The following is a 72,089-nucleotide window of genomic DNA, read 5'->3' as shown; positions in this document are numbered from 1 at the left end:
CAGAGTCGTAATCTCACCAACATCCACCCTCAAAAGTCGCATTTTGGCAGAATTGCACTCATCTCGCATTGTAGGACATTCGGGCTTTCAGAAGACATATGCTCGCACCAGAAGATCATTTTTTTGGATAGGCATGAAAAAGGACATCCTTACCTTCGTAGCAGAATGTGATGTCTGTCAACGCCACAAAGGGGAAACTGTCAACACAGCAGGCACATTACAACCATTGCCCATTCTGGCATCAATTTGGATGGAGGTTTCTATGGATTTCATTACAGGTCTTCCAAAGTCAGGGAACAAGTCAGTCATCATGGTGGTTGTGGACCGACTGTCGAAGTATGCTCATTTCTGCGCCCTACCCCACCCGTTTACACCAACTTTGGTTGCTCAATCTTTCATGGATCAGATCTTCAAATTGCATGGCATGCCCACTTCTATTGTGTCCGACCGCGACCCGATCTTCACCAGTAATTTTTGGTAGGAACTCTTCAAAATACAAGGCACTCAACTCAAACTCAGTACTTCATATCATCCGCAAACAGATGGTCAAACTGAAGCCGTCAACAAATTTCTAGAAACCTACCTTAGGTGTTTCACTTCAGAAAAGCAACACCTTTGGGTACAGTGGTTACCTCTGGATGAATGGTGGTATAACACCAACTATCATGCCACCACCAAAATGACTCCCTATGAAGCAGTATATGGTCAAATTCTGCCTTCCCCTACTTCTTATCTCAAGGGGTGCTCCAAAGTACAAGCAGTGGATCAACTCGTACAACACCACGCAACCATGCTCGCCCATCTTAGAGAGAATCTTCATCAAGCTCAGAACCGCATGAAGCAACAGGTCGACCAACATCGCTCAGAGTGCCAATTTCAAGAAGGGGATCAGGTCTTTTTTAGGCTGCAACCATATAAGAAAACATCACTCAAAGACAAGGGTTGTCAAAAGCTCTCTCCAAAATTCTACAGACCATACCAAGTACTTCAGCGCATTGGAGAAGTGGCTTACAAGTTGGCTTTGCCACCTACGGCAAAAATCCATCCAGTTTTCCATGTATCGTGCCTCAAGAAAGTGATTGGGAACAATTGCCGAGTTCAAACCAGTCTACCTGAATTGGACGAAGAAGGGTCAATCTAGCTTCAACCCGAACAGGTTCTAGACACACGAGACAAGCACCTGCGCGGCCGCATGATTAAGGAAGTCCTCATCAAATGAAAAGACACCTCTCCGGAAGATGCAACTTGGGAACTAGCCACTATTCTTCAGCAGTTTCTGCAGCTTCAGCCTTGAGGACAAGGCTAGTCTTAAGGGGGAGGGCATGTTAGGGTCCCACCCTAACCCCCTTATTTATGTCATAGGATCACGTCATAGTCAAGAGTCAATAAAGCCCATATTAATATTTGTAAGTGGTTAACCCGCAATTAATGACGGGACCACAGTTAGTTGTAAATGGGCCGTAGTATTAGATAGATGGTATTAATAAAACCCACGGTATTGGCATGTGGTATTGCATGTATGAGTCATATATAAAGGATAGAGACTCCCTGCGAGGAGCATTGTGTCTTATTTTTGTAGTCGAGCTCTGCTCTATTGGAGGTTTCCCCCTCGAAGAGGCAAGTGAACATTTCTCTCTGAATAATAAAATCATTGCTATTTTGTGTTCTGGGTATCTTTTCTTCGCATATTCTGTATTTGGGTATCATTTTGCAGGTTAAGAGCATAACAATAATTCTTGAATTCTTCCTACAATTAACACAGCAAAGAACAACAATAGCAAGAAACATGCAGTAGAGAACAACAATGGTGAGATAGAACAGCAAGTAGATGTAATAGCTAAGTTTCATAATTTTAAGCGGGATTTCCATGAGAATTAATGTTATAAATTCAAGGACTATCATATTTCCACATGCCATTTGATCATGGGGTACCTAGCAACATATGAAGTCCAATAAAATAAACACATCACATGCAAAGGTGTAATGGGAGTCCTCCCCCTCCTTCAAATGAGAGATCACCTACGATTTAATAGACAAGGAAATGTTGTTCTGGCGGCAAGGTAAGAGGGTGAAGGGTACGGTAGTAAATGAAATAGAGTACGCGTATCAATGATGGGACGGCAAGAGGTATGGTTATAATGAGAGCGGAGTGTGTAAAGGAAGTTATGAATAAGATATAAGACACTTTGTGTTGATGATAGGTATTCTAGCCAAGAATGATACGATTTATCAAAAAACATTATCTCATGCATAAAGGTTCTAAATAGGAAAAAAATTAAGGAAATAATTTCTCTGATAAAAATAAAGAATAAGAAGAGGGTATTATAATAATTATTGACATTAAAATATCACTTCAATACCATAAGCAGAGCCTCTGCTGCCAACAAGCATCCATAGCCTCAATAGGGTTGCTTTTTAACCCATATGAGCTAGGATCCTCAATTTATAGGTGGAAAATTCCATTGTTGTTCTACAAAAGAGATCAATGTGTTGGCATGGTAACCAGATGACCACACTGCCATTCACTAGGATGTAGCACAAGTGATATGGCCGACTCGTGATGAGACCTCCTGTTCCAAGGATATTATAGCTATTAATGGATCATAACCCTAGTGTGGTGGGCATAGTGGGAATGCCACTTTGCTACAGCCCTATGAACATGGTAGGCTGGCTCTTAATGAGAGCCTCTATCTTGCAACTGCAAACAAAATTTTTCTATTATTACATATTTTTATGATAAATAGAGGGAGGCTCAATACTCCTTATAGCAAGGATGGTGGAAGAGGTTGAACATGTCAATAGAAAAGGTATACCCATAGTATTATTTATTATAGACATAGAAGATTATAACCAGGAGGAGTAGAACCAGCATGGTATTCAAGATGATCAATCAGTATCAGGTACAACAGAAAACAATACAGTAAAGTAGTATATAAATAACTGTGTCCCTTTTCTTGAAAAGAATCTATCATCAAGAGGTTGTCCTGTTAAAGATCATAATGTTAATAGTATTAACTCCCTTCAATAGGATCCATAACTCTTGCCCTCATAAAAGTAGTTTCTTTTATGCCATGAAAAGAAAACAAAATGGGGTTGAGATAAGCTAAGAGCATTCACACAAAAGGAAAAGAAGTGTTGTTCATTAGATTGAACAGCAACTGTTCAATTAAATGAACAGAAAATAATGAAAAAAATAAAAGAAGTGTTGTTCAATAGATTGAAAAACAAAATAATTGCAAAAGAAAAGTGTTGTTCAAAAGTTTGGATAGAAAAATACACAAAAAAGTGATGTTCAAAAGTTTGAATAGCAAAACACGCAAGAAAAATTGTTTTTCAAAAGTTTGACAAAAAAACACGCAAGAAAAATTGTTGTTCAAAAGTTTGAACAACAAAACATGCAAGAAAAATTGTTGTTCAAAAGTTTGAACAGCAAAATACATAAAAAAGTGTTGTTAAAAAGTTTGAACAACAAGACACGTAAGAAAAAAGTGTTGTTCAAAAGTTTGAACAACAAAATATGCAAAATAGTGTTGTACAAAGTTTGAATAGCAGTTGTTCAAAATTTGGAATAGTAAAATACGCAAGAAAGAGTGCTCTTCAAAAGTTTGAACAACAATTGTTCAAAAGTTTGAACAGTAGCTGTTCAAAATTTTGAGCAGCAAAATACACAAGAAAAAAGTGTTGTTCAAAAGTTTGAACAGTAGTTGTTCAAAAATTTGAAAAGAAAAATACGCAAAAAAAGTGTTGTTCAAAAGTTTGAACAGTGGTTGTTCAAAAGTTTGAAAATAAAAATATGCAAAAAAAGTGTTGTTCAAAAGTTTGAACAGCAAAACACACAAGAAAATGAGTGTTGTTCAAAATTTTGAATAGCAGTTGTTCAAAAGTTTGAACAGCAAAATACGCAAAAAAAAGTATTGTTCAAAAGTTTGAACAGTAGCGGTTCAAAAGTTTGAACAGCAAAACATGCAAAAAGTGTTGTTCAAAATATTGAACAGCAGAACAAGTAAAGAAAAAGAAAAAGAAAGAAAAGAAAATCAAATCAACAATCATATTTACATATTTTACACGAAAGAAATAACTTTAATCATCATGAAGTTTCCGAGGGATTGCCCTCTTTAGCTAAAACTTGCATGGTGGGGTCCTCACGTATCTGCTAATAGAAAGATTCTCTGGTAAGTGGTTTTTGGTAGAGGTGCACCCGATTCCCATTTGCTTTAAAAGAATAACCAGACCCATCAATGGTGGCTAGTGTAAGGGTGCCATTATCATGTACTTTCTTTATTTTGTAAAGTCCTAGCCATCCAATCTGCAGTTTTCCCAGGAAGTCTTAGAACCTGGAATCATATAGAAGTGTCCAGTCGCCCTCATGAAATGTCTTTTTCTTAATAAGGGCATCCTACCATTTGGCTCTTTGCTATCAGTATGTTGTAGAGCCAATAGTCAAATTTCATCTAATTCATTCATTTGTTGTAACCTGTTAACCTAGGCTTCAGTTAAGTCTATTCCTACCTCCTGGGTTGTCCTTAGTGTTCATATTTCAAATGCTACATGGAAAATTGGTTCCTTACCAAATACCAGCTGATATGGGGAGTATTCAGTAGTGTTCCTCCAAGTTGTGCGATACGCCCACAAGGCCTCTGGCAGTCGAGCAGTCCAATCTCATCTATGCAATGAGACTGTCTTCATTAGAATAGCTTCAATAACTTTGTTGGTGCTCTCCACCTGCCCATTCGCTTGTGGGTGATACAGAGAGGTAATTATGTGTGTAATGTGATGATTTTTCAGTGTAGCAACAATCTTGTGACCCATGAATTATGGCCCCCCATTAGTAATTACTTCTTTAGGTAAACCATACCTCACAAAATTTCAAAAAGAAAGCTAATAGTAGTTTTCTCTGTTGCTCTTGGTAACGCTGCTACTTCCGCCCACTTAGTTACATATTCTTTTGCAACCAATATATATGATTTCTGGTTGGATGATGGTTTGATCGGCCCAACAAAATCTAATGCCCAATGCTCAAAAGGTTCTATCACTGGCTGTGGATGTAAGGGCATTTCATTAGATTGCCCGGGCTGGCCCATCCGTTGGAAACTATCGCATGCCTAAACAAATTTCTTAGCATCCTTAAAAATAATGGGCCAGTAGTAGCCCATTCATAGAATTTTATGTCCAGTTTTGCGGTCTGCAAAGTGTCCACTGCAAGTTCCTTCATTGAAAGCTTTTAAGATGTCATAATTTTTGTCCTCCCTTACGCACTTGCGGATGTGCATATCAGCCCCTGTGTGGAAAAGATATCCTCCAATCTAGGAGAAACAAGTGCTACAATGCACAATCAATTTCCTTTCTCTGGGTGTTAGATGTTTGGGCAATTTTACCACTGCTAAGTAATTCGCCACATCTGCATACCATGATGTTTTTACGGCCACAGCAGACAAATGTTCATCTGAGATTTGATCCTCCACTGCCACTGTATCGTCTGTTCTTGGCACTCAGGAGAGGAAGTCTACCAGAAGGTTCTCCTTCCCTGGTCGATCCCTTATAGTTATGTCAAATTCCTGCAAAAATAGTAACCAACGTGTCACTCTTCCATTTGTGATAGGTTTGTTGGCTAAATATTTAATAGCAGAGTGATCAGTATACATAAAGATGGAATATCCAATTATATAGTGTCTAAATTTTTTTATAGCATAAATAACAGCTAGAAACTCTTTCTCTGTAACTGTATACTTCAACTTAGCAGGAGTTAGGCATAGGGTTTCTTGTCTTCTTCTTGGCCAAGAATAGCTCCAGTAGCTATATCTGATGCATCTAATGAAATCTAGAAAGGTATATCATAGTTCGGCCCTTGTAATACTGGTGATGTCAATACTAATCGTTTAAGATTTGTGAAGGCAGTGTCACATTTATCAGTCCATATAAAATCAACATTCCCTGTCAAGGCATATAAAGGTGCAACAATCTACGAAAAAATATTTATAAATCTACGATAATATCCAGCAAATCCTAGAAAACTACGTACCACTATTTGAGTGTAAGGAGTAGCTAATAAGAGGATTACCTGTATATTTGTTGGATATAACTGAATTCTAGCTGCTAAAATGTAATGACCAAAAACCATGCCCTCTATCATCATCATATGACATTTCTCATGACTTAAGCATAGCCTAGTAGCAATACACCATTTTAGGACTCTCTCTAATCTCTGTAATTCCTGATCAAAGTCATTCCCATAGGGTGTAAAATCATCCATGTACACCTCCAATCCTTCATTTATCAAGTCTGCAAAAATACTGAGTATGGCTCTTTGGAATGTAGCAAGTGCGTTGCACAATCCAAAAGGCAATACCTTGTAAGCGAATATTCTCCAGGGGTAGGTGAAAGTAGTTTTATCCTGGTCTTCAGCGACAATCTAAATTTGGTTGTAGCCACTGAAGCCATCCAGGAAAGAGAAGAATTTCTTCCCTGCCAATGTATCTAGGACCTGGGAAAAGAGTGGCCATTTATTTGGACTATGACAATGGGGTTTCCCAGGTCTTCATATTTTACATGTGTCTCTTTGCCTAGTAATAAATCAGACAACGTCCCGACAACATGGACAGTTGGGGTTATTTTGTTTTCCTCACAGACTTCTTAACACACAATTCTTTAATAGTTTTAGCATATATCGGAATGTCTTGAATAGCCTGGAGGAGGGGTATTTTTATACAGATACTTTTGAGTTCACCCAGAAGATGAAAATAAAGACATTCAATTGGTCGTGGTATTATCAATCTTTCTGGGAATGGGGGAGAAGTAGTTATGATTTGTTCGGGATCCTTCTGCCTAACTGTATCTTCCCCCTGAGTTGTTTTCTAGCTATCTATAGTCAAAGGCTTATCTGGATATGTCTCTTTGGTTTCTAGTTGCAGATTTTTATCCTCATCTGGAGTAATTATGTGTCGAGATCTTAACTTAAGTTCATTACATTCTCTCGACTCAACTTCATGGTACAAACTCTCAATAATTTGTACTGACTGGATGGGTCTATTGTTAGGATTTGGATTTGGTTGAGCTTGGAGTTGTGGTCGTATATTAGATTGAGGATTTTGCTACAATGTGTAAGGTGTTGGTAAGGTTGTTTGAGATGCAAGAACTGTTCCCATAGGCTGGTTTATGGATCATTTCCAATTCGGTTGCCAAGGTAGAAGGGGACCATTGAGAGGGATAGGGGTTACTCTACCAGAATGGTGGAGGGTAAGAGGAATTTGACCAATTAGATTGATTGGGCCATGATGGCATAGAAAAGGCTTGAGGTGGCCAATTAAAGAAAGGTGGTTGGTTTTGCCATGCTATCCCTGGATACTGCTAAGAATTATACTGTAAGGAAGGAAAGAATGAATAAGGGTCTGTAGGCTGAGAATTATGCTTGCCATTGACGGCGCTGGTTCATCAGATATACTGGTTACACTTCCTCTTCGGCTCTACTTTTAATCTAGGAAGCGATGGAAAACTTTCTGTAGCATGATCCTTAGTGCAAATGGTGCATGTATGTATCATATCTAGGGGACGTTCTCTATGGTGGTGTTTCTTTCTGCAACATGGAAAAAAAATAGCCAGGTTTTGTTCTACTTCGGCTTGTTTCTATTTGGCTTGCATGATATCCAGTTGTGTTGTCAGGGTCCCCAAGATATCAGCCTTGAAATCTTCCAGCAAATTTCCAATTTCAACTCGTGTAATGCTTCCTTCTGAGGTTCTATTATCTCTAGTGATCGCATCATGCTCGATTGGTTTCAGCCTTGTACTGACTCTGGAACACCTGATACACAATTGTACAATATTGTCATAATCCTCTTGATAAATATCCCCTTTCACCTTTAAGTTTAATGTTTCTACCCATTGGTCTTTCATACCTCTAATCATCATGGTTTTAAGAACTTCAGGGGGTAGATTTGCATAAGCAAATCTTTGCAGATTATATTCAAAACGTTCTACATATTCTTCAAGAGTCTTGTTAGTCTTAGCTACCATTTGAAAGATTTCATCCTTCAGTTCTCTACTTCGGCAAAAATCTTGGTATTTTTTCAGAAAGGTTGTTTTCATTTGTTCCCAGTCGTTAATGGTACCTCCACCAAGCCCCATAAACCAATGTAGAGCTTCTCCCTTCAGAGTAGAAGGAAACAGCTTCAGTTTCTGGGGGTTGGTAGTGTAATCATAACCCCTACATAAAACATCGAATTCAAAAAGGAATGCATCGAGATCCTCTAAAGTTAGCCCATGAAAGGTAGGAATATTCTGTAATGGGATGGATTTCATGGGAGCATTGACAGTTGTGTCAACAATAGGATATTGTAATGTAGAGGTTTGAGGCTATCGCTGATTATTGGCCATTTGGTCAAAAATATGCCAATACTCTTCAGGGATTTCTGGAGCTGGAGATTTGTTCCTGGGGGAGCTAGAAGAGACTTGTAAAATGATTTTAACAGCACTTCCTTGGTCCAGAATACTAGGGGTCCTCTGTTCAACCACTGTTTGAGGATATTTGGGTTCTGATGATTTAGTCCTTTCAGTACTACCTGTTTCTCCTCCTCCTTCACGGAGATTGCAAGAATTCCCTTCTTGTAAAGGGCTAAACTACAAATTTTCAGTGTTTTGAAAACTCTGTTCAGACCCTTTAGTCCTACTGTGAATCTTAGCGTTAGCTGCAGATGGTGATCCTGCGGCCTAAAGGGTTACAGTAGGATTTCTTGTGGAAACGATTCGGGGTCCTACTGATGACTAAGACTCAGCTTTTCTTATGATCTCGTCAATGAAGGTTGATCGTCCAAGGGTCACCGGTCCCTTGGATTTTTCGGATTTGGATGGAGGAATTATATCTTTTTCTGCTCTTTTCTTCTTAGTCATTCATACAAAAATAAAAACATTCATTTCTACTTGAATTCCTACGTAATTTTGCTGAAAAGCGGGCAAGGGAGCAAGAACTTTACTTACTCCTACACAAGTTCTTACCTTCCGTTTTTAATTCCAAATTCTTTCACAGCAAGTAAACATCAAAATTCTATTTCTACTTCAATTCCTACCCAATTGTGTTGAAAAGCGGGTGAGGGAGCAAGCACTTTAATTACTCATACGTAGGTTCTTACCTTTCGTTTTTAATACCCAATTCTTTCCCAGCAACAACTATCGAACATACATCACTCTCTATGAAATGGCAACACTCTCCCCGGCAACAGTGCCAAAATGTTGGGTGCTATAAGGTGTCTCTAAAAACTCCTAATTGCCTCACATTAATCATCAACCTGGGTACGTCTTTCTTGTTCCAAGAGCATACACAATATGTGCAAATGATATATCTATGGAGAGTAATGATATAAGATAATTTATTAAATTCAATATAAGAGTAAACAGATCAAATCATAAATCTCAAGCTTGTAACTTCAAGGAAAATAATATATCTAAGCATCAAAACTCAACCTTAATCAAAACCAAGACTCAATCTTAATCAAGAGATTCTAAGTGCAATCACATCAACCGAGTGCACCGTAGCAATAACAGAGCTCTTCTAGTTGAATCTAAACTACTGCATAAGAATAAAGCATCCAATCTAATCAATAACACTCTATCTTTTAATAAAAAGGAAATGACTCTCTTCTAATGATTAATTCAATCCACAACATAAATAAATGAAATCAATTGACAGAATTAAGAAGTAAGGAAATACATACACGAATTCCACACCAATGAAAGTAAAACGTCTGTAAAAATGTAAAGCCAAATAATTAAACTTGCAGTAAAGGAAAAGTAAAAGTATAACACAGGGAACAGCAGTGGAATCCACCAATGACTGGGCCCAAGCCACCAACAAATTATGCTTAACTACTTCAGAATATCATGAGTGAACAGCAACTCAAATTATGTATTAATCATCAAATTCAAATGTCATTACAACACATTGTGCTCTTCTAAATCATGCTTCATATATTAAGATTACAACCCCCCTCAAAAGGGTGATAAGTTCCCCTTTATGATCAGGAAGTAAAAGAGATAAATGTGATTCCTCAGGATTAGGAAATCTTGAGGAATTCACAACTAAATGCTATTATCAAACAACACTCCAACTTGCACTGATCCTCTTGATTCATTCCTTGATTCTTACGCATAAGACGCACTCCTTTCCCTTATTTAGCATTTGTTGTTCAATCTTTTGAACAGCGGTTGTTCCCTTTTCCAATTTCGGCATAAAACAAGGAAAGTTATTTTTTCTTATTCAAACTATATCAAAAGCAATTTCATTCATTTCTTATCAAAATTTTATCAACATCTTACTACATCAGGGTGCAAATGCATAAAAAGGAGGAAAAAGACAATGTAATCAAGAGTAAACTTATACCCATTGTACGTCCTAACAAGCGCCAATTTCCTCTGGTCACTAATGTTCTGGTAGAGGTCCTTCAATGTCTTCCACATTGAAAATGGAGTATCATTCCCATGGAGACTCGAGATAATATGGTCTCGAACTCCCTCAAGGATGATCCGTCTTGCCTTTGCCACACACTTCTTCCACTCAACCAACTCTTGTGCATTAGTTGAAGCTAGCTTTGGGATTTCTTGATCAATGAATTCCTTCAAGCCATTGTATTCTAATACAACCTCCATTCTATCTTTCCATGCTATGTAATTCGAGCTACCTTCCAAGGCATACTCGAGTCTCAAGCCATAGAACGCCATTGGCCAACCTTCAAGTATGATATGAATTTGAATTGCACCTGCAACCCCGAGCTTCAAACTTCGAATTCTCTTCTCAGTATACTGTTCACAACTCCGATACCATTTAGAAAATATGTGATAGGTTAACTCAATAATGCAATATAAATCAAAGAAGAATACTATAACCTACTTCTACTATCAATTTATGGAAGCTTAATGATCAAGCTAAACAATATAACTAGAAGAAGAAGAATCAATGGCACAATACACATGAAAATACTTTTGAGGAAATCCTCAGATAAAAACCCCACAATATTGTATTATCATACATGGTGGAAATACATAGGATTTATACAAAGTCTTAGCTCTCACAGCTACCTAGCTCTCAGTACAATCTGCACAAATGCTCACAGGCAATCTTGGCTTCTCTCCAACCTTCCTCTCTGCCCTCCAAGCTCATATTTCCTTGCGTTGTTCCTTGTGGATGATTTTCCTCTTACCAAGTGGACAACCTCCTTCAAGACTGCACAATCCTCAAGGATAAATCCTTGACTACATGCATAAGTTTTCTCCATGAGAAAACACATGCAACTGATAGTACGCTATCCTTGAACATTAATCTCAACTAGGTCTTTCTCAGAATAGACATGCATGAGTTTCTGATGAGGGAATCTTCAGTTAACTAGAGTAGCACTAGTTGAGTGCATTAATGCATCAACTGACTATTAACTCACTATTAGTTCCTCAAACAGTTTGGAACTAATTTAACTGGACTTAACTTAGTAAACTGAGTTAACTAATTACAATTCAAATATAACTCAATCTTATCTCCTTAATTTAAGGGATAACTCTTGCATGACTTTAGAAAGACTTTTAACTTGAATTTCTCCAACTAATTAATTTAAGATAAATTAATTAATTATTTCCAAGTAGCTGTTAAGACTCAATTCGATTTTAGTTCACAATTTAATTCAAGGACAAATTAAATTGGAATATTCTTGTTGCCATATTTCAACAAAATCTTCCAAGACCATAGAAACAAATTCTCTTCTTATCAACTTCAAATGAGACTACCAATACCATAGACCCAAATCCCAACACACCATGATTACTTGAAGGGTTGACCAACCTGATCAGTTGGTGGACTCTAAGACACTTTTTACACAAAATAAATCTCTTTTTACACTACCCCGTAGGGCACATACCGCACCTAGATGTTCACCAATTATGTCCCTTTATGACTATTCTTATCATGAATTACCAATCCTCAAAGAACATTGGTCCTCTTGGACCACTCTTGTCTTATATTCCCTATCAAATCCTCAAAGAGTGTCAATCACGAGACTCCTACCTATCTTGGATTTATAATGCTTAAGGAGTATCAGCCTCGGATGCTTAACCAATCCTCTGAATCTCTATTGGCATTATGGTACATATGTTTTCCTTGATGGCAACCCACATACAAGTCAGTTCAGAAATGATAAAGGGAAACTCACATTGTAACAAGTCTATTCAGAGGTAACAGAGTAATAGCACAGAAGAACAGGATGATGGGACAATTGATTACTGAGCAGAATCAAGAAATTGAGGAAAGAGAATGTTTTAAGTTATATACGTTGGTTAACCTAGTCCAAGTCGCGTATACACGTAGGTACATAGAATAAAAGGCATGTATATGTATGCATGCAGTTTCACAGAAGGAAAAGCATGTATGCGGTGGAAAATTAAGGTTAAAGAATACCAAGGGTCCATACCATGGTATTAGCCCATAATATTGAGCAGAATAATGGTTACTTGATCTCGTCTAAGAATACCATAGGTTCTAAGTGTTGTTTTAGTGCATGGTATTGACAAAGGCTCTAGTATATAAGGAGGAGAAGATCGAAGGGCTATGTGTGCAAGTGAAAGGGTTTTTCATGAATACTTCTATCTGAAGTATATTTTGTGTTGTAAGGGATATGGTTATGATATAGATCTAAAACATCTTGTGCACCCTTGGATGCAATTTTGGATCACGATCATGAGACCTAAAATGACTTATCATTGCATGATCTGATAATGGATAGTCTAGATCTTATTGTTAACGCATGTTTTATCCTTTATATGCTATGATTTGGGTATATCTGAAATCTTGAAAATCGATGAGGTTATAAGTCATTATCTGCAAATCTATACGCAAGTTCACCTCGGTGAAGGCACGTATACACACGGATTCAGAACTTCCAAGTAGAGTATGCAAAGGAAGGGCTTGTTTTTCATAAATGACTAATTTATCTCATCAATGTTGTTGTTTTACAGTTGTTTTTCAATGATGTCTTCATTAGATCTAAAGTAAAACTAACTGTATAAGGAGATTGAGTTTGGATGACTGATTGATTGATTAAGAAGGGTAATATTTATTGGTATCTGTATAGAACTCTGTAATATGACAGTAAATCTTCATAATGTCTTTGGTTAATATAGTTTTTGGTTCAAAAGTTTTATAATTCAGTATCTTTAGAGGTATACATATGTTGGGTTATAGAAAGTAGCGTATACACGCAGGTTGTCCTCATTGAAGTAGCATATACATTCTGAAATATGATTTTTGAGGTTGCAGTTGGTTCTGGTTTTTGATGCAATGTTCTGGGTTCAACTCTATGTTCTGGTAATAGTGATCTGACTGTTCAGATTGATTGATTTTGTTTTTCTTCAGAGTTGATGGGTTTTAGAGATTAGTTGATGCAATTGTATTTGATGGTTGTATTGCAATGGTGATTGAGTTTGAGCTTTAATGTTACTGATGGGTTGAGTATGAAAATTTGATGAAATGTGGCCTACATATTGTGTTGATGTGTACCAGGAGTATCCAGTCTGAAAATTTATGAAACGTGGTCCCTGGAGAAAGAGTGAAGGTGGTAGCCTTCTATAGGCCAGTGCCTATGTACTGGTAAACATATCAGCCAGTACAAGAGCTAGGGGGTTGCAGTTGGTTCTGGTTTTTAATGCAATGTTCTGGGTTCAGCTCTATGTTCTGGTAATAGTGATCTGACTGTTCAGATTGATTGATTTTGTTTTTCTTCAGAGTTGATGGGTTTTAGAGATTAGTTGATGCAATTGTATTTGATGGTTGTATTGCAATGGTGATTGAGTTTGAACTTTAATGTTACTGATGGGTTGAGTATGAAAATTTGATGAAATGTGGCCTACATATTGTGTTGATGTGTACCAGGAGAATCCAGTCTGAAAATTTATGAAACGTGGTCCCTGGAGAAAGAGTGAAGGTGGTAGCCTTCTATAGGCCAGTGCCTATGTACTGGTAAACATATCAGCCAGCACAAGAGCTAGGGGGTTGGAGCTTCTGTCTAGTAGGAGCTAGAAAACAAGTGAAGGTTGTAGCCTTTAGTAGGTATATGCCTGCGTACTGGAAAAATTCTGCACCATTACAAAACTTGTAAACACTTTTTATAATAAGAATATTGAATACAGAAATGAAAGCAATGGTGGTTTTTTCCCACATTGGGTTTCCACCTGAAAAATCCTGGTGTTAATGTGTGTTGTTTATGTGTGTTGATTTATTTTTTTCTTACTGCATCTGTTTACTGCTAAGCAAATGCATCACACTCTGATTTAATTTCAATAGACAATGAATTAGCTTTTTCACAAGTTTATTATCTATATGTTGATTTCATTCATTATAGTCGCAGACATACGTTGTTTGATTTCTATAAAATCGCGTATACAGTATGAAAAGGAAAATAATTTTTGTGATATTTTAAATATTGATTCACTCCCCCCCGCCCCACCCCCCGCCCCTCTCTTAGTATTTTCCCAACAATTGGTATCAAAGGAGGTCCTTCAGAAGAAGCATGATCGTGTTGGAAATAATACTGAGAGGGGGGGTGAATCAGTATTATCAAATTCTTTTCAATATATCTTCCTTATTTATACTTTGAATAATTCTTCAAATATTGATCATTACTTTGTATGTCAGTATCATAAAATAATGAGCAGGAACAAGAAAAGCAAATAGTCACACAAAAGAACACCAGATATAAGGTGGAAACCCAATGTGGGTGAAAACCACCTGCTGCAATATGTCTCTATCTTCTTTTAATAAGAAACTCCTTTTACAATGATTTTGTACTGGTGCAGTCCTTTACCAGTACGCAGGCTACAACCTGCAGAGAGCTACAACTCTCTCTCTCGTTTTCCAGTCTCTCCTGGAAGGGAGCTACAACCCCCTACTTCTTTTCTTTCAAGGACCACTTTTCATTAATTTTCAGACTGGATCAAAGAACATCAAAAACCCATCAACTACACTTGCATCATCAATCTCTGATTTATCCAATACTGAATCAATGCTTTCACCAAAGCCAACCCGCATACAGATCTGCAAATATTTCCTTATAACTTTGCAGTATACCCAGATCATAACATGTGTACAATAAAACATGCATCAATAATTCAGATCTATAAATTCATTCTTTCAAATATTTAGATATTAGTTAACCCAAATTATTAGATTTATAGATCAAGCATGTGCCACATATCACAGATCAAAATCATATAGAGATACCACTATTCCACCCTTAAGATTTTGACCCATCAATAGAACTTATCCTTCTCCTTACGCTCAGGTTCCTTCTTCATTCAGATCCAGATCTGCACCATAACCCAATCACCATATTCCAGATCTAGCACTTTATCAGATATTCAATAATTCAGAAGATGCTTTGCCAAATGATCTCCTTCCTTTTTTATAGCCTTAGTCCTTTCTCAATACCACGGTCCAAAACCATAGGATCAAAAAACTGTTGGACTAATACCATGAACCAACCATGAAAGTGCGTGAGATCAACACTTTTGGATGCAATACCACGGACCAAAACCATAGGATCAAAAACTGTCGGACTAATACCATGAACCAACCATGAAAGTGCATGAGATCAACACTTTTGGATGCAATACCACGGACCAAAACCATAGGATCAAAAACTGTCGGACTAATACCATGAACCAACCATGAAAGTGTGTGAACTTTTCTCTTGCATGAAGGGAACTTTTCTCTGCATGAAAGTGCGTAAACTTTTCTCTACATGAAATAAACTTTTCTCTGCATAAAAGTGCGTGAACATTTCTCTACATGAAATAAACTCTTCTCTGCATAAAAGTGCGTGAACTTTTCTCTACATGAAATAAACTTTTCTCTGCATAAAAGTGCGTGAACTTTTCTCTACATGGAATAAACTTTTCTCTGCATAAAAATGCATGAACTTTTCTCTACATGGAATAAACTTTTCTCTGCATAAAAGTGCGTGAACTTTTCTCTACATGGAATAAACTTTTCTCTGCATAAAAGTGCGTGAACTTTTCTCTACATGAAGGAAACTTTGTTGCACTATAATTTATCAAATAAATTTGCTGCACTATAATTTATCATTTGTGTGATTTGCCATCAAGGACAACACTTGTCTCATAATGCTAACAATCTCCCCCTTTGGACTTGTCATACTGAGAATTGTCATCTGATATCTCTTCCGTAGATTCATCTAGATATATATAAGTGAGTTGATCTTCTATGAGTTGTTTTCCATCAAGTACAACACATGCATCATAATGCCAACAATCTCCCCCTTTGGACTTGATGGCAACAATACCAAATCACTCTCCCCCTTTAACATTAAGGGAAAAGGGTGAACCAAGATATTCTCTTTCCTAGAAAGGCATTCCGTTGTTCATACTCCCCCTTAGTACCTGTTAAAATCTCTGAATGAGCTCCCCCTTTGTATATGCCAAGGTGTACCAATCTGTTCATGCTACATGCTGAAGGCTCTGCTCTTTCTGAATTGTGCTGTTCATGCTCCCCCTGACTGTAGGAAAGATCTGCAAAAGATGTTCTCCAAGAAAGAGATAGAGACGCATTGCAGCAATATTCAGACCAGCATCCATGATCTCCTTCTGTACTTCCTCCATAATGCCAACAATGCATGATATGCTCCCCCTGAACCTGTGCCATTCGATCTTCGACCAATGTACGCATATACTTCAGATGAACCTTGCGTACAACCAACAATCAGAAGAGATTCAACAACAAGATGATACATCAACAACCCCCAGCTTTTGCCTGAGGTATTCAAAGGTCTCCCTAGGCAATGGTTTGGTGAGTATATCAGCAACCTGTTCCTTAGAAGGAACATACTCCAACTTGACCTTTTGTTCAAGCACTTGTTCCCGGAGAAAGTGATACTTGATTGGTATGTGCTTGGTTTTTGAGTGCATGACTGGGTTCTTGGAAATGCTGATTGCACTTGTATTATCACATAAGATGGAGATAGGTGGTGTACAAGTGATTTGAAAATCCTGCAGGGTCTGCATCATCCAAAGGAGTTGAGTGCAGCAAGATGCAGCAACAACATATTCTGCTTCAGCTGTAGACAAGGCAATCGAACTCTGTTTCTTGCTGAACCAAGATACTAATCTGGAACCCATAAAGAATGCACCACCACTTGCTCTCTTCCTGTCATCCACGCTTCCGGCCCAATCTGCATCAGTATAAGCATGAAGTGTGAGATCTGTATCTCTAGGATACCATAAGCCATAATTTTGAGTCCCTTGAAGATATTTGAAGATTCTCTTTACTGCCTGAAGATGAGTTTCCTTTGGATTTGCCTGAAATCTTCCAACTATTCCCACTGCATGCATGATGTCTGGTCGGGTACCTGTCAAATAAAGTAGACTTCCAATCATCGATCTGTAGGTTGGTTGATGTACTGCTGCTGATTCATCATTTGCACTGAGGCTACATCCTGTGACCATGGGTGTACATACTGGTTTTGCATCTTCCATGCCATATTTCTTCAAAATCTGCTTGAGATACTTGGTTTGAGACAAGAAGATCCCTCCTTCCTTTTGTTGGATTTGCAGGCCAAGAAAATATGTCAATTCTCCAAGCAAGGACATTTTGAATTATTTTTGCATCACCAAGGCAAAGCTTTGACTCATAGATTCTTCATTGCTGCCAAAGATAATGTCATCTACATACACAACAAGTATTAGCAATTTGTCATTTTCAATTTTTATATAAAGATTACTATCTGCTGATCCTTTTGAAAAACCTTGTTGATGAAGATATTTGTCCAAACGATAGTACCAAGCCCTTGGAGCTTGTTTAAGACCATAGAGATCCTTTTTCAGTCTGCATACAAGATTTGGATCATTTCCAAGAATGAACCCATCTGGCTGCTCAATGTATACTTCTTCTTCTAAGTCTCCATTCAGAAAGGCTGATTTCACATCCATTCGAAATACTTTGAACTTTTGAAAGCTTGAGAGAGCAAGGAACATTCGGATGGCCTCAAGTCTTGCAACAAGAGCAAAAGTTTCCTCAAAATCTATTCCTTCTTGCTATGCATACCCTTTACAAACAAGTCTTGCCTTGTTTCTAATTACTTCCCCATTTTCATTCAACTTATTTTTGAAGACCCATTTTGTCCCTGTAACATTCTTATCCTTTGGTCTAGGAACCAACTCCCAAGTGTTGTTCTTTTCGATCTGCTCAAGTTCTTCATCCATTGCTTTGACCCAACATTCATCTTTGCATGCCTCTTTTACATTTTGTGGTTCAGTGGAGGAGAGTAATGCCAAATAGCTTGAAGCTTCTGCAATTGTTCTTCTTGTTTGTACACCTACTTCTTTCTGCCCCAAAATCTGAGATTCTGGATGATTCTTCTGAACGTACCGGGATGGAGTCTTCTCTTCTATTCTTATCTATTCCTCTGGTGCTCCTTGAGGTTCTTCTTCTTCATCATTCTGTCTTTGAGGGTAGTATTCATCTTCTTCGATATTTTAATGATTTACTTGCGTAGGAATGTATCCCTTTTCATCAACCACTACATCAATGCTGTCAACAATTCTTCCAAGTCTTTTATTGTAGCACTTATATGCTTTGCTGTGTGGAGAATAACCAAGAAGAATGCCTTCATCTGCTCTAGGTTCAAGTTTGCCAAGTTGCTCATCAGTATTCTTAATATAGCATTTGCTCCCAAAGATTTTGAAGTGCTTTACCGAAGGAGTCTCACCATACCAGAGCTCATGAGGAGTTTGAGTGCTGTTCACTCAGACATTTGTTTTGTTGAGAATAACAACCGTAGCATATGCGGCTTCACCCCAGAAAGTTGGGGAAGTTCCAGACTCATCCAGCATAGCACGAGCCATTTGTTGGACTGTTCTGTTCATCCTTTCCACCACTCCATTTTGCTGAGGAGTTCTAGCTGTAGAGAATTCTCTTCTTATCCCATGTTCTTCACAGAAATCGAAAAATTCATTTGAGGTAAACTCCCCACCTCTGTCAGACCTAAGGCACTTAATTTTGTAACCTGATTCATTTTCAACCAAGGCTTTGAAGGATTTGAAATTCTCGAATGCTTCGTCTTTGTGCTTCATAAGTCCTAACCAAACAAACCTTGAGAAATCGTCAATGAATAATATCAAGTATTCTTCTCCTCGAGGTGTCCTTTTCCTAAATGGACCACATACATCTATATGGACTAGCTCAAGAGGCATGCTAGCTGATCCTTCCTTCTCTGGAAAGTTAGTTCTGGTTTGCTTTCCAAACTGACATGATTTGCGTATGGTGTTGTCTAGAATTTTGATATCTGGAAGACCACGAACTGCCTGATATTTGAATGCTTTCCTTATTTGTGAAAAGCTTAGATGCCCCAACCTCCGGTGCCATAACCAGTGTTCATCATCCTTGCTCAAATAGCATTGTTGTTGTCCTTCTTCAAATATGTATAGATTATTTGGAGTTCTTCTACCTTTGATCACTGTTTCACCTGTATCAAGATCACGAACACGACATCCGTTTGATCTAAATATCACCTCGGTTCCTTGATCACACATCTGGCTGACACTTAGAAGATTATGCTTCAATCCATCAACATACAAAACATTTCCAGCTTTGACCTTTTCTTTTAACTGAGCAATGCCTTTTCCTTTTATAGTTGCAGGAGTATCATTTCCAAAAGAAACTTTCTTTCCCTTTTCTAAAGCAAAATATGATTCAAGTTTTTCTTTATCACCTGTCATATGTTTCGAACATCCACTGTCAATGTACCATAGATTTTCTTGTCCTTCTGCATAAAATGCTATCCCACATCTTTCTGTTTGTGGTTCCTTTATTCTCCATGTTCTGGTGCTTGAGGCTTGTTCCTTTGTCTGCTGAAACCTGCTCCTGCATTCAGAATCTTCATGACCAAAGTTATTGCAAATAGAACATTCAGCTTCATTTTCAAGAGCCGAAAAGTTGTTATAGGTCCTTTTTGTAATCCCGATCATACTTCTTTGTTTTTGAGCTTCTCTAGTCATGATTGTTTTATATGCAACACATTGAGCTGCTTTGTGACCGAAGTTATGGCAAGAGAAACATTGCCCATTGAAGAAACTTCTGCGATTATCAAATCTACCAGCCAAATGATTGTAATTTCTATTGTCATCCATTCTTGAAGCAAATTGAGAAGATTTTACCTGTGGCTGGTTGTAGCTTTTGTTCATCCTTAAGACAGACTGCCCCTGGTTTACCTTATAGTCTTTGTTCGTTCTTGATGTAATTCATCCCTGCTTTACCTGGTGATCTCCATTGTGCTTTTGCTCATTCCTTCTTGCTGCATCAAGATAACTCTTTGAGGTGGATGCTTGAGATGTTTCTCCATTATACCCCAGACCTGTTTTGTTTAGCGGAGAACGTTGTACATTGATGATCTCATCCAGAGTTTCAGATCCTTTGACAAACTTAAGATTAATAGCCTTTGTTTTCTCAATTTCTTTTCTAAGGTCAACAATTTCACCTTCTAACTTTTCAAGATACTTTTCTTTTTCATCAATTTGAAATTGTAGAGTATCAATGATTATATTCTTTTCTTCTATACATGTCTTAAGTCTAGAAATCTCTTCATAAAAACTATCCACATCTATAGCATCCATGTAATCATCATCTTCAAATGCCATTAAAAGTTTATAGTCATTACCTCGTTCATCTTCATCACTATTTGATAGACCATCACTGTCTTCATGAGTGTAGTAGCTTTTCTTATTTGCATTCTGTTTCTTGTTCCATCTAGCAAGTTCCTTTCCTTTGTCAATCTTATCCTTATGAGGACATTTGGTAGCATAATGACCTACTCTTCCACAAGCAAAACATTTAAAAGGTAGCTTACCTCTGAACCTTCCAGTACCCCGTTGAAGATTTCTGACAAAATTTGATTCTTCTTCTTCTTCTGGCACGTGACTTGATTCATAGTAGTCTCCTTTGCCTGAAGCCTTAAAAGCAGCTTCTCTCCTGTCTGATGGACCTCCTTTTCTCATTTCATAAGCAGTTAGAATTCCGTGTAGCTGAGACATAGTAAGAGTTCGTAGATTTTCCTTTTCTTCTATTGCAGATACTTTAGATTCAAACTTGGGGGACAATGATCTTAGGACTTTTTCAACCACAATAGCCTCTTTTATTTCTTCACCCAAGTTTTTCATACAATTAACAATCTCATCTACCCGAAGGAAATAGTTAGCCACACTTTCATCATTATACATTCTCAGATTCTCATACTGAATCCTGAGGGTTTGAATTTTTGCACGTTTTACCTGTTCATCTCCTTCGTAGCTCAAAACAATCTTGTCCCATATTTCTTTTGCGGATTTATATTGCATAACCTTCACGAATTCAGATTGAGATAGACATCCTAGAAGAGTATTAACCGCCTTTGCATTTGTTTCATATTTCTTCTTCTCAGCTGAATCTGTAGGAGTAGCTGATGGAAAAGTATACCCTGTTTCTATAATGTCCCATACTTCTGTACCCAAAGATTGAAGATAGGCAGTAACTCTTACCTTCCAATATACGAAGTTTGTCCCATCAAAAATCGGTGGCCTGATTGATGCTTCCCTCTCGTAGTTGCTCATGATGTTAGATCTTCCTTCAAGCGATCAAGCTTCTTCAGAAGGACCTGCTCTGATACCAATTGTTGGAAATAATACTGAGAGGGGGGGTGAATCAGTATTATCAAATCCTTTTCAATATATCTTCCTTATTTATACTTTGAATAATTCTTCAAATATTGATCATTACTTTGTATGTCAGTATCATAAAATAATGAGCAAGAACAAGAAAAGAAAATAGTCACACAAAAGAACACCAGATATAAGGTGGAAACCCAATGTGGGTGAAAACCACCTGTTGTAATATGTCTCTATCTTCTTTTAATAAGAAACTCCTTTTACAATGATTTTGTACTGGTGCAGTCCTTACCAGTACGCAGGCTACAACCTACAGAGAGCTACAACTCTCTCTCATTTTCCAGTCTCTCCTGGAAGGGAGCTACAACCCCCTACTTCTTTTCTTTCAAGGACCACTTTTCATTAATTTTCAGACTGGATCCAAGAACATCAAAAACCCATCAACTACACTTGCATCATCAATCTCTGATTTATCCAATACTGAATCAATGCTTTCACCAAAGCCAACTCGCATACAGATCTGAAAATATTTCCTTATAACTTTGCAGTTGTTCCATACATCAGACATACCCAGATCATAACATGTGTACAATAAAACATGCATCAATAATTCCAATCTATAAATTCATTCTTTCAAATATTTAGATATTAGTTAACCCAGATTATTAGATTTATAGATCAAGCGTGTGCCACATATCACAAATTAGAATCATATAGAGATACCACTATTCTAGCCTTAAGATTTTGACCCATCAATAGAACTTATCCTTCTCCTTACGCTCAGGTTCCTTCTTCATTCAGATCCAGATCTGCACCATAACCCAATCACCATATTCCAGATCTAGCACTTTATCAGATATTCAATAATTCAGAAGATGCTTTGCCAAATGATCTCCTTCCTCTTTTATAGCCTTAGTCCTTTCTCAATACCACGGTCCAAAACCATAGGATCAAAAAACTGTTGGACTAATACCATGAACCAACCATGAAAGTGCGTGAGATCAACACTTTTGGATGCAATACCATGGACTAAAACCATAGGATCAAAAACTGTCGGACTAATACCATGAACCAACCATGAAAGTGCATGAGATCAACACTTTTGGATGCAATACCACATACCAAAACCATAGGATCAAAAACTGTCGGACTAATACCATGAACCAACCATGAAAGTGTGTGAACTTTTCTCTTGCATGAAGGGAACTTTTCTCTGCATGAAAGTGCGTAAACTTTTCTCTACATGAAATAAACTTTTCTCTGCATAAAAGTGCGTGAACATTTCTCTACATGAAATAAACTCTTCTCTGCATAAAAGTGCGTGAACTTTTCTCTACATGAAATAAACTTTTCTCTGCATAAAAGTGCGTGAACTTTTCTCTACATGGAATAAACTTTTTTCTGCATAAAACTGCGTGAACTTTTCTCTACATGGAATAAACTTTTCTCTGCATAAAAGTGCGTGAACTTTTCTCTACATGGAATAAACTTTTCTCTGCATAAAAGTGCGTGAACTTTTCTCTACATGAAGGAAACTTTGTTGCACTATAATTTATCATTTGTGTGATTTGCCATCAAGGACAACACTTGTCTCATAATTCCAACAATCTCCCCCTTTGGACTTGTCATACTGAGAATTGTCATTTGATATCTCTTCCGTAGATTCATCTAGATATATATAAGTGAGTTGATCTTCTATGAGTTGTTTGCCATCAAGTACAACACATGCATCATAATGCCAACAATCTCCCCCTTTGGACTTGATGGCAACAATACCAAATCACTCTCCCCCTTTGACATCAAGGGCAAAGGGCGAACCAAGATATTCTCTTTCCTAGAAAGGCATTCCGCTGTTCATACTCCCCCTGAGTACCTGTTGAAATCTCTGAATGAGCTCCCCCTTTGTATATGCCAAGGCGTACCAATCTGTTCATGCTACATGCTGAAAGTTCTACTCTTTCTGAATTGTGTTGTTCATGCTCCCCCTGACTGTAGGAAAGATCTGCAAAAGATGTTCTCCAAGAAAGAGATAGAGACATATTGCAGCAATATTCAGACCAGCATCCATGATCTCCTTCTGTACTTCCTCCATAATGCCAACAATGCATGATATGCTCCCCCTGAACCTGTGCCATTCGATCTTCGACCAATGTACGCATATACTTCAGATGAACCTTGCGTACAACCAACAATCAGAAGAGTTTCAACAACAAGATGATACATCAACAACCCCCAGCTTTTGCCTGAGGTATTCAAAGGTCTCCCTAGGCAATGGTTTGGTGAGTATATCAGCAACCTGTTCCTTAGAAGGAACATACTCCAACTTGACCTTTTGTTCAAGCACTTGTTCCCGGAGAAAGTGATACTTGATTGGTATGTGCTTGGTTTTTGAGTGCATGACTGGGTTCTTTGAAATGCTGATTGCACTTGTATTATCACATAAGATGGAGATAGGTGGTGTACAAGTGATTTGAAAATCATGCAGGGTCTGCATCATCCAAAGGAGTTGAGTGCAGCAAGATGCAGCAACAACATATTCTGCTTCAGCTGTAGACAAGGCAATCGAACTCTGTTTCTTGCTGAACCAAGATATTAATCTGGAACCCATAAAGAATGCACCACCACTTGTGCTCTTCCTGTCATCCACGCTTCCGGCCCAATCTGCATCAGTATAAGCATGAAGTGTGAGATCTGTATCTCTAGGATACCATAAGCCATAATTTTGAGTCCCTTGAAGATATTTGAAGATTCTCTTTACTGCCTGAAGATGAGTTTCCTTTGGATTTTCCTGAAATCTTCCAACTATTCCCACTGCATGCATGATGTCTGGTTGGGTACCTGTCAAATAAAGTAGACTTCCAATCATAGATCTGTAGGTTGGTTGATGTACTGCTGCTGATTCATCATTTGCACTGAGGCTACATCCTGTGACCATGAGTGTACATACTGGTTTTGCATCTTCCATTCCATATTTCTTCAAAATCTGCTTGAGATACTTGGTTTGAGACAAGAAGATCCCTCCTTCCTTTTGTTGGATTTGCAGGCCAAGAAAATATGTCAATTCTCCAAGCAAGGACATTTCGAATTCTTTCTGCATCACCAAGGCAAAGCTTTGACTCATAGATTCTTCATTGCTGCCAAAGATAATGTCATCTACATACACAACAAGTATTAGCAATTTGTCATTTTCAATTTTTATATAAAGATTGCTATCTGTTGATCCTTTTGAAAAACCTTGTTGATGAAGATATTTGTCCAAACGAGAATACCAAGCCCTTGGAGCTTGTTTAAGACCATAGAGAGCCTTTTTCAGTCTGCATACAAGATTTGGATCATTTCCAAGAATGAACCCATCTGGCTGCTCAATGTATACTTCTTCTTCTAAGTCTCCATTCGGAAAGGCTGATTTCACGTCCATTTGAAATACTTTGAACTTTTGAAAGCTTGAGAGAGCAAGGAACATTCGGATGGCCTCAAGTCTTGCAACAGGAGCAAAAGTTTCCTCAAAATCTATTCCGTCTTGCTGCGCATACCCTTTACAAACAAGTCTTGACTTGTTTCTAATTACTTCCCCATTTTCATTCAACTTATTTTTGAAGACCCATTTTGTCCCTATAACATTCTTATCCTTTGGTCTAGGAACCAACTCCCAAGTGTTGTTCTTTTCGATCTGCTCAAGTTCTTCATCCATTGCTTTGACCCAACATTCATCTTTGCATGCCTCTTTTACATTTTGTGGTTCAGTGGAGGAGAGTAATGCCAAATAGCTTGAAGCTTCTGCAATTGTTCTTCTTGTTTGTACACCTGCTTCTTTCTGCCCCAAAATCTGAGATTCTGGATGATTCTTCTGAACGTACAGGGATGGAGTCTTCTCTTCTATTCTTATTTGTTCCTCTGGTGCTCCTTGAGGTTCTTCTTCTTCATCATTCTGTCTTTGAGGGTAGTCTTCATCTTCTTCGATATTTTCATGATTTACTTGCCTAAGAATGTATCCCTTTTCATCAACCACTACATCAATGCTGTCAACAATTCTTCCAAGTCTTTTATTGTAGCACTTATATTCTTTTCTGTGTGGAGAACAACCAAGAAGAATGCCTTCATCTGCTCTAGGTTCAAGTTTGCCAAGTTGCTCATCAGTATTCTTAATATAGCATTTGCTCCCAAAGATTTTGAAGTGCTTTACCGAAGGAGTCTCACCATACCAGAGCTCATGAGGAGTTTGAGTGCTGTTCACTCGGACATTTGTTTTGTTGAGAATAACAACCACAGCATATGCAGCTTCACCCCAGAAAGTTGCGGGAGTTCCAGACTCATCCAGCATAGCACGAGCCATTTGTTGGATTGTTCTGTTCATCCTTTCCACCACTCCATTTTGCTGAGGAGTTCTAGCTATAGAGAATTCTCTTCGTATCCCATGTTCTTCACAGAAATCGAAAAATTCATTTGAGGTAAATTCCCCACCTCTGTCAGACCTGAGGCACTTAATTTTGTAAGCTGATTCATTTTCAACCAAGGCTTTGAAGGATTTGAATTTCTCGAATGCTTCGTCTTTGTGCTTCATAAGTCCTAACCAAACAAACCTGGAGAAATCGTCAATGAATAATATCAAGTATTCTTCTCCTCGAGGTGTCCTTTTCCTAAATGGACCACATACATCTGTATGGACTAGCTCAAGAGGCATGCTAGCTGATCCTTCCTTCTCTGGAAAGTTAGTTCTGGTTTGCTTTCAAAACTGACATGATTTGCATATGGTGTTGTCTGGAATTTTGATATCTGGAAGACCATGAACTGCCTGATATTTGCATGCTTTCCTTATTTGTGAAAAGCTTAGATGCCCCAACCTCCGGTGCCATAACCAGTGTTCATCATCCTTGCTCAAATAGCATTGTTGTTGTCCTTCTTCAAATATGTATAGATTATTTGGAGTTCTTCTACCTTTGATCATTGTTTCACCTGTATCAAGATCACGAACACGACATCCGTTTGATCTAAATATCACCTCGGTTCCTTGATCACACAACTGGCTGACACTTAGAAGATTATGCTTCAATCCATCAACATACAAAACATTTCCAGCTTTTACCTTTTCTTTTAACTGAGCAGTGCCTTTTCCTTTTATAGCTGCAGGAGTATCATTTCCAAAAGAAACTTTCTTTCCCTTTTCTAAAGCAGAATATGATTCAAGTTTTTCTTTATCACCTGTCATATGTTTCGAACATCCACTGTCAATGTACCATAGATTTTCTTGTCCTTCTGCATAAAATGCTATCCCACATCTTTCTGTTTGTGGTTCCTTTATTCTCCATGTTCTGGTGCTTGAGGCTTGTTCCTTTGTCTGCTAAAACCTGCTCCTGCATTCAGAATCTTCATGACCAAAGTTATTGCAAATAGAACATTCAACTTCATTTTCAAGAGCCGAAAAGTTGTTATAGGTCCTTTTTGTAATCCCGATCATACTTCTTTGTTTTTGAGCTTCTCTAGTCATGATTGTTTTATATGCAACACATTGAGCTGCTTTGTGACCAAAGTTATGGCAAGAGAAACATTTCCCCATTTCCCATTGAAGAAACTTCTGCGATTATCAAATCTACCGGCCAAATGATTGTAATTTCTATTGTCATCCATTCTTGAAGCAAATTGAGAAGATTTTACCTGTGGCTAGTTGTAGCTTTTGTTCATCCTTAAGACAGATTGCCCCTGGTTTACCTGATAGTCTTTGTTCGTTCTTGATGTAATTCATCCCTGCTTTACCTGGTGATCTCCATTGTGCTTTTGCTCATTCCTTCTTGCTGCATCAAGATAACTCTTTGAGGTGGATGCTTGAGATGTTTCTCCATTATACCCCAGACCTATCTTGTTTAGTGGAGAACACTGTACATTGATGATCTCATCCAGAGTTTCAGATCCTTTGACAAACTTAAGATTAATAGCCTTTGTTTTCTCAATTTCTTTTCTAAGGTCAACAATTTCACCTTCTAACTTTTCAAGATATTTTTCTTTTTCATCAATTTGAAATTGTAGAGTATCAATGATCATATTCTTTTCTTCTATACATGTCTTAAGTCTAGAAATATCTTCATAAAAACTATCCACATCTATAGCATCCATGTAATCACCATCTTCAAATGCCATTAAAAGTTTATAGTCATTACCTTGTTCATCTTCATCACTATTTGATAGACCATCACTGTCTTCATGAGTGTAGTAGCTTTTCTTATTTGCATTATGTTTCTTGTTCCATCTAGCGGGTTCCTTTCCTTTGTCAATCTTATCCTTATGAGGACATTTGGCAGCATAATGACCTACTCTTCCACAAGAAAAACATTTAAAAGGTAGCTTACCTCTGAACCTTCCAGTACCCCGTTGAAGATTTCTGACAAAATTTGATTCTTCTTCTTCTTCTGGCACGTGACTTGATTCATAGTAGTCTCCTTTGCTTGAAGCCTTAAAAGTAGCTTCTCTCCTGTCTGATGGACCTCCTTTTCTCATTTCATAAGCAGTTAGAATTCCGTGTAGCTGAGACATAGTAAGAGTTTGTAGATTTTCCTTTTCTTCTATTGCAGATACTTTAGATTCAAACTTGGGGGACAATGATCTTAGGACTTTTTCAGCCACAACAGCGTCTTTATTTCTTCACCCAAGTTTTTCAAACAATTAAGAATCTCATCTACCCGAAGGAAATAGTTAGCCACACTTTCATCATTATACATTCTCAGATTCTCATACTGAATCCTGAGGGTTTGAAGTTTTGCACGTTTTACCTGTTCATCTCCTTTGTAGCTCAAAACAATCTTGTCCCATATTTCTTTTGCGGATTTACATTGCATAACCTTCACGAATTCAGATTGAGATAGACATCCTAGAAGAGTATTAACCGCCTTTGCATCTGTTTCATATTTCTTCTTCTCAGCTGAATCTGTAGGAGTAGCTGATGGAAAAGTATACCCTGTTTCTATAATGTCCCATACTTTTGTACCCAAAGATTGAAGATAGGCAGTAACTCTTACCTTCCAATATACGAAGTTTGTCCCATCAAAAATCGGTGGCCTGATTGATGCTTCCCTCTCGTAGTTGCTCATGATGTTAGATCTTCCTTCAAGCGATCAAGCTTCTTCAGAAGGACCTGCTTTGATACCAATTGTTGGAAATAATACTAAGAGGGGGGGTGAATCAATATTATCAAATACTTTTCAATATATCTTCCTTATTTATACTTTGAATAATTCTTCAAATATTGATCATTACTTTGTATGTCAGTATCATAAAATAATGAGCAGGAACAAGAAAAGCAAATAGTCACACAAAAGAACACCAGATATAAGGTGGAAACCCAATGTGGGTGAAAACCACCTGCTGCAATATGTCTCTATCTTCTTTTAATAAGAAACTCCTTTTACAATGATTTTGTACTGGTGCAGTCCTTTACCAGTACGCAGGCTACAACCTGCAGAGAGCTACAACTCTCTCTCTCATTTTCCAGTCTCTCCTGGAAGGGAGCTACAACCCCCTACTTCTTTTCTTTCAAGGACCACTTTTCATTAATTTTCAGACTGGATCCAAGAACATCAAAAACCCATCAACTACACTTGCATCATCAATCTCTGATTTATCCAATACTGAATCAATGCTTTCACCAAATCCAACCCGCATACAGATCTGCAAATATTTCCTTATAACTTTGCAGTATACCCAGATCATAACATGTGTACAATAAAACATGCATCAATAATTCAGATCTATAAATTCATTCTTTCAAATATTTAGATATTAGTTAACCCAGATTATTAGATTTATAGATCAAGCGTGTGCCACATATCACAGATCAAAATCATATAGAGATACCACTATTCCACCCTTAATATTTTGACCCATCAATAGAACTTATCCTTCTCCTTACGCTCAGGTTCCTTCTTCATTCAGATCCAGATCTGCACCATAACCCAATCACCATATTCCAGATCTAGCACTTTATCAGATATTCAATAATTCAGAAGATGCTTTGCCAAATGATCTCCTTCCTCTTTTATAGCCTTAGTCCTTTCTCAATACCACGGTCCAAAACCATAGGATCAAAAAACTGTTGGACTAATACCATGAACCAACCATGAAAGTGCATGAGATCAACACTTTTGGATGCAATACCACGGACCAAAACCATAGGATCAAAAACTGTCGGACTAATACCATGAACCAACCATGAAAGTGCGTGAGATCAACACTTTTGGATGCAATACCATGGACCAAAACCATAGGATCAAAAACTTTCGGACTAATACCATGAACCAACCATGAAAGTGTGTGAACTTTTCTCTTGCATGAAGGGAACTTTTCTCTGCATGAAAGTGCGTAAACTTTTCTCTACATGAAATAAACTTTTCTCTGCATAAAAGTGCGTGAACATTTCTCTACATGAAATAAACTCTTCTCTGCATAAAAGTGCGTGAACTTTTCTCTACATGAAATAAATTTTTCTTTGCATAAAAGTGCGTGAACTTTTCTCTACATGGAATAAACGTTTCTCTGCATAAAAATGCGTGAACTTTTCTCTACATGGAATAAACGTTTCTCTACATAAAAGTGAGTGAACTTTTCTCTACATGGAATAAACGTTTCTCTGCATAAAAGTGCGTGAACTTTTCTCTACATGAAGGAAACTTTGTTGTACTATAATTTATCAAATAAATTTGCTGCACTATAATTTATCATTTGTGTGATTTGCCATCAAGGACAACACTTGTCTCATAATGCCAACAATCTCCCCCTTTGGACTTGTCATACTGAGAATTGTCATCTGATATCTCTTCCGTAGATTCATCTAGATATGTATAAGTGAGTTGATCTTCTATGAGTTGTTTGCCATCAAGTACAACACATGCATCATAATGCCAACAGATCGCTTGAAGGAAGGTCACTGAAGATGATAAATCACGAAGGAATGGGATCTATCAGACCACCAATCTTCAACGGAAATAACTTAGCATATTAGAAGATAAGAACCAGACCCTATCTTCAGTCACTTAGAGCTGATGTTCAAGAAATTGTGAAAGGAGGATACTAATATCCAACAACAGTCCCCACAGATCCAATAGAAAATAAATTATATGAAACCAATGCCAGAGCCATCAATGCATTATTGGGAAGTCTATCAGAATTAGAATTCATCAAATTCATGCAACTCAACATAGCCAAAGAAATATGGGACAAAATAATTTAGAGCTACGAAGGAGACTCCCAGGGAAAACATGCAAAAATTCAAACTCTCAGAATTCAATATGAAACTCTCAAGATTCATAGTGATGAAAGTATTGCTAGTTAATTTTTACGAGTAGATGAGATTGTAAATTGTATGAAGAATCTAGGTGAAGAAATAAAGGAATCTATTATCGTAGAGAAAACTTTAAGATCTCTATCTCCTAAATTTGAGTCAAAAGTATATTCCATTGAAGAGAAGCGGATCTACAATCTATTACTATTGTTCAACTTCATGGAATTTTAACTGCCTTTGAAATGAGGAAAAGAGGTCCATCAGAAATCAGAGAAGTCGCTTTCAAATCCTTTGCAAAGGGAAAATAGAAGGAATATCTCAAGGAATCGGGATATATATCAGAAGAAGATGAGGCAGACTTTTTGAAGAAACTTCAACTAGGTACTGGAAGATTCAGAGGTAAGCTTCCCTTCAAATGTTTTTCTTGCAGTAGATTTGGTCATTAGGCTGCTAAATGTCCTCATAAAGATAACCGTGACAAAGGAAAGGATTTTGCAAAAGGTAATAGGAAATAGGTTGTTAATAGAAGAAGTTATTATACTCATGAAGATAGTGATGGTTTGCCTAATAGTGATGAAGGTGAATCTAATCAAGATATTAAACTTCTCATGGCTTATGAAAATGATAAGTTTATGGATGCCTTAGAAGAAGAATATTTTCTTGAAGAAATCACTCAAATCAAAATCTGCTTGGAAGAAAAGAATATAGTCATAGACACTTTGACACATCAACTCACAGAAAGTGAAAAGAACAATGAAAAATTAGAGTGTGAAGTAGTAAGTCTAAGAAAAGGACTTGAGAAAACAAAATCTCTGAATATTAGATTTGCTAAAGGGTCAAAAACCTTAGACAAAATCATTAAGGTTTAGTGTTCTCCTCTTATAAAGACTAGCCTTTGATACACTGGAGAAACATCCCAACCAGAAAAGTCTTCAGCCATCACTAGAAGCTATCTTGATGCAGAAAAAACTATTCAACAATGCGTCAATCCTCAACAAAAGCCTAAAGTTACTCCCCAGGTAAATCATGATCATTTTACTCCGAGGGTGAAGTTCAATAGAAGCACTAACCAAAAGGTGAACAACACCAAAAGATTTTATGATCACAGAAAATTCTTCTCTAATGGACAATGCTTTTCATGCCATAACTTTCGTCATAAGGTTTCTCAATGTGTTGCTTTCAAAACTATCATGACTAGAGAAGAAAGAAAGCAAAGTAGCGTGATAGGAATCAAGAAGAGCTCTTATAATAATTTTTCACCTCTCGAAGATGAAATTGAATGTTCATTTTGTAATAACTTTGGTCATGAAGAATCTGAATGCAAGATAAAATTTCAGCCAACATATCAAAAGGAGCAAACATCATCAAACTCCAAGGTATGGAAAAGGAAGGAACTACAATCAGAAAGATGTGACATACCTCTATTTGCAGAAGGACAAGAAAATCAGTGGTACATTGATAGTGGATGCTCTAAATACATGACAGGTGATAAAGATAAACTCCTCTCATACAATGCTTTAGAAAAGGAAAAGAATGTCTCTTTTGGTAATGACACACCAGCTGTCATTAAGGGTAAAGATTATGTTTATCTAAACAAAAAGGTTAAAGCTCGAAATTTTATGTATGTTGATGGATTAAAGCATAACATATTGAATGTTAGTCAAATGTGTGATCAAGGTAATGAAGTTTTGTTTCGATCAAAATATTGTGTGGTTCGTGAGATTAACATAGGAAAGACCATAATCAAAGGTACAAGAACTCCAAGCAGTCTATATATACTGGAAGGAGGTCAAGAATAATGTTATCTATGAAAAATAGAAGAGAAATGGTTATGGCACAAAATATTGGGGCATCTAATCTTTTCTCAAATAAGAAAATCATGCAGGCTCAAGGATGTTCACGATCTTCCAAATATCATCATCCCAAAAAGTACCATCTGCAAACCATGTCAGTTCGGTAAGAAAACCAGAGTTCAATTCAATGACAAAGAAGGATCAACAAGTAATCCTCTTGAACTCATTCATACTAATTCGTGTGGACCAACAAGGAAAAATTCACCTCGTGGAGAAGAATACTACATTTTATTCGTTGATGATTTTTCTAGAATGTGCTAGATTGGTTTACTAAAACATAAATATGAAGCATTTGAAAAGTTTAAGGTCTTAAAAGCTTTAGTTGAAAATGAATTAGATCTAAAAATAAAATGTCTTAGATCTAATCGGGGAGGAGAATTCATATCAGATAAATTCTTTGAATTTTGTGAACAACATGGAATCAAGATAGTTCTTTGTTGCCAAAACTCCTCAACAAAGTGGTGTGGTGGAAATAATGAATAGAACAGTTCAAAAAATTGCTCGATCTATGCTTAATGAGTATGGAACTTCTGACACCTTCTGGGGTGAAGCTGCACATACTGCAGTAAATATTCTCAACAAAGCTCATGTATATGTAAATAGTGATAAAACTCCATATGAACTTTGGTATGGTAAGCTTCCCACTGTAAAACACTTTAGAGTTTTTGGAAGCAAATGTTTCATCAAAAAGACTAATGAAAAACTTGGTAAGTTTGAACCCAGAGTAGACGAAGGAATATTTATTTGTTATTCATCTAGAAGTAAAAGATGTAAATGTTATAATAAGATAGTTTGAAAAAAAATTGAATGCATTGATGTTGTAATCAATGAAGCATGCAGAAATCTGAACTAGTGACATCAGCAGAAGAAGATGATAATAATGACAACGGTGAATGCATTCTCGTATCAAATCGAAATTATATAGAGGAAGAAACCAATGAAGCATCAGAAGAAGATACATCTGACAAGGAAAAGGCTCCATCTAGGTATGTTCAAAAGAATCATCCAGAATCTCAAATTCTAGGAGAAAAAGGGTTTGGAGTACAAACAAGAAGAACTCTTGTAGGATCCTCTAGTTATCTAGCCTTATTATCCTCCATAGAACCACAAAATGTAAATGAAGCTAGCAAAGATGAATGTTGGGTTAAGGCCATGGATGAAGAACTTAACCAAATTGAAAAGAATGATACTTGGGAATTAGTTCCTAAACCTCATGATAAAATTGTTATAGGGACAAAATGGATATTCAAGAATAAGTTGAATGAAAATGGAGAGGTAATTAGGAATAAAGAAAGGCCTTCTTGTAAAGGGTATGCACAACAGGAAGGTATAGACTTTGAAGAAACTTTTGCACCTGTAGCTAGACTTGAAGCCATAAGAATGTTTATTTCTCTTTCAAGTTTTTAAAAATTCAAAGTTTATCAAATGGATGTAAAATCTACATTTCTTAATGGAGATCTAGAAAAAGAAGTATACATTGAAAACCAAGAAGGATCCATTCTGGGAAATGATGAAAAGCTTGTATGCAAACTCAAAAAGGCTTTATATGGACTAAAACAAGCTCCGAGGGAATGGTATTATCGTCTTGGCAAATATCTTCAACAACAAGGTTTCACAAAAGGATCTGCGGACAACAACTTATATACAAAAATTGAGAATGATAAACTGCTAATTATTGTTGTTTATGTTGATGATATCATCTTTGGTAGTAATGAAGAATCTATGAGTCAAAACTTTGCTTCTGTTATGCAGCAATAATTTGAAATGTATTTTCTTGGAGAACTAACCTATTTTCTTAGTCTACAAGTGAAACAAACTAAATATGGCTTCTTTCTCTCACAAACTAAATATCTCAAGAAGATTTTGAAGAAGTACGGAATGAAATATTCCAAACCAATATGTACTCCAATGGTGATAGGATGTAGTCTTAGTTCTAATGATGAATCTCCTATAGTGAACCAACCAGCGTACAGATCTATGATTGGAAGTCTTCTCTATCTAACATGTACCAAACCAGATATCATGCATGCGGTAGGAATTGTTGGAAGATTCCAAGCCAATCCGAAGGAATCACATCTTCAGGAAATAAAGAGAATATTCAAATATCTCCAAGGAACTAAAGAATTTGGTCTATGGTATCCTAAAGATACAGATCTCACTCTTCATGCATATACAGATGCGGATTCGGCTAGAAATGTTGATGACCAAAAAAGCACTAGTGGAGGTGCATTTTATATGGATACAATGTTCTATTAGGATCAAGAGACCTGAAATGACTTATCATTGCATGATATGATAATGGATAGTATAGATCTTATTGCTAATGCATGTTTTATCCTTTATATCTTATTATCTAGGTATATCTAACATCTTGAAAAGTTGTGAAGTTATAAGTAATTATTTGCAGATCTATATGCAGATTCTCCTCGGTGAAGTTGTGTATACACGTGGATTTAGCACTTCAAAGTAACGTATGCAGAGGAAGGGCTTGTTGTTCAGAAATTACTGATTTATCTTATCAGTGTTGTTGTTTTACTGTTGTTTTCCAATTATGTCTTCATTATATCTAAAGTAAAATTGATTGTATAAGGAGATTGAGTCTGGCTGACATATTGATTGAGTAAGAAGGGTGATATTTGTTACGATCCATTTAGAAATTTGTAATATGACAGTAGATCTTCATAGTCTTTGGTTAATACAGTTTTTGGTTCAAAAGTTTTATATTTCAGTATCTTTAGAGGTATACCTAGGTTGGGTTACATAAAGTACCGTATACATGCAGGTTGTCCTCATTGAAGTAGCGTATACATTCTGACATATGATCTTTGAGGTTGTAGTTGGTTTGGGTTGTTGATGTAGTGTTCTGGGTTTAGCTTTGTGTTCTAGTAATAGTGACCTGACTGTTCAAATTGATTGATTGTGTTTTGCTTCAGAGTTGATGGGTTTCAGAGATTGGTTGATGCAGTTGTATTTGATGGTTGTATTGTAGTGGTCATTGAGTTTGATATTTAATGTAACTGATGGGTCCAGTATGAAAATTTGATGAAACATGGTCTACATATTGTGTTGATGTGTACCAAGAGCAGCCAGTCTGAAAATTTATGAAACGTGGTCCCTGGAGAAAGAGTGAAGTTGGTATCCTTTTGTAGGTCAGCACCTACATACTAGTAAACATATCAGCCAGTACAAGAGCTAGGGGTTGGATCTCCCTTCCAGTAGAAGCTAGAAAATGAGTGAAGGTTGTAGCCTTTAGCAGGTAGATGCCTGCATAATGGAAAAATTATGCACCAGTACAAAACTTGTAAATACTTTTTATTATAAGATTAAAGACTGAGACGACAGCAGCGGTGGTTTTTTCCCACATTGGGTTTCCACCTAAAAAATCCTAGTGTTCATGTGTGCTACTTATGTGTGTTGATTTATTCTATTCTTACTACATATGTTTACTGCCTAGAAAATGCATCACTCTGATTTAAGTTCAACAGACAATGAATTAGTTATTTTACAAGTTTATTATCTATATGTTGGTTTCATTCATTATAATCGTGCACATACATTGTTTGATTTCTGTAAAATTTTGTATACAATGTGAAAAGGAAAATAATTATTGGTCGAGTGGGAGTTAAATAAAGGCTTATAAGAAATAAGAAACTTTTCCATGAAAAAAATCATGTGGTAGTTGTCCTTATTTGACCACTGTGTTTGTATTTGAGTGAAAGACCATAAACTGTCATTTTTCATGCAAGGAAGTAGGAGAAACTCTTACTCTATTAATTGGGAATAAGGCACTGGTATGATTTTTATCTATTTTATTAATTATTTATCTCATCTAACTTCTCCTCCTTCTTTTTCTACAGGTACTTTCATTCGCATATCTTGATTTGAAATATTAACTGTCGTTGGAGTCATATACACGGAAAAAAATTGATCGAAGTACTACTCAACTTTAGCCCACCAAGCGCTTGCCTACCGGGTGTGTAATCTAGTTTTGTGTTGCATTTTATTTCAAGAAATTTTTTATTTATAAATTGAAAATCTTCCAAGACCATAGAGACAACTTCTCTTCGTATCAACTTCAAATGAGACTTCCAATACCATAGACCCAAATACCAACACACCATGATTACTTGAAGGGTTGGACAACCTGATCAGTTGGTGGACTCTAAGACACTTTTTACATAAAATAAATATATTTTACACTACCTCTCATGGCACATACCCCACCCCAGATGTTCACCAAGTATGTCCCTTGATTACTATTCTTATCCTAGATTACCAATCCTTAAAGAACATTGGTTCTCTTGGACTACTCTTGTCTTATATTCCCTATCAAATCCTCAAAGAGTTTCAGTCACAAGACCCCTACCTATCTTGGATTTATAATGCTCAAGGAGTATCAGTCTTGGATGCTTAACCAATCCTCTAAATGCCATTCTTTCCTCATGGCCTTCACTAAGACTTACAATTGTTAGTCCTAGTCTAGTGCATGACAACATACCCTAAGCATCAAAATTTAGGGTTTTATAGTGAACCCTAAAGGTTAGGGTTTCAAAAAATGAACAAATGACAAAGGTAGGTTCAATCTAGTGATTGGTCCTCCTAACAAGAATGTTTATTATTCGAATACCTAAATATAAGATAGTAATACAAGGAAAGTTTAAAATAATTTTAATGAAAAAGTGTTACTATAAATCTTACAGTTTTAGACATATTTGGAGTTTCTCCTTTTACAAACCTTGTAGTGTTTCCTTTATCAATATGTTCCCTCTAAATTTTAACATGTATGCCTGCAATTCTTATTGACAAGTACAAAATATGCGATACTAAAAGCATGATGTTAATTTTGTCAATATAGGGTTTCTAAGCAATAATGGAGGATGAAATCCTAGGGTTAACAAATGCAAAATCTAGGACTAGGTACTTAATGTTAGATACAACTTATTATTCTCATCTAATCATACTTGACATATACCCTAGTTAGCTCACAAACCCTAGAGGCCAAGGGTTAGGGTTTTAGGGTTATATAGTTAGGGTTTCACATGTACTATTTACAATCCTAGATAGACAACTATAAACCCTAGAATCAAATAACCAACTCAACATATAATGTTAGACTTTTAATAAACAAATTATACATACCTCATGAATTCATATGTTTATCCTTTATGATCATGGAGACTGTTATAAGGCCCTCTCATGATTAAAAAACCATCCTTCAAGGAGTATTGTTGTTTGTCAATTTAGTTGTCTTAAATTTCTACATAAATTATCGATCAGAGTTAGTAAACTTGTGAAGTGCAAGTGCACTATAAATGCTAGAAGCCTTCAAGTTATTAATGTGTATGATTGAGTTATTCAAAAATATTTCTAAGGATGTTTTGTGTTCCTATTTTACTCTTTAAATAAAATGAAATTAGCATATTCAATCTCAATTACATTCCTGCTCACTCATTTCTAATGAAATAAAAAATGCTCTTCACACTTACAAAATGAAACTAACACAAACTCATACTATCTCATTAAATCAAGAGAACTTAACCAATATATTGCAACACAAATTTAATCTCTAAAGTTAGAATTATTCATCTAATGTTCTAGCAATCATTTGCATAAAAACCAAAATGAATTTGACTTCTAGTTAAAATGAAAACTACACATTTTCTCATTATCAATCACTCATGATTTAAAATGAAAATTGTAAGGAAATCACTCATGCTCTGAAATGAAATACTGTAAAGAAATCTTGCATGCTCTGAAATGAAATATTGTAAAGAAATCACTCATTCTCTGAAATGAAATACTTTAAAGAAATCACTCATGCTTTGAAATGAGATACTGTAAAGAAATCACTCATGCTCTGAAATGAAAGACTATAAATAAATCACTCATGCTCTGAAATGAAATACTCTGAAATGAAACTATAAATAAATCTAGGAAAAGCGATTACACTACAATTAGCATCATTATAAATTAACTTGAAAAGAATTATTAGTGAAATCTTGTTATCGCTATCTACTTGAAATGAACACTATAAAATGATTCTAAAACATATAATTAACTGCAACAAATGATATAGAAAAGATATGACAATGCAAAACCTTCACTATTTGCAGGGGCCATCCACAAATAGGAGGTCACAAAACTCTAATCACTCATTTAGCTATCCATCAACCTTCATTCTTCATTAACAGGTAAAAATAGAGTTTAAAACAATATTGTCACATATAAAAATTCAACCCATGTTTATGTTTTGTTGCACGGTATTTATAAAACCCCATGTCAAATAATTGTTCGAGGCTTTTACACCTACCATTAGTTAATAGACTTCTAAACTTGGCTTCTAACAAGTATCAAAATATAATTTGCTCATGATTTTCTATTTGGTAAAGCAAATCGTTAAGAATAAGATTTTCAGACTCTCACTCGCATGTTCAGTAACACGTTGACTTTCAATCTTTGACCACACAATCGAACAATCCTTTGATGATCTAGTTCGGATGGATAGGAGGGAATCGTTGAAGGGATCAATCTCCACCTATTCATATCTTTCTTCTCTTAGATGGCACCTCAGATACTGATAAACCTTCGAATCAGCTACAGACACATAGATTAGTTGCAGAATCGCATGAATTCGGTAGCTAATACAAACATTAATTCAATAATAAGGAACATTATTAAATATGAAAGATAAGACAATTAAATACCTTACCATGCCAAAAACCTTGTAGTTTGATGCCTTTTAAGTTGATGATGATGGTCCAAGAGAGGAAAATTTGGTAAGGGAGAGTATCAAAATGAAGCATTCATGAGGCTCTATAGCTATGACTTTCATTAAAGTCATGCCAAAATTTCTAAATGTATACATCCTTCTTGTTTCGATTTGTGGTGTACACGTCTCAAGACATTGACTATTGACTACTTTCACCAAGGATTCTTTTGATGTTGCTACTCTTCAACGTTTCAGTAGACTATTACTTACTCAGAGATTTTCTTCAAGGGGGATACTTATAACGTTTTGCTTCTTTCTGTAGAATTTCCTGCAAATTCTCTATAAGTCTACCTCTAAGATCTCTGTAGAAAATATGACTATAGGTTAACTCAATAATGCAATATACCAAAGCAAAATACTATAACCTACTTCTACTATCAAACTTGCAGAAGCTTAAAGATCGAGCTGAATCAGAGCTCAACACATATAACCATAAGAAGAATCAATACACATGAAACACAGAAAATACTAAGGGGAAAGCATCATCTAAAAAACCCACTATTTGTATTATCATACAAGGTGGAAATACATCAGAATTATACAAAGCCTTAGCACTCACAGCTGGCCAGCTCTCAGTACAATCCTCCTGGATGCTCACAAGCAAACCTAGCTTCTCACAAGCCTTCTCCTCTACCCTCCAAGCTCCTATTTCCTTGCACAGTTTCTCTGGGTGATCCTCCTGTTACCAAGTGGAAGACTAATCACTCACATTGATCCTACACCCTATCAAAATTGTGCAATCCTCAAGGAACCTTACCTTGACTGTATGGATGAGTTTCCTTTATAGGAAAGCACTTGCAACTAATAGTAACATGTCCTTGACATTTAGCTCAACTGGGTCTTTCACAGAATAGACATGCATGAGTTTTTGATGAGAGAATCTTCAATTATCTGGAGCACACTGGTTGAGTGTATGCATGCATCAACTGACTGATAACTCACAATTAGTTCCTCAAATAGTTTGGAACTAATTTAAGTAGACTTAACTCACTAGACTGAGCTAACTAATTACAACTCAAATATAACTCTATCTTATCTCCTTAATTAAGGGATAATCTCCTTAATTTAATGGATAACTGTTCCATGACTGCAGAAAGACTTCGAACTTTAATTTATCCAACTAATTAGTCCATAATGAATTAATTAATTAATTAATTAATTCTGAGAAGCTAGTGAGACTAAATTTGAATTTAATTCACAATTGTAATTCAAGGACAAATTAAAAATTGGAATATTCTGGATTCTATTTTTATCATTTCTTGTTGCTATTTTCAACACTCCCTCTCAACAAGAAAGGAATTCAACTTGATCCCAATCCTAAACCTTTGGAATATTCTGCATGCGACACTTCTCTCTAGTGTTGTTTCTCCATCAACTCTAGAAACAAAAAACATCCAACTTGAATCAGTATGATGCATCTATCATCAAAGTCTCTGACTGCTATTTCCTCTATCAACTGAAAACTCTGTGCTTCTGCTGACTCATCCTTTCTACACTGTTGTCAATCCTTCTCTGCACTCTTCAGTATCTCACTGCTCTAGCCTCTGTCACTTTGATCTCTGACTGCATCAATCCCACTGATTCCTCCCACTACTATGTACTTTTGGCTCCCGTAGCAAGGTACAATCCATGAGATAAAACCTCTCAATGGAAATTGCCCAATTTCAGCCTTCTTGAGGCTATCACTTCACATCAACCCACCTCACACCTGGAGGTATAGTTGCATGTGATCCCTCTGCCCACTTCTCTAATCATGGCTCCTCCACAATTATCTGAGACTTCTTTTGGGAATACATGTTTAGAGGTAATTTAGTCTCCCTCTCAACCACCAAGTGTCTAAAATTTCCCTTGCTCTTCAAGGTTGTGCATGCATCTTAAACCTCAAGAGCATACAGGTTCTTGAATCGTGAACCAATCTGCTTCACCTGTATCGTGGTGATGTGTTTAAGGAAAACCTTTCCCTTACTAAAAACAACATCGTAGCCTTTGTCCTCCAACATCGTGACCGATACCAAGTTCTTCTTCAGTCCAGGCATATAATTCACATTAGTTAGGGTGATAGGAGCTCCATGCTCCCTCTAAAAAGCAATCGTGCCCACTCCTGAAACACTAAACCTTTCGTCATCACCCATCTCTATGTGAATCTTGAGGTCTTTCTCCTCCAAGGTACTGAATAGACTTTTATCATCGGTCATGTGGAATGAGGCTCCACCGTCAAGATACCAACCACAACCCATCATCGATGACACCATGCATGCGATGAGGGTGAAGTCCATTTCAAATTGAGAGGTTAATGCCTCACCTTTCGATCCTTCTGAGGATCCCTTCTTGGATTTATTCGATGGGAAATTAATTGCATAATGACCCATCTCATGACAATTAAAGCATCTCACTTTAGACTTGTCACCCTTCTTCCCTCCATGAGAAGAATTCAATTCAGAATGGGACGCCTTCCCCTTCCCTTTCCTTGCCTTACTTGCTAAGGCCATATTTTCTTCATCATAATCCTTGGATGAAGAACCATCTCATGTGCTCGTCCTGATCTCCTCCTGCATGAGATCCGACCACAATCATTCCCAATCTGGCAGTTTCTCCCTTCCATTCACAGAGTCTTGGTAGCTATTCCAACTCTTTGGAAGGCCAATGAGAGTGAGGCTCACCATATTATCATCGGAAGTAGTTATTCCCACACTTCCAAGCTCATCTCTACAGGTGGTGAGCTTGTTCAGATATGTGGAAATAGTATCATCGTTCTCCATTTTGATTCTTCAAAGCTTATCCTTGAACACCAATTTCCTCTAGTCGCTAATGTTCTGGTAGAGTTCCTTCAATGTCTTCCACATTGAATATGGAGTATCCTTCCCATGGAGACTCGAGACAATATGGTCTCGAACTCCCTCAAGGATGATCCATCTCACCCTTGCCACACACTTCTTCCACTCAACCAACTCTTGTACGTTAGTTGAACATGGCTTTGGGATTTCTTTATCAATGAAATCCTTCAAGTTATTGTCTTCTAATACAGCCTCCATGTGATCTTTCCATGCTATGTAATTCGAGCTACCTTCCAAGGCATACTCGAGTCTCAAGCCATAGAACGCCATTGGCAAACCTTGAAGTATGATAAGAATTCAATTTGCACCTGCAACCCCGAACTTCAAACTTCGAATTCTCTTCTCTGTATACTATTCACAGCTTCGATAAACTTGCCTCTTATACCATGTAAAATTTCCTGCAAATTCTCTACAAATCTACCTCTGAGATCTCTGTATAAAATCTGACTGTAGATTAACTCGATAATGCAATATACCAAAGCAAAATACTATAATCTACTTCTACTATCAAACTTGCGGAAGCTTAAAGATTGAGTTGAATCAGATCTAAACACATATAACCATAAGAAGAAGAATCAATACACATGAAACACAGAAAATACTCATGGGAAAGCCTCAACTAAAAACCCACTGTCTGTATTATCATACAAGGTGGAAATACATCAGAATTATACAAAGCCTTAGCTCTCACAACTAGCCAACTCTCAATAAATCCTCCTGGATGCTCATAGGCAAACTTGGCTTCTCACAAGCCTTCTCCTCTGTCCTCCAAGCTCCTCTTTCCTTGTGTAGTTTCTCTGGGTGATCCTCCTATTACCAAGTGGAAGATTAATCACTCACACTGATCCTACACCCTGTCAGAACTGTGCAATCCTCAAGGAACCTTTCCTTGACTATATGGATGAGTTTCCTTTATAGGAAAACACATGCAACTGATAGTAACTTGTCCTTAACATTTAGCTCAAATGGGTCCTTCTCAGAAAAAACATGCATGAGTTTCTGATGAGAGAATCTTCAGTTATCTGGAGCACACTGGTTGAGTGCATGCATGCATCAACTGAATAATAACTCACAATTACTTCCTCAAATAGTTTGGAACTAATTTAACTGGACTTAACTCAGTAGACTGAACTAACTAATAACAACTCAAATATAACTCAATCGTATTGCCTTAATTAAGGGATAATCTCCTTAATTTAAGGGATAACTGTTGCATGACTGCAGAAAGACTTCTAACTTTAATTTATCCAACTAATTAATCCATAATGAACTAATTAATTAATTCCAAGCATCTGGTGAGACTAAATTCGAATTTAATTCACAATTTTAATTCAAGGACAAATTAAAAATTGGAATATTCTGGATTCTATTCTTATCATTTCTTGTTGTTATTTTCAACACTTTCAGTGTAGGTCAGCTCATTGTCTTGTATAGGCTTAAATTGAGTATATATATATATATATATATATATATATATATATATATATATTCCAATCTTTACATTGTAACTAAGCATAGAACTTACACACTACAGATTCTCGTCTTCTAAGGTGACCGTAGCTTGATGAGAAACCTAATCAGCCTTAGATCTTGGTCTCCTCTATACACAAAAATAAGGTGATAAATATCAATTCCTATTATTGAGGCCTTTTAATACACTTATGCTCAGAAGGTGTTCTTTCTCTACGGTGATTGATGTCACTTCTTCTAGCCTTCTAGTCTTCTAGTCTTCAATGATATTGGTCTTCATAATTTTCAACCCCTTAGACGACTGCTTAAATTTTGGTTTTATGTTACAGAACAGTCATGAATTCATGGTTCCTATACCACTGTATAGGTATTTTTTTAACAAGATAAAAGTAACAATATTACTTTCTCTCTTATAAGGATTATTCCTTGAGAAACCCCAAACATTAACTCGGTCAACTAAAGTTTTGAGAAATTAGATCACTGTGATAGCACATAGTTAATATTTTTCTTTGATGACCTTTACGAGCTTTAAGTAACTTTCTTCTTTCACTAGAATGCATGAGCTAGCCTTTCAATATTCTAGAACATGATTCCTATCTTCTTTAATGATTTTAGTTATCCAGACAAAGTTGTGTGACCTGATTACTACAACTAGGGCTTATTAGAGTGCCTAGAATTTGATTTTGTATCTTCTAGAATCTCGGTCATAGGAGAATTATATTCCTCTTATTTTATTGAGGTCTTAGTGACCTTCTTACTTCACTTGTGAAAAATAATCAAGTTCTGATACCATGTCAAGAAATTTAGGGCATTACCTGAATTAGATTCTTCAAGTGTATTTCTCTTACCTTTGACATTTTCTTGTGATTATGCTTATCTCTTTATTAGTTCTTTCTTTCAATTTTTTATGTTCACCAAGACAAATTTCAAAAAAACAAGGACACAAGATGTAGGCACAAGGCCATGGAGAAAACCTAGGTAACTCTTTCCCTAGTAGATTATATTAATTTAAGACAAACTTGACCCTTTTACCAGAGACCCATTCCATCCATCAAGTCGACCCTTACTAAGTTATTGATCCTTCTTGCAACTTGTGTTCTAAGTGTTGTTTTAGTGCATGGTATTGACAAAGGCTCTAGTATATAAGGAGGAGAAGATCGAAGGGCTATGTGTGCAAGTGAAAGGGTTTTTCATGAATACTTATCTAAAGTATATTTTGTGTTGTAAGGGATATGGTTATGATATAGATCTAAAACATCTTGCGCACCCTTGGATGCAATTTTGGATCACAATCATAATACCTAAAATGACTTATCATTGCATGATCTGATAATTGATAGTCTAGATATTATTGTTAACGCATGTTTTATCCTTTATATGCTATGATTTGGGTATATCTGAAATCTTGAAAATCTATAAAGTTATAAGTCATTATTTGCAAATCTATACGCAAGTTCGCCTCGGTGAAGGCACGTATACACACGGATTCAGAACTTCCAAGTGGAGTATGCAAAGGAAGGGCTTGTTGTTCATAAATGACTAATTTATCTCATCAATGTTGTTGTTTTACAGTTGTTTTTCAATGATGTCTTCATTAGATCTGAAGTAAAACTAACCGTATAAGGAGATTGAGTTTGGATGACTGATTGATTGATTAAGAAGGGTGATCTTTGTTGCTATCTATATAGAACTCTGTAATATGACAGTAGATCTTCATAATGTCTTTGGTTAATATAGTTTTTGGTTCAAAAGTTTTATAATTCAGTATATTTAGAGGTATACATATGTTGGGTTATAGAAAGTAGCGTATACATGCAGGTTGTCCTCATTGAAGTAGCGTATACATTCTGACATATGATTTTTGAGGTTGCAGTTGGTTCTGGTTTTTAATGTAATGTTCTGAGTTTAGCTCTATGTTCTGGTAATAGTGATCTAACTGTTCAGATTGATTGATTTTGTTTTGCTTCAGAGTTGATGGGTTTTAGAGATTGGTTGATGCAGTTGTATTTGATGGTTGTATTGCAATGGTGATTGAGTTTGAGCTTTAATGTTACTAATGGGTTGAGTATGAAAATTTGATGAAACGTGGCCTACATATTGTGTTGATGTGTACCAGGAGAATCCAATCTGAAAATTTATGAAACATGCTCCCTGGAGAAAGAGTGAAGGTGGTAGCCTTCTATAGGCCAGTGCCTATGTACTGGTAAACATATCAGCCAGCATAGAGCTAGGGGGTTGGAGCTCCTGTCCAGTAGAAGCTAGAAAACGAGTGAAGGTTGTAGCCTTTAGTAGTTAGATGCCTGCGTACTGGAAAAATTCTGCACCATTACAAAACTTGTAAACACTTTTTATAATAAGAATATTGAATACAGAGACGAAAGCAATGGTGGTTTTTTCCCACATTGGATTTCCACCTGAAAATCCTGGTGTTAATGTGTGTTGTCTATGTGTGTTGATTTATTTTTTTCTTATTGCATCTGTTTATTGCTTAGCAAATGCATCACACTCTGATTTAAGTTCAATAGACAATGAATTAGCTTTTCTACAAGTTTATTATCTATATGTTGATTTCATTCATTATAGTTGCGGACATACGTTGTTTGATTTCTGTAAAATCGCGTATATAGTATGAAAAGGAAAATAATTTTTTTGATAGTTTAAATATTGATTCACTCCCTCCCCCCCCTCACCCCGCACCCCTCTCTCAATATTTTACCAACAATTGGTATCAAAGGAGGTCCTTCAGAAGAAGCATGATTGCTTGAAGGAAGGTCTCTAAAGATGATAAATCAGGAAGGAATGGGATCTATCATACCACCAATCTTCAACGGAAATAACTTAGCATATTGGAAGATAAGAACCAGAGCCTATCTTCAATCACTTGGAGCTAATGTTCGGGAAATTGTGAAAGGAGGATACTAATATCCAACAGCAGTCCCCATGGATCCAATAGAAAATAAATTATATGAAACCAATGCCAAAGCCACCAATGCATTATTGGGAAGTCTATCAGAATCAGAATTCATCAAAGTCATGCAACTCAACATAGCCAAAGAAATATGGGACAAAATAATTCAGAGCTACGAAGGAGACTCCCAGGGAAAACATGCCAAAATTCAAACTCTTAGAATTCAATATGAAACTCTCAAGATGCATAGTGATGAAAGTATTGCTAGTTAATTTTTACGAGTAGATAAGATTGTAAATTGTATGAAGAATCTAGGTGAAGAAATAAAGGAGTCTATTATCGTAGAGAAAATTTTAAGATCTCAATCTCCTAAATTTTAGTCAAAAGTATATTCCATTGAAGAGAAGCGGGATCTACAATCTATTATTGTTGTTCAACTTCATGGAATTTTAACTGCCTTTGAAATGAGGAAAGGAGGTCCATCAGAAATCAGAGAAGCCACTTTCAAATCCTTTGCAAAGGGAAAATAGAAGGAATATCTCAAGGAATCAGGATATATATCAGAAGAATATGAGGCAGACTTTTTGAAGAAACTTCAACTAGGTACTAGAAGATTCAGAGGTAAGCTTCCCTTCAAATGTTTTTCTTGTAGTAGATTAGGTCATTAGGCTGCTAAATGTCCTCATAAAGATAACCATGACAAAGGAAAGAATTCTGCAAAAGGTAATAGGAAATAGGTTGTTAATAGAAGAAGTTATTATACTCATGAAGATAGTGATGGTTTGTCTAATAATGATGAAGGTGAATCTAATCAAGATATTAAACTTCTCATGGCTTATGAAAATGATAAGTTTATGGATGCCTTAGAAGAAGAAGATTTTCTTGAAGAAATCCCTCAAATCAAAATCTACTTGGAAGAAAAGAATATAGTCATATACACCTTGACACGTCAACTCACGGAAAGGGAAAAGAACAATGAAAAATTAGAGTGTGAAGTAGTAAGTCTAAGAAAGCAACTTGAGAAAACAAAATCTCTAAATATTAGATTTGCTAAAGGATCAAAAACTTAGACGAAATCATTAAGGTTCAGTTTTCTCCTCTTATAAAGACTGGCCTTTGATACACTGGAGAAACATCCCAACCAGAAAAGTCTTCAACCATCACTAGAAGCTATCTTGATGCAGAAAAAACTATTCAGCAATGCGTCAATCCTCAACAAAAGCCTAAAGTTACTCCCCAGGTAAATCATGATCATTTTACTCCAAGGGTGAAGTTCAATAGAAGCACCAACCAAAAGGTGAACAACACCAAAAGATTTTACGATCACAGAAAATTCTTCTCTAATGGACAATGCTTTTCATGCCATAACTTTGGTCATAAGGTTTCTCAATGTGTTGCTTTCAAAACTATCATGACTAGAGAAGAAAGAAAGCAAAGTAGCATGATAGGAATCAAGAAGAGCTCTTATAATAATTTTTCACCTCTCGAAGATGAAATTGAATGTTCATTTTGTAATAACTTTGGTCATGAAGAATCTGAATGCAAGATAAAATTTCAGCCAACATATCAAAAGGAGCAAACATCATCAAACTCCAAGGTATGGAAAAGGAAGGAACTACAATCAGAAAGATGTGACATAGCTCTGTTTGCAGAAGGACAAGAAAATCAGTGGTACATTGATAGTGGATGTTCTAAATACATGACAGGTGATAAAGATAAACTCCTCTCATACAATGCTTTAGAAAAGGAAAAGAATGTCTCTTTTGGTAATGACACACCAGCTGTCATTAAGGGTAAAGATTATGTTTATCTAAACAAAAAGGTTAAAGCTCGAAATTTTATGTATGTTGATGGATTAAAGCATAACATATTGAATGTTAGTCAAATGTGTGATCAAGGTATGAAGTTTTGTTTCGATCAAAATATTGTGTGGTTCGTGAGATTAACATAGGAAAGACCATAATCGAAGGTACAAGAACTCCAAGCAGTCTGTATATACTGGAAGGAGGTCAAGAATAATGTTATCTACGAAAAATAGAAGAGAAATGATTATGGCACGGAAGATTGGGGCATCTAATCTTTTCTCAAATAAGAAAATCATGCAGGCTCAAGGATGTTCACGATCTTCCAAATATCACCATCCCAAAAAGTACCATCTGCAAACCATGTCAGTTCGGTAAGAAAACCAGAGTTCAATTCAATGCTAAAGAAGAATCAACAAGTAATCCTCTTGAACTCATTCATACTAATTCGTGTGGACCAACAAGGAAAAAGTCACCTCGTGGAGAAGAATACTACATTTTATTCATTGATGATTTTTCTAGAATGTGCTAGATTGGTTTACTAAAACATAAATATGAAGCATTTGAAAAGTTTAAGGTCTTAAAAGCTTTAGTTGAAAATGAATTAGATATAAAAATAAAATGTCTCAGATCTAATCGGGGAGGAGAATTCATATCAGATAAATTCTTTGAATTTTGTGAACATGGAATCAAGAGAGTTCTTTGTTGCCAAAACTCCTCAACAAAGTGGCGTGGTGGAAATAATGAATAGAATAGTTCAAAAAATCACTCGAGCTATGCTTAATGAGTATGGAACTTCTGACACCTTCTAGGGTGAAGCTGCACATACTGCAGTAAATATTCTCAACAAAGCTCATGTATATGTAAATAGTGATAAAACTCCATATGAACTTTGGTATGGTAAGCTTCCCACTGTAAAACACGTTAGAGTTTTTGGAAGAAAATGTTTCATCAAAAAGACTAATGAAAAACTTGCTAAGTTTGACCCTAGAGTAGACGAAGGAATATTTATTTGTTATTCATCTAGAAGTAAAAGATATAAATGTTATAATAAGACAGTTTTAAAAAAAATTGAATGCATTGATGTTGTAATCGATGAAGCATGCAGAAATCCGAAACAGGTGACATCAGCAAAAGAATATGATAATAATGACAACGGTGAATGCATTCTCATATCAAATCGAAATTATATAGAGGAAGAAACCAATGAAGCATCAGAAGAAGATACATCTAACAAGGAAAAGGCTCCATCTAGATATGTTCAAAAGAATCATCCAGAGTCTCAAATTCTAGGAGAAAAAGGGTTTGGAGTACAAACAAGAAGAATTCTTGTAGGATCCTCTAGTTACCTAGCCTTATTATCCTCCATAGAACCACAAAATGTAAATGAAGCTAGCAAAGATGAATGTTGGTTTAAGGCCATGGATGAAGAACTTAACCAAATTGAAAAGAATGATACTTGGGAATTAGTTCCTAGACCTCATGATAAAATTGTTATAGGGACAAAATGGATATTCAAGAATAAGTTGAATGAAAATGGAGAGGTAATTAGGAATAAAGAAAGGCTTTCTTGTAAAGGGTATGCACAACAAGAAGGTATAGACTTTGAAAAAACTTTTGCACCTGTAGCTAGACTTGAAGCCATAAGAATGTTTATTTCTCTTTCAAGTTTTTAAAAATTCAAAGTTTATCAAATGGATGTAAAATCTTCATTTCTTAATGGAGATCTAGAAGAAGAAGTATACATTGAAAACCCAAAAGGATCCATTCTGGGAAATGATGAAAAGCTTGTATGAAAACTCAAAAAGGCTTTATATGGACTGAAATAAGCTCCAAGGGAATGGTATTATCATCTTGGCAAATATCTTCAACAACAAGGCTTCACAAAAGGATCTGCGGACATCAACTTATATACAAAAATTGAGAATGATAAACTGCTAATTATTGTTGTTTATGTTGATGATATCATCTTTGGCAGTAATGAAGAATCTATGAGTCAAAACTTTGCTTCTGTTATGCAGCAAGAATTTGAAATGTCTTTGCTTGGAGAACTAACCTATTTTCTTGGTCTACAAGAAAAACAAACAAAAGATAGCTTCTTTCTCTCACAAACTAAATATCTTAAGAAGATTCTAAAGAAGTATGGAATGAAATATTCCAAACCAATATGTACTCCAATGTTAATAGGATGTAGTCTTAGTTCTAATGATGAATCTCCTATAGTGAACCAACCAGCGTACAGATCTATGATTGGAAGTCTACTTTATCTAACATGTACCAAACTAGATATCATGCATGCGGTAGGAATTGTTGGAAGATTCCAAGCCAATCCAAAGGAATCACATCTTCAGGAAATAAAGAGAATATTCAAATATCTCCAAGGAACTAAAGACTTTGGTCTATGGTATCCTAAAGATACAGATCTCACTGTTCATGCATATACAGATGCGGATTCGGCTAGAAATGTTGATGACCAAAAAAGCACTAGTGGAGGTGCATTTTATATGGATACAATGTTCTATTAGGATCAAGAGACCTGAAATGACTTATCATTGCATGATCTGATAATGGATAGTATAGATCTGATTGCTAATGCATGTTTTATCCTTTATATCTTATTATCTAGGTATATCTAAAGTCTTGAAAAGTTGTGAAGTTATAAGTCATTATTTGCAGATCTATATGCAGATTCTCCTCGGTGAAGGTGTGTATACACGTGGATTTAGCACTTCAAAGTAACGTAAGCAGAGGAAGGGCTTGTTGCTCAGAAATTATTAATTTATCTTATCAGTGTTGTTTTTTTACTGTTGTTTTCCAATGATGTCTTCAATATATCTAAAGTAAAACTGATTGTATAAGGAGATTGAGTCTGGCTGACATATTGATTGAGTAAGAAGGGTGATATTTGTTACGATTTGTTTAGAAATTTGTAATATGACAGTAGATCTTCATAGTCTTTGGTTAATACATTTTTTGGTTCAGAAGTTTTATAATTCAGTATCTTTAGAGGTATACCTAGGTTGGGTTACATAAAGTACCATATACATGCAGGTTGTCCTCATTGAAGTAGCGTATACATTCTGACATATGATCTTTGAGGTTGTAGTTGGTTTGGGTTGTTGATGGAGTGTTCTGGGTTTAGCCTTGTGTTCTAGTAATAGTGACCTGACTGTTCAGATTGATTGATTGTGTTTTGCTTTAGAGTTGATGGGTTTCAGAGATTGGTTGATGCAGTTGTATTTGATGGTTGTATTGTAGTGGTCATTGAGTTTGATATTTAATGTAACTGATGGGTCTAGTATGAAAATTTGATGAAACATGGTCTACATATTGTGTTGATGTGTACCAAGAGTAGCCAGTCTGAAAATTTATGAAACGTGGTCCCTGGAGAAAGAGTGAAGTTGGTATCCTTTTATAGGTCAGCACCTACGTACTAGTAAACATATCAGCTAGTACAAGAGCTAGGGGTTGGATCTCCCTTCCAGGAGAAGCTAGAAAATGAGTGAAGGTTGTAGCCTTTAGCAGGTAGATGCCTGCATAATGGAAAAATTATGCCCCAGTACAAAACTTGTAAATTAATTATTAATTATTATCTATTTTATTAATTATTTATCTCATCTTACTTCTCCTCCTTCTTTTTTATACAGGTACTTTCATTCGCATATCTTGATTTGAAATATTAACTATGGTTGGAGTCATATACACGGAAAAAATTGATCGAAGTACTACTCAACTTTAGCCCACCAAGCGCTTGCCTACTGGGTGTGTAATCTAGTTTTGTGTTGCATTTTATTTCAAGAAATTTTTTATTTATAAATTGAAAATCTTCCAAGACCATAGATACAACTTCTCTTCATATCAACTTCAAATGAGACTTCCAATACCATAGACCCAAATACCAACACACCATGATTACTTGAAGGGTTGGACAACCTGTTCAGTTGGTGGACTCTAAGACACTTTTTACATAAAATAAATATATTTTACACTACCTCTCACGGCACATACCCCACCCTAGATGTTCACCAAGTATGTCCCTTTATTACTATTCTTATCTTGGATTACCAATCCTCAAAGAACATTGGTCCTCTTGGACTACTCTTGTCTTATATTCCCTATCAAATCCTCAAAGAGTTTCAGTCACGAGACCCCTACCTATCTTGGATTTATAATGCTCAATGAGTATCAGTCTTGGATGCTTAACCAATCCTCTGAATGCAATTCTTTCCTCATGGCCTTCACTAAGACTTAAAATTGTTAGTCCTAGTCTAGTGCATGACAACATACCCTAAGCATCAAAATTTAGGGTTTTATAGTGAACCCTAAAGGTTAGGGTTTCAAAAAAATGAACAAATGACAAAGGTAGGTTCAATCTAGTGATTGGTCCTCCTAACAAGAATGTTTATTATTCGAATACCTAAATATAAGATAGTAATACAAGGAAAGTTTAAAATAATTTTAATGAAAAAGTGTTACTATAAATCTTACAGTTTTAGACATATTTGGAGTTTCTCCTTTTACAAACCTTGTAGTGTTTCCTTTATCAACATGTTCCCTCTAAATTTTAACATGTATGCCTGCAATTCTTATTGACAAGTACAATATATGCGATTCTAAAAGCATGATGTAAATTTTTTCAATATAGGGTTTCTAAGCAATAATGGAGGATGAAATCCTAGGGTTAACAAACGGAAAATCTAGGACTAGGTACTTAATGGCAGATACAACTTATTATTATCATCTAATCATACTTGACATATACCATACTTAGCTCACAAACCCTAGAGGTAAAGGGTTAGGGCTTTAGGGCTATATAGTTAGGGTTTCACATGTACTATGTACAATACTAGATAGACAACTATAAACCCTAGAATTAAATAACCAACTCAACATATAATGTTAGACTTTTAATAAACAAATTATGCATACCTTATGAATTCATATATTTATCCTTTATGATCATGGAGATAGTTATAAGTCCCTCTCATGATTAAAAAACCATCCTTCAAGGAGTATTGTTGTTTGTCAATTTAATTGTCTTAAATTTTTACATAAATTATCGATCAGAGTTAGTAAACTTGTGAAGTGCAAGTGCACTATATATGCTAGAAGCCTTCAAATTATTAATGTGTAAGATTGAGTTATTCAAAAATATTTCTAAGGATATTTTGTGTTCCTATTTTACTCTTTAAATAAAATGAAATTAGCATATTCAATCTCAATTACATTCCTGCTCACTCATTTCTAATGAAATAAAAAATTCTCTTCACACTGACAAAATGAAGCTAACACAAACTCATACTATCTCATTAAATCAAGAGAACTTAACCAATCTATTGCAACACAAATTTAATCTGTAAAGTCAGAATTATTCATCTAATGTTCTAGCAATCATTTGCATAAAAACCAAAATGAATTTGACTTCTAGTTAAAATGAAAACTACACATTTTCTCATCATCAATCACTCATGATTTAAAATGAAAATTGTAAGGAAATCACTCTTGCTCTGAAATGAAATACTGTAAAGAAATCTTGCATGCTCTGAAATGAAATATTGTAAAGAAATCACTCATTCTCTGAAATGAAATACTTTAAAGAAATCACTCATGCTTTGAAATGAGATACTGTAAAGAAATCACTCATGCTCTGAAATGAAAGACTATAAATAAATCACTCATGCTCTAAAATGAAATACTCTGAAATGAAACTATAAATAAATCTAGGAAAAGTGATTACACTACAATTAGCATCATTATAAATTAACTTGAAAAGAATTATTAGTGAAATCTAGTTATCGCTATCTAATTGAAATGAACACTATAAAACGATTCTAAAACATATAAGTAACTGCAACAAATGATATAGAAAAGATATGACAATGCAAAACCTTCACTATTTGCAGGGGCCGTCCACAAATAGGAGGTCACAAAACTCTAATCACACATTTAGCTATCTATCAACCTTCATTCTTCATTAACAGGTAAAAACAGAGTTTAAAACAATATTGTCACATATAAAAATTCAACCCATGTTCATGTTTTGTTGCACGGTATTTATAAAATCCCATGTCAAATAATTGTTCGAGGCTTTTACACCTACCATTAGCTAACAGACTTCTAAACTTAGCTTCTAAAAAGTATCAAAATATAATTTACTCATGATTTTCTATTTGGTAAATAAAATCGTTAAGCATAAGATTTTCAAACTCTCACTCGCATGTTCAGCAACACGTTGACTTTCAATCTTCGACAACACAATCGAATAATCCTTTGATGATCTGGTTCGGATGGAGAGGAGGGAATCGTTGAAGGGATCAATCTCCACCTGTTCATATCTTTCTCCTCTTAGATGGCACCTTAGATACTGATAAACCTTGGAATCAGCTACAGACACATAGATTAGTTGCAGAATTGCATGAATTCGGTAGCTAATACAAACATTAATTCAATAATAAGGAACATTATTAAATATGAAAGATAAGACAATTAAATACCTTACCATGCCAAAAACCTTGTAGTTTGATTCCTTTTAAGTTGATGATGATGGTCCAAGAGAGGAAAATTTGGTAAGGGAGAGTATCAAAATGAAGCATTCATGAGGCTCTACAACTATGACTTTCATTAAAGTCATGCCAAAATTTCTAAACGTATACATCCTTCTTGTTTCGATTTGTGGTGTACATGTCTCAAGACATTGACTATTGACTACTTTCACCAAGGATTCTTTTGATGTTGCTACTCTTCAACGTTTCAATAGACTATTACTTACTCAAAGATTTTCTTCAAGAGGGATACTTGTAACTTTTTGCTTCTTTCTGTAGAATTTCCTGCAAATTCTCTACAAGTCTACCTCTGAGATCTCTGTAGAAAATATGACTATAGATTAACTCGTTAATGCAATATACCAAAGCAAAATACTATAATCTACTTCTACTATCAAACTTGCATAAGCTTAAAGAACGAGCTGAATTAGAGCTGAACACATATAACTGTAAGAAGAATCAATACACATGAAACACAGAAAATACTCAAGGGAAAGCCTCATCTAAAAACCCCACTATCTGTATTATCAGACAAGGTGGAAATACATCATAATTATACAAAGCCTTAGCTCTCACAACTGGCCAGCTCTCAGTACAATCCTCCTGGATGCTCACAGGCAAACCTAGCTTCTCACAAGCCTTCTCCTCTGCCCTCCAAGCTCCTATTTCCTTGCACAGTTTCTCTGGGTGATCCTCCTGTTACCAAGTGGAAGACTAATCACTCACATTGATCCTACACCCTATCAAAATTGCGCAATCCTAAAGGAACCTTACCTTGACTGTATGGATGAGTTTCCTTTATAGGAAATCACATGCAACTAATAGTAACATGTCCTTGACATTTAGCTCAACTGGGTCTTTCATAGAATAGACATGCATGAGTTTTTGATGAGAGAATATTCAGTTATCTGGAGCACACTAGTTAATTGTATGCATGCATCAACTGACGGATAACTCACAATTCGTTCCTCAAACAGTTTGGAACTAATTTAAGTAGACTTAACTCAGTAGACTGAGCTAACTAATTACAACTCAAATATAACTCTATCTTATCTCCTTAATTAAGGGATAATCTCCTTAATTTAAGGGATAACTATTTCATGACTGCAGAAAGACTTCTAACTTTAATTTATCCAACTAATTAATCCATAATGAATTAATTAATTAACTCCAAGCAGCTAGTGAGACTAAACTTGAATTTAATTCACAATTTTAATTCAAGGACAAATTAAAAATTGGAATATTTTGGATTCTATTTCTATCATTTCTTGTTGCTATTTTCAACACTCCCTCTCAACAAGAAAGGAATTCAACTCGATCCCGATCCTGAACCTTTGGAATGTTCTGCACGCAACACTTCTCTCTAGTGTTGTTTCTCCATCAACTCCAGAAACAAAAAACATCCAACTTGAATTAGAATGATGCATCTATCATCAAAGTCTCTGACTGTTATTGCCTCTATCAACTGAAAACTCTGTGCTTCTGCTGACTCATCCTTTCTACATTGTTGTCAATCCTTCTCTGCACTCTTCAGTATCTCACTACTCTAGCCTCTGTCACTTTGATCTCTGACTGCATCAATCCCATTGATTCCTCCCACTACTATGTACTTTGGGCTCCCGTAGCAAGGTACAATCCATGAGATAAAACCTCTCAATGGAAATTGCCCAATTGGAGCCCTCTTGAGACTATCACTTCACATCACCCCACCTCACACCCGGAGGTATAGCTGCATGTGATCCCCGTGCCCACTTCTCTAACTATGGCTCCTCCACAATTGTCAGAGACTTCCTCTGGGAATACATGTTGAGAGGTAATTTACTCTCCTTGTCAACCACCAAGTCTCTAAAATTTCCCTTGCTCTTCAAGGTTGTGCATGCATCTTAAATCTCAAGAGCATACAGGTTTTTGAATCGTGAACCAATCTGCTTCACCTGTCTCGTGGTGATGTGTTTAAGGAAAACCTTTCCATTACTAAAAACAACATCGTAGCCTTTGTCCTCCAACATCACGACCGATACCAAGTTCTTCTTCAGTCCAGGCATATATTTCACATCAGTCAGGGTGATAGGAGCTCCATGCTCCCTCTAAAAAGCAATCGTGCCCACTCCTGAAACACTAAACCTTTCGTCATCACCCATCTCTATGCGCATCTTGAGGTCTTTCTCCTCTAAGGTACTGAATAAACTTTTATCGTCGGTCATGTGGAATGAGGCTCCACTGTCAAGATACCAACCACAACCCATCATCGATGACACCATGCATGCGATGAGGGTGAAGTCCATTTCAAACTGAGAGGCTAATGCCTCACCTTTCGATCCTTTTGAGGATCCCTTCTTGGATTTATTCGATGGGAAATTAATTGCATAATGACCCATCTCATGACAATTAAAGCATCTCACTTTAGACTTGTCACCCTTCTTCCCTCCATGAGAAGAATTCGATTCAGAATGGGATGCCTTCCCCTTCCCTTTCCTTGCCTTACTTGCTAAGGCCATATTTTCTTCATCATCATCCTTGGATGAAGAACCATCTCATGTGCTCCTCCTGATCTCCTCCTGCATGAGATCCGACCACAATCATTCCCAATCTGACAGTTTCTCCCTTCCATTCACAGAGTCTTGGTAGCTATTCCAACTCTTTGTAAGGCCAATGAGAGTGAGGCTCACCATATCATCATCGACAGTAGTTATTCCCACACTTCCAAGCTCATCTCTATAGGTGGTGAGCTTGTTCAGATATGTGGAAATAGTATCGCCGTTCTCCATCTTGATTCTTCGAAGCTTATCGTTGAACACCAATTTCCTCTAGTCGCTATTGTTCTGGTAGAGGTCCTTCAATGTCTTCCACATTGAATATGGAGTATCCTTCCCATGGAGACTCAAGACAATATGGTCTCGAACTCCCTCAAGGATGATTCATCTCACCCTTGCCACACACTTCTTCCACTCAACCAACTCTTGTGCATTAGTTGAACCTAGATTTGGGATTTCTTGATCAATGAAATCCTTCAAGTTATTTTCTTCTAATACAGCCTCCATGCAATCTTTCCATGCTATGTAATTCAAGCTACCTTCCAAGGCATACTCGAGTCTCAAGCCATAGAACGCCATTGGCCAACCTTGAAGTATGATAAGAATTCGATTTGCACCTGCAACCCCGAACTTCAAACTTCAAATTCTCTTCTCTGTATACTGTTCACAGCTCCGATAAACTTGCCTCTGATACCATGTAGAATTTCCTGCAAATTCTCTACAAATCTACCTCTGAGATCTCTGTATAAAATCTAACTGTAGATTAACTCGATAATGCAATATACCAAAGAAAAATACTATAATCTACTTCTACTATCAAACTTGCGGAAGCTTAAAGATTGAGTTGAATCAGATCTGAACACATATAACCATAAGAAGAAGAATCAATACACATGAAACACAGAAAATACTCAGGGGAAAGCCTCAACTAAAAACCCACTGTCTGTTTTATCATACAAGGTGGAAATACATCATAATTATACAAAGCCTTAGCTCTCACAGCTAGCCAACTCTCAATACAATCCTCCTGGATGCTCACAGGAAAACCTGGCTTCTCATAAGCCTTCTCCTCTGTCCTCCAAGCTCCTATTTCCTTGTGTAGTTTCTCTGGGTGATCCTCCTATTACCAATTGGAAGACTGATCACTCACACTGATCCTACACCCTGTCAAAACTGCGCAATCCTCAAGGAACCTTCCTTGACTACATGGATGAGTTTCCTTTATAGGAAAACACATGCAACTGATAGTAACTTGCCCTTGACATTTAGCTCAAATGGGTCCTTCTCAGAACAAACATGGATGAGTTTCTGATGAGAGAATCTTCAGTTATCTGGAGCACACTGGTTGAGTGCATGCAAGCATCAACTGACTAATAACTCACAATTAGTTCCTCAAACAGTTTGGAACTAATTTAACTAGACTTAACTCAGTAGACTAAACTAACTAATTACAACTCAAATATAACTCAATCTTATCGCCTTAATTAAGGGATAATCTCCTTAATTTAAGGGATAACTTTTGCATGACTGCATAAAGACTTCTAACTTTAATTAATCCATAATGAACTAATTAATTAATTCCAAGTAGCTGGTGAGACTAAATTCGAATTTAATTCACAATTTTAATTCAAGGACAAATTAAAAATTGGAATATTCTGGTTTCTATTTTTATCATTTCTTGTTGTTATTTTCAACACTTTTAGTGTAGGTCAGCTCATTGTCTTGTATAGGCTTAAATTGATTATATATATATATATTTATTCCAATCTTTACATTGTAACTATATATATATATATATATATAGATATCTATATATATATATTCCAATCTTTACATTGTAACTATATATATATCTATATATATATATATATATATATATATATATGTATATATATGTATATGTATATATATATATACATATATATTCCAATATTTACATTGTAACTGAGCATAGAACTTACACACTACAGATTCTTGTCTTCTAAGGTGACCGTAGCTTGATGAGAAGCCTAATCAGCCTTAGATCTTGGTCTCCTCTATACACAAAAATAAGGTCATAAATATCAATTCCTATTATTGAGGCCTTTTAATACACTTATGCTCAGAAGGTGTTCTTTCTCTACGGTGATTGACGTCACTTCTTCTAGCCTTCTAGTCTTCTAGTCTTCAATGATATTGGTCTTCAGAATTTTCAAACCCCTAGGCAACTGCTTAAATTTTTGTTTCATGTTACAGAACAATCATGAATTCATGGTTCCTATACCACTGTATAGGTATTTTTTTAACAAGATAAAAGTAACAATATTACTTTCTCTCTTATAAGGATTATTCCTTGAGAAACCCCAAACATTAACTCGGTCAACTAAAGTTTTGAGAAATTGGATCACTGTGATAGAACATAGTCAATATTTTTCTTTGATGACCTTTACAAGCTTTAAGTAACTTTCTTATTTCATTAGAATGCATGAGCTAGCCTTTCAATATTCTAGAACATGATTCCTATCTTCTTTAATGCTTTTCGTTATCCAGACAAAGTTGTGTGGCTTGATTACTACAACTAGGGCTTATTAGAGTGCCTAGAATTTGATTTTGTATCTTCTAGAATCTCGGTCATAGGAGAATTATATTCCTCTTCTTTTATTGAGGTCTTAGTGACCTTGTTACTTCACTTATGAAAAATAACCAAGCTCTGATACCATGTTGAGAAATTTAGGGCATTATGTGAATTAGATTCTTCAAGTGGATTTCTCTTACCTTTGACATTTTCTTGTGATTGTTCTTATCTCTTTATTAGTTCTTTATTTCAATTTTTTATGTTCATCAAGACAAATTTCAAAAAAACAAGGACACAAGATGTAGGCACAAGGCCATGGAAAAAACCTAGGTAACTCTTTCCCTAGTAGATTATATCAATTTAAGACAAACTTGACCCTTTTACCAGAGACCCATTCCATCCACCAAGTCAACCCTTACTAAGTTATTGATCCTTCCTGCAACTTCTGTTCTTGTTTTCTGCAACTATCATTCTCTAGGATCCTCAGCCCTCTGCAATTAACTTCAAAAAAGTAGGTTCTCCATTATCTCATTTATTGTATTGGACTCCTCTCTATATAACTTCGCATGGCTCCTTTCTGCTTTAAGAAAATTTCAAATTGAATGTTCTCTTGTCATATTGTAGATCCAAACTCTTTGTCGCATTACAGATCTGAATTCTTTGTTGTATTACAAATCTGAAGCCTCAATTGTATTGGAGGTATGAACCTCCTTGTTGTATTGCAGGTCTGAGCTTTTTGTCTCTTCAAATTAGTTTAGCTTCCTTTGTTATTTATAGTAGTTAGTAATTATACTTTGGGTCAACATGAACAGTTGTCTTGAGGATGACTTGTATACTTGTTTGGAAGCTAACTTTGAATGATATTTGGTAGTCTTTTGTAGAATAAAAGGGTTGACTTGGTGGAGCAATTCCCTTTGACACAAAAACAATTTTGTGAATTTTGATTTTGACTCAATAAAATAGCCTAGAGCACACAATAGGTGCTATGACCTAATGACCATTGACATGAGAATGAAACTCGTGATTTAATAAGTCAATCCCTATAAATAAAAAAATAATTTTCTTTTCTTTTAACAAATCATGACTCAAATACTATTATGAAGACCGACAATAGTTGCATTCTTCAACACTTGGTCCTAGATGATCGTCTTCCTCTCTCTCTCTATCTTAAAGATTTAGAGACCCTCTCTTCATAATCATTGAAACAAGGGTTTGCAAAATATCCCCACGCAGTTTGATACTTGAAGTGGAAACCATTTGAAAAAAAAATTCTTGTTGATTGATTTTCTTCTCTTGCTTGGGCTTTTCCTCACCTAGGCTCTGATACCATGTTAATTTTAGTTAACATGTTCTTTGTTTATAACAAGTACTTCAATGTTCCATATTAGCCCGATTACAATTTCATTTCATTTCCAATATAAATCACATAAACCATTATCACATTGACAGTAACTGAAGAAAGAACAATAAACACAAATGTAGAAGACAAGCCAAGACAAGAGGAATCCAGGGGAAAACCCCACAAGGGGGGAAACCCATAGATCTTTTCTCTTGATAATATCCAATGTTTAAAGACAGAGAAATACAAAAGAATATAATGATACCAATTCAAATTCAATAGTCAAATTGACTTGCCAATATGATGATCCAATACCACTGCTCATAGTCAAATAGATGGCCCAGTTAAATTCTACAATTATGCCCTTAGTCAACAACGATCAAACTCTGCCCTAACCAGAAAGTCAAAGGCTTATAAAATTACTCCAAAAGAGCTTGGTCAAAGGAGAGTGGAACTCGGCCTCTCTTGAAAGTTAGACAACAAAAAAGTAGTGAACTTTGGATGGTCAAACTTAGTCAAACAAAAGGTCAACCCTGCAATCAAACTGCCACCTTAGGCCTGCGCTCAATGTGGGTCAAACCTACCCATATTTCCTCGATTCATGTGTCATTCAATGCGGCCTAGTCAAACAGAGTCAACCCTCCAAAAATTGCAGTCAAAATAGGTCAAATGAACCTTGGTCAAAGTTGGTCAACACTAGCTAAAACAGGAAGTCATCATAGAGATAAAATGCCCAGTCAAACTCTCACATGTGTGAAGATAATAGCTTCCCTTAGAGGTCGAACCAATCAGGAGAGGGGAGAGAAAGATGTGTGATTTGAAGATGCCAAAAAAAAATTCCTTAACCTTTATTTATACAAGTAAATGTGGGTCAAAGATCATGTCTCTTTGGCTTCATGAGCCTACATGACTAGTGGGGTCGACCTTGACCAAAACCACATGTGTGGTCTTGACCTCAAAAACAAACTTTCCCTTGTCAAAATCCAGCGCTCCATAGGTCAAAATTGGTCCTCTCGAAAATAGGAATTCATTCCAATAATCATCTTCTGCAAATGAGTTTTCCAAGGTGGAATTTGACTGAAGTTGCACATTTTAACAAGAAATCACTCCATGACATCACAAAGGAGGATCCATAAATGATCCTTATTATCAACTTGAAACAACATATTTATATCGGCTAGATAATTGTTATATCATGTTCATGAATCCTTTTGTATGTTACTATTAATTCTTCTCTTCCATATATCCACAATCGCATGATTATAACATGAATATATCAGAGTTCCCAAGGATCCAAGGGTCTTTACAGTTCTGTCCTTCCATCCTGGTTCGCAAAATAGAGGATCATCTCATCCTTCTTCCTTACTTCATGTACCTGTAGTATTCATTAACAAGTACATCCAATAAAAGTATACAATAACAAAAGCATGATGTCAATTTGTCAATCTAGGGTTACCATGGAAACTTAGAAGATGGCCTCCTAGGGTTTTTAATTATTAACCCTAGAATAAGGGATCCATATAAAATTCATCAACTGCATCCATATATACGCACTTTTCATGAGCCTAGATTATACATGAGCCCTAGAGTGTACTCAAACCCTAAAATAACAAAGGTTAGGGTTTTTGTGAGGGAACGAGGTTAAGGTTTCCATATGACTAGGGTTTTACATATGTCGACGAAGGTTTTAGATATCAATATCAATATCAACAATATTAACAACTAGAACCATAAATTCAACCTACAACATTTCATGTTGGATCCTTAATAAAATATGTCATACATACCTCAAGGTTACATACCTTTGTCGTAGTGACCTACTACTCAGGATGCAATGGTATTTTTATTGTTTTTCTTTAAGGTGTGCATTAGCTCAAGATACTATTTACTATATCTATCTATTGGTCTCTTCTTGCTTCAGGAGAAATATGCTACTGCTCTATTGCTAGCTCATTAGTGATGCATAGATCTAGAGAACTGTCTACAACGATGACCCTTTTACCCAAACATTTCTTGAAATGATTGTCAACCAAACTATCTTTTACTAATTCTTGTAATTACTCTCAGCTACTGATGCGATGCTAGCTCTTTCCCATGATGGAACATAATTGAATATTTCATGATCTTTAGTGATAGACTAACAACAAACAAAACCTTCCTTCAAAGAGATGATTGTCATAATGACCCTACTTACTGCCTTTGAAATATTATCTCTTCAAAATCAATAAATTGTTGCTTCTCTACTTGCAACCTTATGATGCATAGGTCCCACAAAGTTGACTGCTACAGGTGCAATAATATTCCATGTACCTGAAAATTTCTTGAAAATTTTTACTTGAGTATTATAATGACTAAACACAAAATTGTCTTGCAATAAATGTTGTGGCATTAACCTTGCCTATAGCTTGTTTCTTTCCCATCTGACCAATTAGATTATTATAGCATTGAATTAGGGCTTTCAAACATAGACCCTTATTCTTGTTGACAACTTTATAGAGCTACACTCAAAAATAATTCCAAATATAATACCACTATAAATTCAAATAGATGTACTTTTCAATGAATTTCAGCTCACTAGTTTGCATAGGCTTGGACAATGTATTCTTATATGTCAATCTCATCACAAAACCTACACAAATTTTCTTTTCTTCTTATGTGACTTACATAGGTTAGCGAATTCTATCTTGATCAATGGTGATTATAGCTTTGAAGATAAGCCATAGGTGCCTTTAAGAGATTCAATTTATGTCTCCTTTTCTTAGGATTAGAATAGGGGGCTTGACTCCCCTTTCAAGAAGATTGATGCTTTAATTTATGTCCTTTGGAGTGTTTTTATGCCTAGAACAAGAGGAGATATACAATTTTTTCTTTAGAAGAGTAAAATTACTCCTTATAGATTTCAAATTAGGCCATTATCCCAGATATGATTTGAGACCAATGAGAGAACTGATCCACACTTATAATATGACAATATAAAATGGGAATGTGCTCAGAATATTAATGTCCTGATGCACAGTTGCAGAGTATGGTTTTTTGAATTCTTTCAATAAGAGTTAAGATCAGAACGAGGTCATCAATACCCTTGATCTTGGATCTCTTTTATGCACATGTGTATCCTCTTACAATAGTGCTTTTGGCTCCCTTTTAAAAGGTGACAATGGAAAACCTTTTAGGGCTTCCAAAAGAGACTCATGAACAAGCCTTTCAACGTGAGACTATGATCACTCAAAACTTGTATAGAAAAAAGTCTTGATAGATGAAATTAGGATCCTTTCATATGCAGGTGAAATTTATATGTCTCGATCCTCTTATAGCAATACTAATTATTAGAATGAAACTAGGTCTTGAATTTATATGCACATGTATAGAGAGAGGATCTTGGTCCTCTTGAAATTAGAAAGGATGACTTTCTTCTAGGATTTACAATAAAATTTTATGCTGAGAATATTTTAATAATATTCAAAATATTTTGAGGAATATTTGACATCTTTCCAAGATGATAGATAATAAGTAAACATTATGACGTCTTGCCTTGACTACAGTATCATGCAATTTTAAAGATTTCAAATCTTGTAAAATTACCTCATACCTTCACTTACTTTGTCAAGATGCTTTGCATTTCTTGAGCTCCTCAAATATCCTTTTGGTCTTTCAAGATCAGAGTCCTTAAGCTCTCACTCTTCTTGAGTAAGTATGAGGCTATGTCACATAGAAGAGGGCTAGTAGAATGAGCCTAAAACTTCGCTTTCTTTTTTGATAGGTTTGGTCCAGGGAGATAAGGTCTTCTAGATATTTGGTCGTCAATAAAAGTGCTTATATAGCTCCAAAATCCCTTGCTCATTTCTGTGTATACTATCGACCTTATGTATACAATTAGGGCTAGTAATTATACCCAGATTTTTGTTCTTCTTGACTTCACAAATTCAGACTAGGGAATTCGCTCTTCTTGAGATGAGATAGTTCCAAGTTGATCTTATTTTCCACCCACACTTCAAAACCTGGCTCTACTACTATGTTGAGAAATCCAGGGTAGAGATTTAAGTTAAATATTAACTTGGCTTCTCTTTAATCTTTGACACTTTCTTGATATTTAGATACTTTTGTGGCTTTGGTTACATATCAATGTGATGGGTGGATCATAGATTTATAGCCCAGTATAATGATCACAGATTCATAGGCTGATCCATCTTGGCTAGCACAACTAGGTCAATAGATCATCACTTTGGTCCATACAAATAAAGAGACGGATAGGGTTAGGTTATACACCAGGGATATTCTATCCCACCTAGGCTTTATAACCCCCTGTTCACTAACATCAAATACAAGGAGGGTGTAGAATACCATATATTTAATAAATTCATGGTATAAGTCAATTAACTCTATTAGGAACACCAAGAGACTATAATCAGTTTCTCATTTTAAACTAATTCTTTACTCAATTCGTGCCCATGATAAGTCAACCATGTACTACTTTGTATCCCTATCACACTCTAGCATACACAACCACACTCCTAAATTAGGTGTTAGCTATTACTACTTCAATTCCTAATCACAAAAATTTGTTATTATGATGAAAATTTGAGTACATATGTGTGTAATTTCCATGATGGAACGAATGAATTTTCCTCCCCACATTTCCCATTAATGATTATAACATTGAATGGGCTAGCATTAGTCTATCTCATCATCTCAAAATGACCTAACAGATGAAAAATTACAATTTATGTCATCATCACTTCACACTATATCATAGATGACCCTTTCTACAAACTATATGCATGAATTTATGGAAGTTCATCCCCTCTACCTATCCTATGATTCATTGTGACAGAAAGTGAATAAAGGACAACTGGCAGATCTCTGTTGACAAGATCCCCTACTTATCAATTTTCATGTATTCACCTATTTCCACAATCAATCATAGGTTAGGTAGAGGGAATGGCGTGCCAGAAATTCATGCATGTAATCTATAGAAGGGTTAATCTATGAGACAGTGTGAAGTGATGATGACAGACATGGAAAATTTTCATCTGTCGAGTCATTTTGAGATGATGATGACAGACCAATCCTAGCCCATTCAAGGTTATAATCAGTTATGGGAAATGTGGGGAGGACAATCCATACATCCCATCATGGACATTACACTCATATGTACTTAAATTGTCCTCATAATTACAAACCATTGTGAATTGAAAACTAATATACTTTATAATTTTGTTATACTAATATATATTAGAAAATGAAACCAATGTATAGATTAGTTACAATAAATATAGTATAAAATATCGGATGTGTGAGCGTTGAAGCCCCACATTGCATTAGCTATTGCATATTCACTTATGTTCTTGAGCTTGTTCAGCTTCAAAAAAACTGGAACAGTTGTCTTGAAAACCTTTCTAACAATTTCCTTGGTGATGATAGCATCACACACCATTGATTTTCCACACCCTTCAATCTAGTTCACAACTATGGGTTTCTTGTCTACACAGAAATTGCTAGAAACACTCATTAACATCCATGTCATGAAACTCATTTTGAAGGAAATCCAAAACATTCTTCACACCCTTGGATACCATATTCATCCCCATAGCATCCTTAGTAAAGAAATTTGGTCAAATAATCTATGTAAATCCTTTGTTTATTTACAATGTGGCCTAATAACTTGCTATTAAAAATATCATTTGATAGGATTGAAATAAATTCTATATAATCTGTCTTTTAAATTTAACAATATAAATATTGCAATACTATATGTTATAAGCCATTTTGATCTATGGGTGGCTATCTATTTATTATAATCCTACGTTATTAGACACCCACTCCCCCCAAGCCTCCTAATCTGTCTTTACTAACCATTAAGCTTCATATATATGGTTGTTCAAAGTAACATTAGTTTTAGTAGAATTGTTGATTATTTTATTATTTTGATATATTTTTAAACTTATAATTTAATGATAGTTTTAATATTAATATTGTTAATTTTTTTTATGTATATGTTGTGAGATGTTTTTGGGTTATGGTTAGTGTTTATGTGATGTTGCAAACTATCTTAACACAACATTATAAGTTTTTTTTGAGTTATGGTCAATGTTTATGTGATGTTTCAAATTATCTTATCATAACAACATGTGCCTAACCATTTGGTGATATTAAATATTTAGGCTTTACATATTGAGGATTGTTTTGAGATAGTGAAGCATACACAAAAAGGTTTGTTAATTTGAAATTGACCTTCTAGGTGTTGGGATTATTTCCACATTAATAATCCCTACATTGCAAATTAATAATTTCCCCTCTCCTAACTCTTTGATGGTATCAAGCCATAAAGCATCACATATTGTGGTTTGTTTTGGCCTAACAAAGCATACATCAAAAACTTTGTTCAATTGAAGTTCATTATAGACTGTAGGTTTTCTTTAGCATGTAGGTATGTGAGTTATGTGATATTATCCTCAATACTTACACTTCTACTCACATTTATTAGGAACCTATGTGCTTATTATTGAAAGGTTAAAATGAGTCACTTCCCAAACTCTTAAATACAAAAGGAAGAGAGTATTAGTGTGGAACAAAATCCATCTTATTACAATGGTATATCATCTTTGCACCTACCAACCATTAAAAAAACTATAAACATCCTATTTTACATAGAAAAATTCTCCTCGTGGTATATTAATGCATCCATTAGACATGCAAACTACTTATGTGCCTTAGAGAAGCTCATAACTCTAGTTCCATAGAGAAAACTATGAAGAATAGTACAAGAGAGAATTATGCATGTAGATATCATGGACAAAAATAAGAGTAATGAATTTCATACCTAGTTAATAATTTGGATTTTATTGCAGAGGAAGGCTTCGCAATTTGTGTTATAGAGACCATTTCAATTCTTAGTTTTTAAGCCACTTTAGAAATCTAGAAAAAAGTTTCTAAATTTTTCAATCTAGAGCATTTCTTAATCACTTGAAACTTTGAGTTTGATGACTATCCAAACTTACTTAAAGTGGAAAAAATTCCCTTCCATGTTAACATGATTTCTTTTGAGGGCATCAAGACATAGTAGAGATCACCTCATTTTTGTGAACTTTGTTGTTTGTGTGAGTGTGTTATGTGTAATTTTATTTTATTTTAACTATAACGGTTATATTAATTATTTAAACTCGGTTGGGCCGAGGCCAAAAACAACTTGTTACACAAAACTATCGTCACCATGATTATTTGCAGTCAGTATGGGTCTATCATCACTTGTATTGTCCTCCTAAGCAAGTCTAAGACCTCAGTTCTTCAAATCAAGCTTTGGAAATGAGAGAAAGACATTAAAAATCAATGTAACTCTGGTTCCGCACTTTCTCTCATGATCACCTACGGTCCCGCACCTTCTGTGTACAAAAACTGCGGACCTGCCCGCTCCGTCCCTAACGGTGTAGGTGCGCACCCCTGTGAAAGTCAAAAGGCGCAAGTTTTATCTTAAAAAACTCACTTTGGGTTAATTCTAGAGGTTTCTAGAAGGAATTTTGATGTGGATTGTTCGCTCTGAGGTAGTTCATGCATCCCAAAAGAGAAGGAGCTAATCACTTGATGGGAGGAGCTATCCCTTTGAAGGAGGGCTTTATCCCTTTGAAGGAGGACCTAGTAACCTCCCTCCATTGCACTATAAATACAGGCATTGGGCTGGTTGCTGGAGAGGTTAGAAGCTGAAAATTTTTTAGGGTAAATGCTGGTGAAATCAAGACTTCCTAATTGAGCTTAAGAGGAGAGATCACACATCTTTTTGGCTTCATTTGGGAGTGAGTGAAACTTGTCAAAGTAGAGGAGACTTCTTGTTGGACCCTGGGAGGAGCTTGTACAACGTCAAGGCAAAGGTTGTAAAGTTCTTCTTCTTTTGAATTAATACAATCAAACTCATTTTTCTCAACAAGTATCTTATGTTATTTGTTTCATGGACTCCTTGACTTTCATGTTAAATATGTTTTATGCAATTGGCTTTTCAGGTGCTATTTAATTTGTTTGCCTTGTTTTTGTTTGCAGATTCGCGAAAAGGAGCTCATTTGGATCAAAGGAGCGAGGGCATCCACAAGCTTGCGTTGGACCTAAGGTAGGCCCTAAAAACACTTGTTTGCTATTGTTAATCAAAGCATATTTAGAGAAAGATAGTGTTTGGTTGGTTTGCTTGTCATTAGGTCTTCTTTAGATTCTAGGAAGGTCTATCTTGTCTGCAAGATCGACTTATTCCGCGTGACAAAATGGCGACTCTGCTGGGGAGCTTGATTGTTTTCCTTGTTTTTACTTTGACCTGAGAAACTCTATTTTTGTTTCTGTTTTTGGCTTGTTGTGTGTAAAAGTGGGTAGAGTTTGTAGATCCAGGGTTATTTTTCGTTTTTCATAGCTTTGGGAGAGGACCGCACCCTAGCCGTTTGACACAGTGCGTACTTACCCGCACCTTGGCTTTTAGCACAGAGCGGGACCGCACCTGTGCCAACTGAGGGCCTACGGACCCTGTCAAAATTTTGAAAACCCTAAGATTTCCTCTGTTAGTCAGCTTAGTTTGTTTTTAGAAATTGTTATCCACTGCCTAGACTTGCATATAACTTGTCATAAGCTTTCCTTGGATTGATTTCGTTAGTGTTAGGGTTTTAGGTGAAATTCCTAGGAGTTTTGCTTGTTGGGTTTGTTTTTCATTTTGGTTGTGTAGTGGCTCTGAGCTTAGGAGCTGTAGGGACTTTAGATCACCTTAGTGTCTACCAGCTTTCTTATGAGTCTGACCATTTATGAAATCTCCCCTTGTTTGAGGAATCTGCTTTGAGTTTTCTCTTTACAAAACTTCGAAAAGCTTGTGTTTGAGAGTTTGGATTTTCATTTTCAAAAAGAAAACGAAATTGGTTGTTTTTGACTTATTTGTGATTCTGCATAAATTGGTCCTTAGCTTATATCTAGCTAAGTAAAACATCCTTAAAAAAGACTTTTAGTAGGCTTTGACTTCAAATAGGTTTTTATAATTTGTAGATCTCAAAGTTAGTCATTTTCATTAGTTTTGAGTGTTTTATAAAAAATATAAAAAAAATCTCTTTTGAAAAAAGTTTTTTTTGTAGTGATTGAGTGTTTTGAAACGAAAAAGGGAAATTTTTGTGAAATAACTAGTTGTCTCGTTTTGAGTGATTTGGAAAGGAAAAGCTCTTCTTTTAATTTGTTTAATTGAGAAAGATTTGTGTTTACAAAGTATTTGCATTCTCAAACTCTTTCTTAGTTTAGAAGTTCATCGAAGAGAAAAAGATTGTTTAGATCATCTTAGGTGCATTTTTAGTGATTTTGAGTCGAGTCTTCATACCACGAGTTTCATCTCCACACGTTTGGACTTAAAAAAAAACCACTAAAATTAACGCTTAAAGTAAAATTCACCTAGTAACATTTTTATTTCTAGGGCTCTGATACACCAACTTAGCTTAGGCTAGTGTCTTGGAGTAGGAGAGTAATTAACTCTCCAAGACAGTAAAAACAAACAAGTAGTTGTATCTTGTGGTAGGGAAGAAATCCAATTGTTGCATCTATGCTCTGGGAAAGCTCCTCTTAAAAGAGAAGCATGAGATCATGTCCGAACCAGTGTGGGAATCAATCCTTCCTCATTGGGAATGACGCCAGATATTCACGTATTAAAAACGGTAAACCTCAGATTAACCATTGTCGAGGAGCCTGGGGTCACTTATTGGTAAACCTTGGATTATATCAAGGAGCCTTCAAGGGGATTGAGCTTGCTACTCTACCCTTGTGTGCGTATCGGATCGTAGATTGTTCCCCCAGGTGTATTTGTCTCATTTGGTAACCTTAGTGGCCATATTCTTTAGGACTCTTCCTGAGGTGACAGTGGTGGGAAGATCCCACTGTACCTGGAGCAGACGTCGGCTAGACTCACTTGGATTTTCTGGGGGGTTCACTTCACTCGAGACGGTTAAGTGGAGGAACTTGTGTCAGTCTATTCATTAAGCAGGTTGCCGGGGTAACTGTTCCAACCGCCATTTCTGTATTGAACTCTGCGACGTTGGATTTCATCACCAACTAGTGTTTTTAGTCCGGAAAGTCACTGTTTCTGTGTGTTTGATCTCCTAGATTCTTTAGGCATGTGATTCAAATTTGTTTGGTTCTTTAGAGACTTTAGGTGATTTTTATTGAGATTTTACTTTGTTTGCGTGTGAAGTAGTTAAAAGTTTTCAACTGTGGCTGAATTACCAAGACAGTCCCGTAGACTTCGGGGCCAGTCTCCTGAGCTTGTAAACGTGGCTGAGTTACTGAGGAAGTCCCGTAGACTTCGGGGCCAACCTCCTGAGGAAGTACCGAGCCAACTTGAAGGCTTAAAATTCCTCGTAACTCCTAGAGACAGTAGAGTTGGGTCACCTGAAGAAGGAGAATCTTCTTTGATAGTACATCCTGATTTTCAACCATTAGTAGCAGATTATAATCTGCAGTCAGTGTCTGTTTCCGAAATTGTTGGTAGCTTTTCATCTACTAGTGATATAGGTGAAGAACCCGAAATATCCGAGCCTGAAAGTGAATTT

This window comes from Pinus tabuliformis, chromosome 3_2 (assembly GCF_031772625.1).
Source record: "Pinus tabuliformis cultivar Carrire ecotype Pingquan chromosome 3_2, CPIR1, whole genome shotgun sequence".
Lineage (NCBI taxonomy): Eukaryota > Viridiplantae > Streptophyta > Pinopsida > Pinales > Pinaceae > Pinus > Pinus tabuliformis.
The sequence above is the reverse complement of the archived record's forward strand: the minus strand, read 5'-3'. Positions refer to the sequence as shown.